The sequence below is a fragment of the Coffea arabica genome, chromosome 2c (assembly GCF_036785885.1).
Source record: "Coffea arabica cultivar ET-39 chromosome 2c, Coffea Arabica ET-39 HiFi, whole genome shotgun sequence".
Classification (NCBI taxonomy): Eukaryota; Viridiplantae; Streptophyta; class Magnoliopsida; order Gentianales; family Rubiaceae; genus Coffea; species Coffea arabica.
The window spans coordinates 15519572-15585321 of NC_092312.1; the positions used below are offsets into that span (position 1 = coordinate 15519572).

Sequence of the window (65750 nt, forward strand, 5' to 3'; positions counted from 1 at the left end):
AAACTTTTAGTTGGCCAAGGCGTAGTAACAGAGAGTAACAACAATAATGGCTGTGGCTTCCACATCTCTGGCTTGCCCCCAATTCTCCGGCCTCCGCCGTTCTTCTTGTCCCAAGCTCGATTCGCCACCTCTTTCCATTTCCACTGCTCAATCTTTCTTCCAAAATTTGGACTCTCATCTCCGCCTTTCTTCTTCTTCCCCCCGCAATAAAGCTTGCCGGCCTGTCGTTGCAATGGCCGGCTCCGGAAAGGTTATTTCTTTTTCATCCTTTTTATTCTAGTCTTTTATTATTATTGTTATTATTTTTTTTTGTAAACTTGACTTCTGTGACTGACTGTTGTTACTGTTGCCAGCCTATAAATATTGGGTTCCATGAGATGACAGATTTATTCCTTTGAAATTCATTGGGGTAGTTCTGGACTCTTAATTATAGTTTAAGGATTTATGCTAATTTATTATGAAAATGTAATGAGGCATTGGATTTAATGACTCTAGTCATTGGGTGGTTGAACAGTGATGAAGTAAACTGGACTTCAATTTGATACCTTTATTTCTTGTCCCCTCCCTCAAAACCAAACTAAAAAAAAAAAGAGGAAAAAGAAAAGGCTCCGGATGGTAAGAATTAGACCTTGTACTACTTTATTCGTAAGTCTTCAATGAAATGCGAATCTCTAAAAGCTCAAATTGTTCGACAAGATCATGATGCTTACCGCACAGTGATACATTATGACATTTCTTTCATAAGTTTATTGGCATACTGAGAAATGAGAATGGTGTCATTGGTTACTCCACTTTCTTCTTTTAGCCAAGCCGAAGCAATCCACGCCTCTACGCCATCTCTCTCTCTCCCACCTTTTTGCTAGAGTATGTTAGTCATGATGATTCAGTTTGGTTTTGGATGATGCTTCTTGGCTGTTCTTGAATGTCATTGTGCTCTGAATCTGGGAGATTTTCTTTTTTGTTTTTCCGGTCCTGGTTAATTCTGATGGTTCATTTTCCGAATATTATGCTTTTCCTTAATGTACTTCAGTTTGTAAAACTTATTTCATTATTTCACTCTTTCTGGTTCTACTTGATCACTTGCTTTCTGAGAAACTATTCATCTTCTGATGATCAGTGTGACATGAGAATATATGAGCTTTAAAGAGTGTATTAACCAGAGTCTTTTGGTTCTTCTTGCAGTTCTTTGTTGGTGGAAACTGGAAGTGTGTAAGTGTCCTTTTCTTTTTCTTCTTTGAGTTCTTATTTTCATAAGATCATTCATCATACAGGTACTTATACTTGAACTGTGTATTTATTTCCTCTTTGCTCAGTTGACTCTTTAAATGTCCAGTGTTCATAATTAAGAACTTTAACAATTTTAGCAAAGTAGGTCCGGCTCCTGACCAAAAGGTGATGGGGGTTCTTGGACTTCTAAAGGTGCCAATAAAATAATAATTATACCACTAGAAGGCAACACTTGTAAATTATAAATTACAGGGACTGAGAATCCAAGGTACTAAATGGACAGTAATGACTATTTGATGTAACAAGAAAAAACTAATAAGTCACGGTTATTAATTTCAGTAGTTTAGCTTATCTTTCACTGCACTTGCTTATGTCTTGCCTGTTATCTTTCTCAGCAAAATAGCTGTATTTAATGCTTGATTAACCATCCAAAAATAGTCCCAGGATACTGATATTCGTAAGTTTATGCTCATTGCTAACTAGCCTGTGGTATTCATGCTTTTATTGTTAGTTTTTTCACTCACAAGGTGGGGATGGGGGCAAGCTTGTTCTTATGCTTTTTCGCAGCGTGAAATGCTCACTGCTGGTGTAGTTTGATATATATGATCTAGAATATGGGTTTTGTGCTCTATGAAAATGTGATTTCTTTTGTCTAATTAAGTAAGTAGCATATTTTTGGCACATAATGACATTATAAGACAACATATTTGCTGAATATGTTGATCTCCTTTTACCCCTCTTTCTCCATTTCTGATAGTTCTGGATAACTTTGACTAGATAGAGCACACTATTTAGCAAAGGATTGAGTTTTTTCATGCTTTAGCTTTGTTCTTTATTGACTTCTTATTGCATGTTTTGCTCAGAATGGAACAAAGGAGTCCATCGGCAAGCTTATCTCTGATTTAAATAGTGCAATGCTGGAGTCTGATGTTGGTGAGTTGTCCACAATATGCTTTCAATATAGCAATAGCAAGTCACTTTGTCCCGAGTGCAGGAGAGTGCCTCAATGTGCCCCATACCGATGTGAATTGAATGAATGGACACCACACAAGTTCGTGCCTTTCCCTTATCACACAGCGATAGTCATTCTTCTTCCTTCGGGCTCCCTTGGATTGGTCTTTTTTTAGCGAATAGGGAACCCCTTGGTGGGAGATTACTGTTCTTTGTCAAATAACCCCAAAGTAGTCTTTTATACTAGTTATGTCATTGAGGTTGGAATGAAATTGTTGTAATTGGTAAAAGTTTTTAGTTGTGACATGTCTACAGATTTCTAGCAAGCATCTTCTAGGGATAATCCAGTCTCAGTTACATTTTCTTCCCCGAGTAAGATGTACCTTAGCTTAGTGGTTAGCCGTATATGTTGATGCTATGACTAGCAAACCTTGAATATAATACTATTTCCATCTATAAGTCTGTTTGAAAGCTTGTAGAATTTAGAGCAGTGCCTTGCATTATTTTTACGCCTGGGTGGCTACGATTTGGAGGCTATACTTTTCTGTTTAATTGCCAATTGTGCATCTTATCTTGCCACATTTGAGGCGCTAAACTACTTTGTCTTAGTTATTTGCTAATCTAAATCGTATTCAGCAGCTCTTCAGCTTTGAATGCCACATTACTAGATTTATTTTGGCTCTTTGAAATCCAGATGTTGTTGTGGCACCTCCATTTATATACATTGATCAAGTAAAGAGCTCATTAACCGATCGCATCGAAGTTTCTGCTCAAAATTGTTGGATAGGGAAAGGTGGAGCTTTTACTGGGGAAATCAGGTGAGGTTATATGCGTATTGTACTATTTTTTCATTAAACTTGTGGTAAATCTGGTGAGATTAGTTTAGTGGGACCAAAATATCAGTTGCCTGCATTCTTGTGTTTCAGAAGTTGGAGAATGAGTATTAGGGAGAAGTGAGGCGATTTGGATAGGTGGGCATGTTGTAGCTCACTTGTCTCTGATTTTGTTACCTTGACTCCCAATTATACCAGCTTGCCACTTCACTGGTGATTACGTAGGTCTTATGCTTAGAGGTGATTAGTTGGTTTGACTTTGACATTACAAGGTTTGCATGGCAATGGGGATTCGAATCTGATAAGTTCAAATGCATACAAGGGTGTTCAATTTGGCAAAATTTGTGAGTTTTAGATGTTGTGATGAAGTTGGGACTTGCTTAGTGGTTAGTAACTTTTGCTAGATTGCAGAATATAGAAGAGAGATACACGATTATGCAAGTATATGGAAGCAAGAAAAATCAGGGATAGCTCCATCCCATTCTAAATATGGCAGGTGTCTGTGATTGTCCCCATTTGCCATTTAACCTCCACTGGTTTGAAATGCATTAGAGAGAGAGGGAGGGATGGAAAGGGTGAGAGAGAGAGAGAGAGAGAACCTTACAGCATTTTTTCATTCTAGCTCAAAATTCTTTCTTGCAGTGAATGGATTATGCAGAAGTTTTATCTTGAGTTAACTGTATATTAATAGATCTTTACAAGCTTTTAGGCCAACATTCTTTAGACAGAGTTTGCTCTTTCAATAGGACTACTTCCTTGGGTTTTCAATTGCTGACTGGCTTAATAGTCTGAGTTCAGCTTATTGATCATTTTAATTGTTGATTGGTTTGTGGCTATTTCAATGCCTTAACAAATGACTGAAATAATCTTAATTTTCATTTTTGTTTCATAGTGGGGAACAATTGAAAGATATTGGATGCAAATGGGTCATTCTTGGGCATTCTGAGCGAAGGCATATAATTGGAGAAGATGATGAAGTAAGAGTCTTCCAGATTTTACTACTTTTTAACCTGTTTTCTTCTCGCTAGTCGATTTGCAGTTTGTGCTTTGAAAATCTTTCTAATTTACCAGTAAATAAGTAGAGAATTATAATAAAAATGAAACAAGGAATTCTTAAAACTGACGAACCCCTTATCATGCAGTTTATAGGAAAGAAGGCTGCTTATGCCTTGGGCCAAGGTCTTGGAGTGATAGCCTGCATTGGAGAGCTTTTGCAACAAAGGGAAGAAGGAAAAACTTTTGATGTCTGTTATAAGCAACTGAAGGCTTTTGCAGGCAAGCTGTTAACTCATCTTCCATAAACCTTTTCCTTTGCACCCCCTTCTTCTTCCCACCTCCCTCCTTCCCTCTATCTCTCTCATGAGTAAATGTTTAAGTGGGAGATGGACTATCAAAAAAGAAAACATGGTTATCAATTTTAATGTCACATATAAATCATGATATTGCAGATGCTGTACCAAGCTGGGATGATGTTGTTATTGCCTATGAGCCTGTATGGGCTATTGGAACTGGTAAAGTGGCCACACCTCAGCAAGCACAGGAAGTGCATGTAGCTGTTCGCGATTGGCTTAGTAAGAATGTTTCAGCTGAAGTTGCTTCTAAAACAAGAATTATCTATGGAGGTCTAATCTCTCTCTCTCTCTATCTCTCACTCCCCCCTCCCCGACAAAAAAAAAAAGAACCAAAAAGAAAAGTAGAAGCTATTGTTCCTGTGCAGCTTGATTAACTATTGCTGTATATGATCTCAAAGAATGCTGTGGGTCAGGAATTCAATTGACCTTGTCGTCCTTGTCTTTGTTTCTGCTCCAGCGGACATGAGCTTTCCAGATGCTTCAGAATATTTTTGATGGTTGAATACTTTTTTTTTTTTATATTATTAGACTACTGACTATCTTTTTGCAGGTTCTGTTAATGGAAGCAACTGTGCTGATCTTGCAAAACAAGAAGATATTGATGGATTTCTTGTAGGTGGTGCTTCCTTAAAGGTACTATTCTGCCTTTTAGATATTTATACCTAGTTCTGTTGTCTACTGTTTAGGTTTTATGTTTGTTTACTTGGTGTGGACTAGCAAATGAAAACTTAACATATTTCAAAGTTTGGCCAAAAAGGGATTGGGGTGAGCAAGGAGAAGAGGCTCTCTCGTGCCAGTGATAGCAACATGTTATCTTGCCATGACTGCAAGCTGTTTATTTCATGCAGATAGTTCGGCAACTTCACAACTTTGAATACTGTCACTTCTTATCTTCATTTGAGACAACAGTTCATCTCATTTTGTTAGTTCGCAGTACCTAGACTTGATGGCATGTTAGTCTTATATTTGGCAATCGTTTGCTATATTCAATCAGATTCAGAAGGCTTTTAGACATACAATCCTATGTTTATTGTTTAGTAACCTTTACATGTGTTGCCTTTGGTGTTAATAATTGAATATCCATAGAGGCATGTGGTAGTGAATTTGTTGTTCTTAATGACAGGGATTAGTGATCTCATAAAAATTGGCGCATTTTGATTATTGAGGTTTTCTTCTCCATTTTAAGAGATGGTTTTTTAAGGAGCTTTATTTTAGAAAGAGGATGCTTTGAATTTCTGAGTGTTGCTGGTGTTTTTGGCTCCTAAAAGTGGGCATTGGGAGTTTAGCAGGGTGAGTGGTGTCTGTTGGGAAAGCAGAGAGAGAGAGAGAGAGTCACATACCTGGAACATAAAATTGATGTTTGATTCATTGGCTGCAGGGACCTGAGTTTGCTACAATTGTTAATTCTGTAACTTCCAAGAAGGTTGCTGCATGATCCTCTGAGGTAGCTTTTGGCATCAAAAGGATAGGCGGATTGGAGTATCTTCTGAGGTATAAGTATTGCGCAAACAGGATCTTTTGGTCAGATTTTGATCCTGTTCAACTTCTTTGTCCCATACATTGAATGATGCACTTAATTCGCTTCAACTATATAAAATAATAGAGATTGTATGCTAAAATTTTAGCTTTTGGTGTAACAAAATAAGTTTTGAGTTCAACAATGTATGATCTTCCCGGAACAGAGTGATTTTATGTTATGCAACATAAATTTTTCGCTCAGATATAAATAAAACGCAGAGGAATCAAGAGTTGGATTTTGTTTGTTCTGTTCTCATATTTGAGGGGGCAAAAAATAAAATGGAATGTCTTGTTGGTGATGCTTACGGAACTTAAGTTGTGGACTGGTTTGAGCTTGAAAGCTTATTAAGTTTGAATCCCGAGCCTTTTTATTTATTTATTTATAAATCTTCATTTCCTCTTTTTGGTTATCCCTTTTTTTTAAAAAATATTTTTCAATCTGTCATGGAGGAGGAGGTGGAAGATGGGGGGGAGAGCTCTACCATTTATTCTTGGTTGGCAGCAGCACCAAAAGTATGATGTGGCTCTCTAGAAGCTGCACACAAGAATCGGGGTGGAGTTTTCTAAGTTTGCTGAGCAAATACACTGAACTGAGAGATGGCTACTTAAAATAAGCAGTTTAATTTTCCGCAGTGTTCTTTTGAAAGGAATTCAAGTTTTTATTTTGGTCAAAATGAGCCAGAGTTTTGTTTGACAAGTGAAACTTAGTGCTAAAACATTCAAATTATCGTTTCTTGACCTTTGCCAAGTGCTGGGGTTAGCCTGTGCACGTCTACGGAAAAGGGTATGCGTACGTTTATGTTGGCACCACGGCGGCAAGTGGACTAAGAGCATCAGCAGCTTTGAGTGAGCATTAGTTAAAGAACAGGAGAATCCACACTCAAAAGCATATATTATTCCCAAGCAACTCTTCCTAGAAAGTAAAGCATCCCAAAGGCCTTCAATGTCTTCTACTATAAATCATCCTTCCAAAATGCTCGAAAGATGGTAAGAAAACAGCAGAGGAGAGAGATGGGTTGGTTTTATTCCAGGAGGGGTCCGGAATGGAAACAAGGATGGAGAGGCCAGACGATGGCCTCGCTCTCCTTGCCACCGCTTCCGCTACTGGCCATATTTGCCATTGTCATTTGCTTGTTATCATTGCCCCAATCCACAAGCGCTGCAACCATCGACTTGAAGTTGCTCCTCTTCTTAGTGCCCATCCTTCTAATCTTGTTAATTCGTCCTAGCTTTTCTGGTGGCTGGTTCAACTTCGGGACTCCAAAGCCCGGGCCCGGTTCATCAGCACATCAAAGTGGCGGATTCCCATGGGGTGTTGCCTTGTTGGTGGTGATCCTCGTGGTGTTGGTTTCTTATCAATCATCATTTCAATCCATGTGGTTTACCCCTCTGCGGAGCTCGGATTAGTAAGCCGAAAGGCAGCAGTAACTTGCAAGCTAGGAGTTGTGTGCATCTGTGTGTGTGTGTTTAGAAATAAATTGAAACATTACTTAGAATAGTAAATTGCCAAAAAAATTGTTATGTTTGTTCATCTGTGATTCCTGTTGAAAATTTTCCAAAATTTGGCTTTCATATCGAGGACGGTTTTAGAAGACGACATATTATTCCAGCACTGGCAGTGGTGGCCATGGGCGGCCCGAAGAGCCATGCAAGCCTATGAGTTGCATCACGGAATTGGATCTATATAGTTGCTTTAGGCCGAGCACAAATGGCCCAGTGCAGAAATGCAGCAACAATACATGAGGGAGCGAATCTAATTAACATCTTTAAATTAAATAATCTGCCTTCAACCCTTAACCACCATTCCTTCCGAAAAAAAACCCTTTACCACCACCATGATTTTTTACTCGTTGGAATCTGTTTCCTTGAATCATGATGGTATTATGTATTATTGCGCTACCAATCAATTTCAAGAATCAGGAACAGGAATCAATGCACCATGTCCACAACAAAAGTCCATATGAACTGCTAATCAATTCAAGTTGTGATTCAGATAATAAATCCTGGGTCACACTCACATATAGCGATCATTGAAATATCGACCAAGAGACCTGCCGACCATGCATGATAAACCAAAAAACATTTATCAGTCCATAAATAAACCTCTATCAGTGGAGTAACTGATGGGGCTCCATCAAGAATGGAGATCCCCAAACAAATGATATGCTGCTCTAAGACCATCAAATAATAACTAATTCAGGAAAGTTGAAAGCCGTCAAAAAGCATGCACAATCTGCACACGCATTAAGCTATTTATTTACTACTCCATTGATTAGCAACTTCCTTTCCTCTCTTTTTATCTTTTCCATTTGTTGCAGATTTTCAGCAGAATTTCAGGCCCTGTATGGATTATGGAGTACAACTCAACAATCATGAATCACCAACATCATCTAAGATAGCAAACTCTCACTCCGATCCTACCGTGTAACACTTTAACAATCTAAAGATTTCCCTGCTTTTAATACATGCACACGAAGAAAAAAAAAAAAAGAAAGAAAGAGTAACGCAAAACCAATTATTACTATCAACCAACAAGCTGTATATACTTGCAAAAACACAAGAGAAAGTGGACTATGAACTGATGTTGCACAAGAACAACTACTACTGGTCATATAAACCAACTATCAAGAAAAGTAGACTGAAATTGCAGCAAAACAATCAGCAGCAGTATCACGGCAGCCACTCCCCAGGGCGAGCTCCCTTCCGGGTACCGATAGTACTGCATCCTCCGATGCCGATCCCACGGCGAAGTACCCCAAAAGAAGCTCTCCGGGCTGTCTATGCTGGACAAAAACCGCACGAGGAATATCAAGACCACCGGCACGGCAAACATTATCCATCCCAGGTTTACTTCAGCGGTCTCTACCACTGACTCGTAAGAGACGTACGACTGGAGACCAAGAAAGATACAGATGACTCCCAAGAACAGCAGAACCGGATAAGGCAGAGGGTTCAGTGAGAAAACCTCCAAGAAGGAGGCTGCAGTGCTTCTTCTGTGAACCATGATCATATACGATTGATGATTGAGTGGTGGCTTCTGGAGTCTGGACTCTTTATTTTTAGGACAAATTCAGGAAGTCGTTGGGAACTGAAGGGGTACGTGACTTAATCTTATTGTACTGCTAGTCTGCTGGTCCTAGTTATTGCCCAATTAGCAGCACTTGACTATAAAGGGGATGTCTGATGCAGTGTGAGAGGACCTACTGAAATTAAGTGGTAATGTGTACGAAAAGTTTAGAACCGTAGGTTTTGTTTTTGGCGACTTCTTGATCATCACCATTTGGAATAGTGAACTTAAGTTAATTTCCTTTTTTAAAAATTACTTTTTTTTTGGTAGGTTGAGTGAAAGGTACTTTTTTTCCTAGCTAGAAAATGGTTTCCTTATTTGTGGGGATCAGTCATGCTCATCACTCATCAATGGCCTGTCAACGTAATTTAATGTGTCACGGTCCACTTTGCAGTTCTTGATTGGCAGTTGTTGGACTGGCCCAGTTTGAAAGCAAACTGTATCCCCATCTTTTGGTGCCTGATTTCAGGGCATTTCATCGTACTCTCTGCACCAGGATTTCGATTATCTCCGAGTGTTAATCTATCTTTGTTGTGTTATTTTCAGTAATTTCGATTGTTGAAAAAAAACAATCTCTTATTTTTTTCCAAATTGAAAAAAAAAAATCTAATAGTACTATGTTTTTTGAAGCAGCTGCAGCATAAGTGGGTCGTCTAACCAGTCTATAATTAATTGGTTAAGAGAAGCTGAGGAGCTAACAAAGCAGAATTGAACCATACAAATGTTTTAACGCAAAGTTGGAGGTAATAATTGTGCGTGCGCGTATTTGAATAGCAAGTTAATGTAAATTTGGTTTACCAAACAGTGCTGATTAGAGATCCACTTGGAATGATTCGAAACCAATGACGAATGAATCCAACTACCAACTCTAAAAAAACATTGGGCCTCCTCAGGCCCATATGTCCTTGCAAGGACACTAGCAAGCGGAATTTAGGCATGCTGCTGTCTTGGCCCCTAAATGTCTGCGGACGCTAGAAACTACATATATATACACACACAAAAAATGACGAACAGGTAAAAGCAAAATTTTGTTTGCTTATCCAACCAGCAAGCCCTCGAGGAACAGCACTTTGTCCAAATATACGAGCCTTTTCCACCAGAAGAACCTGAGTTCAGACTTTTCCTTCGTACTGGAAATATAACTTGTAATCATTCTGCAAGATTGCCAGAGCGCTTCTGCAAGGACCCTCTACAGACCAGTAGAATAAGAAAGTTAGATTCGATGCAACTAGCCCCTTTATAGTTCTCAAAAAAAAAAAAAAAAAAGGTTGTCTCACCTCCAAATACCGTGTGAAGGTGCTGAAGCTGATCTGCTGAACAAGCATCAATTAGAGCATATACACCAGGTCTCAAAGCTTCATCAATTTCCCTGTTGACAAGTTCAACCATTGTGCTGTGAGTGCAAGGCATGTACAATGTAAAAGTTGGACAGATGCAAATATCATCCATAATTGATGTTAAAATCCAGATTCCTAATGATCAGGATAGTAGACCGCGAAGTGAACGTAAGACACGAGGAATCACCTCCTGATGCCGGTTTTAAGAGGACCAAATCCACAGTAGACCCATATGTAACAGGATAAAAATTGAAAACAGTAGCGACCAAGGCTATCCTTCTGCTGCCTTATCTGCAAAACAAGGAAAAAATAACCAGTTAACTTCTCTTTTTCTTTTTCCTTTTTTTTTTTTTGAAATGGCAATTGTTATTTAATGTGGGTGAGACCAGTACATGCAATTGAACATGCATCAAGTAATTTAGTTTGCTCTCCATTCAAGTTCCAAGGTCTAGCTAAAATTAAGAGTATACCAACATTTTTTTTTTTTTTGGGGTCAATAAGGCATTTGGACAAGTTCTTTTCCTTTTAGTAAAAGAATTAGGGATTTGGAAAATGGCAAAAGCATAGGGATTTGGAACATGAACTAAAATTAAAATTGCAAACCCTGAACAGGTTGAAATATCTTGCAGCATGCCTAAAACACTCGGAAAAGTACAATCTTTCTAGTGCATGGAATATAAGAATCAATTTATCCACAGAGTTACTTAAGAGCAATTTATCCCTGAGTAGTACACGCACACACATATACACATACCTCTTCATATACTCTTCTCAGACAGCAGGCACATTTAACACCCTCTTGCACTTCCCATGCAAAATTCCCTCCTCTCACAATTGGATCGATATTCACCATCTCCAAGCAATGAAGAAGAATACTGACTGAGTGTTCGAGAAGAGCAGCGCATCGCTGAGTCTCACTAAAGATCAACAGAACAGGGATAGCAAAATTGATTAGCCAATAAAAAGGGATTAAGGCAGATTTCTAGGACCATTTGAACCAAGAATATAGGAAGTTTTTGCATACCTTCCATGATGCTTAACAAGGGAGGACAATAATCGGCAGCATGCAGCATATAGGTCCAAGGAATACCTTCCGTCTAAGATACGGCCACTTGTGATTTTTAGGGAGCAAGTATCTGTGGTCTTTGAAGTAGTTGAAGAATAAGAATCGGAGAGTTGAAGCTGGAGGAGATTTTGGAATAATGCTGCAGGTATGTTTAAGGACTGCCCAACATAGGAGGCATCCATTTGAAAGAGAGCATGCTTTCCAGTAACCCTTCTCAGCAACTCAATGCACATAAGGATGACTGACCCAGAATCTGGACCAGTGTAACCTTCATCAAAGTTAACATTTCCTTGGAAAATGCTGGGCCCCTGCAAGTGTAGGACTACGTTGAAGAGACATGCAACTAAGCTCTGGATGTGTCTTTTTACTACGTTCAGACGTTTGCGCCCTAGAAGCAAATGGAAAAAATATAATTACATGCATAAATAACACTGCATGAAATGATCTAATTCACAAAAGATGCATTACTGTGGCAATTTGTTATTTAAAACAACTGGAGAAGAAAAAGGGACTCACAAAGCATGTCGACTAAATAGCTCTACTGTGATACTAGTTCCTTTCCAATATCATCAATGAAATAAATCCCAAAGCATTATATTCACAACTTTTTCCCGCATGTCAAATAAAGAATTTTTGGTCCTGCTGGTCCATATGAACCAAGGCCTTGTTCAGCACCAATCTTTGGTTCTCTGTGCAAAAACTACTTTATTCTTCCAGAAACAAATCAGATGAAGGCAAAAAACCAGATCGTCTGATGGGATCTAACATATCAATTGAGAAAAATAGGAAGATACCAAGAGACATAAAGATGTACAAACACAGAGAAACCAAGAACAATCCACGATTTAACAGACAAGAAATCAACATGCCGAAAGTTGGCAATCCACATAGAGATTATCTTTTTGAAAATGTTATTCAAAACAAGAGGGGGGGCAACTGAGTGAGGTACAAAAAGCAAAGTAACCTCACCTGTCACAAATTCAATAAGTGAATCCAAACAATCAATGCCAGCAGCAACAACTGAAGATACCTTCCCACAACCCAAACTGCCAATATGAATTTCATAGTTTGTCAAGCAGCCGTCCTGCACTCCCACAACAGCTCTTTCTATAGCCTGAATTGCTGTTAACAAATGCAACTCTGATGATTTCTGAACCAGAACTCTGAATGATGTCCTCAGTCTAGCTATAAAGTCATCCAAGCAACTCAATTCGTGAGAAATGGAGGACTCAGAAAAGTTCAACCACTCAATTGGCTTTTCCATACTTGACCCAGTCTCTTTTGAAGAAAGAGTAGCTATTTTTCCCTGTAAAACAATGCACTTTCCGATAGACCTCAAATGCAAGTCTATCAGCTTCCCATACAATTTCCTGGATAATATAGGGCTGGATGAAGGAAAACAATTACCTAATTCTTCCATAAATTTGATAACCCCATTTAACCATACAAAAGAAAATGGAGGTGGAGCAACATCTCTTGCAAATTCCAGTAATAAGACTTCAGAAACTCCAAGTAGAATTGGCATAATATTTTGCAACAGAGCAGTGGAACCCAGCTCCAACTTCAGTCTCAATATAGCTGCAGCAGCAAGAAATAGCTGTTTAAGAAAATAAGCCTCTTCTGATTTGTCACCTCTGATAAGTTCATGCAAAAATGTCTTCCTTAAACATCTTGAATCAAACAATTGAACCTTGGCTAGAAGAGATTCAACATCTTCATTTTTTGGAATGGGCTTCCCTTTCACTACAGATTTGTCAGAAATATAATGTACTTCATTATTTCCTCTGTTACCAAAAGGTTCACTAACTTGTGACATTTCCGCATGCAAAACATCATTACCATCAGCACCTTTATTAATGAACACCTCTTCATTTTCCAAACACAGATGGTCCAATTCTGGCTGGTCAAGTTTTTGAGCAATTGCTAGATTTTGAGCCAATGAATCATCCTCAAGAAGAAATAGCTGTAAGAAGTAGCTTACATATTCTGCACATGTATTTATAAAGATATTTAGTTTGTACAGAGGTTCCAATTCGCATTTGGACAATCTTATCCTCATTTTACAATTCTCCGCATCTATGTTGCCGAGCCCAGAAGCTAAACCCCATAGGAAGCCTTGAATGCAAGATATCACAGGTGACAATTTCTTCAACTCCTGAAACTCAGGCAGAACTCCCAAGTTTTCACTTGCATAGGCTTGGCTAAAACATGCAAGTGAGTTCTGCATGCATTCGCTTAAAACATTGGCTACAAGTGCTAAACTTTTACATGGATCATTGTCTCTGCAAAAATCTAAATGTGGTTCATCTTCAGCCAAATCTGTGTCTTGACTACCAACAGCAAAATTATCTTGTCCATTATAATCCATCCCTGAAAAAAGCAATGAAATTTGCAACCGGTTTTTGCCCACTGTCAAAAACATATATGATGTGTGATCCATCAATGAAAATAACAAATCTTTCAGTTGAGAAGGAACAGCTTCTGAAGAAGCATTTTGAAATCCAACTACTGCAAGCAATGACTCCAAAAGCCATAATACAGGAGATGAACCCTCTAATAGTAAGCTAATAAGTGAAGAGTGATTGTAATCCATATTCTCTTCACATGAAGCCATCAATAAACTTTTAAGGGTCCTCCGACAGGAGAGAAACAGTTGGAAAAACTCATCATGACCACCTGCAAGTAAGGTGTTGTACCAACCTAACAAGCTGCCAACCGCAACCCTGAAATGCACGACTTTAATGAAACACTGAGAAAGAATTCTAAGCTGTGCATGCTTCATAAACTGAAATTGCAACCCCCCCCTGCCCCAAAAAAAAAGGAGTAACTCATGTTGCATGACTAACCAGTAACATAGAATTCAAATCAAATAAGAAAAGAAAATAATAAAGTCCTCGCCCCACTTGAATTTTCCAATTTGCAGTGAATTGTTCTACAAGATTAAGCTGATTAGGATCTGAAAGAGCATAAATTCAAACCACATATAGACAGGTAGGCAAACTTTCACAAAAATTTGCATATGTAATACAAATAATGTGCATTTATACTTCTACTGAATCCAAACTTATTAACTAAGATGCTGGAGTATTAATCAAGAGACAAACCCTATATAGGGCAAGTAGCCAATATCAAATTCTTAAACTGAAAAATAAAGAGTTGTTAGCTGAAGCAACCACCAAAGGTCAGTGCTTCCACACCACAGTGACCACAGATGCAATACGCAACCTAGAATGCCACAGTGACCACAGATGCAATACCACACTGTCAGTCAAAAGAAGCCCACATTATACTGAAATCATCAAAGCAAAGGATAGTCAAGCAAAGACAAGAAAATATCGAAAAATTGAAGGAACCAATAGCTAATACAAAAGGTCATATCTAAACAGAAGACTAGATGGTTCCCTGTTGGGAGTTTTTACCGTCTTAACTTTGAACTATGCTTCTCTTTTTCACTCTGCATCTTTCTACTGAAAAGTCTGGCACTGTCCCACTTCTAATCTCAGGACTTAAATTAAAGAAACTAATCCTTTTACCAAATTATTAACAAATGAAAGAGCCAATGTTAGTGGCAAGAGGATCTTCACATTGTAATTTTAAATTTAAAATAGTATGACAGGTAAAAGAGTTCATTTCATAAAGTGCCAAGGCTCCATAAAGCAAATTTAAGAAAGATGATCCAATGAATACCCATTCCACCCCCACCCTTCTGGATTTAGTTGTTGATCCAATTTGCACAATGCAAACAAAAACCAAAAAAATTCATTCCCAAGTTGTTATACTTTTCTAGTTAGTTAACATCCATAGTTTGGTTCACATCTTAAGACCAAAACACAGATCTAAACCTTGGAAACATATACTATAAACCTACCGCACATTGAAAAAATGGCTTAAATGCCAAAAACAACATCAGCAGCTAGCAGATCTCGCATATCATATGCATAGCCACTTAAACATATTATCAGAACTAAGGTTCACAGGAATTGAACATACTGCTCAAGTTTGAGAATGCAATTCGCAAACGATTGGAAAGATTTTGGACCTAGAATCTCTTTTGGCATCCAAGACAAAAAGTTCAGCAAACTGTTACACAAAGCATACTCAGTGTTGCTGGAAGGAGCTACATCTTCTATTCTGCAAATTTCAGCATTCTTCGCAGACTTCTTGACATGAATAATGTTAGATGGATTTCTAAGAGCGCGTATAATTTCCGACCAATCATGTTGTGAACTTAGATAACCTTCTCCAAAATCAACAGAAATAGATGACAAGGATGCTTCCAAGATCTGGCAAAATGTCGATGCTATATGCCTGCGAAAAAACTAACATACCAGAAAGTAAGAAATTGCCTGCAGCTAGAATCCAGTCAAAAAATTTTAAGTGAATAGCTAGATGCCTGTGGGAATTGGGAGAATGGAAAGCAAAAAGTGTGGTTGGGACCATGGGAATGTAAGAAGAAAGAGGGAGAAGGTGGTGCCTACATAAAGACTCTATGACTTCACCCTAGAGGCAAATAAACAATAACTAACAATTTATTACGAGGTCCACTGGGCAAGGCCAGCCTGTCCCTTGTGTGACACATGCAACTCTAAAAGCTGGTGAATATGTTATCTGGAATGAACATACTATCTTACTTTTTGTTCATAGAGACCAGTGTCATTCAGAAGTTCAAGCGAGATTTGCTGTGTGGTAACATTCCTCAGATGGCCAACCTTGTTAATGCAGTGTGATCTAAATTTGTCGTTACCACCACTTCCAATAAGAAGGGAACAGTTGATCAAATGTGTGAGAAATTGCTTAAGGTCTTTCTTAGAAGCATGTCTGCACCAGATATCAATATGCTGACAAGCAATCAACCACATTGCAGCTGGTAATGTCTTTTGGTCCAGAGCACCAACATTAAGGTCCCATGCATTGTCTTTCTGAAGATTTTGGATGGATAAGCATTTAGAAAGTCCACTATCATATGAGATAGTTAACTGGTCCTTAAACAATGACGAGAAACATAACATCATGAATTTAGTCAGCCCAGCAGCCTCTTGCTTCATACTCAAGAGACACTTCCTCCACTTTTTACCTCTCTTATATGATACTCCAGTATCATCAATCATCTCTGCCGCAATTAACTTATCATTTCTTGCAAGCAAATATTCAAAGGATTTTGTCATCCTGTTTAAATCAACAAGTCTCTGAATAGTCATGGCATTTAAAACATAGACTAAAGGCGGGCAACCAGCCAGAGTATCTTGAAAATACATCCTTGAAACATTGTTTATTATGGTAAGAAGATTAGCTGATGGTTGGATGATCCAAGAAAAGTAGCCTTCAGCATTCTGAACAATGCCATCCAACCAATCCTTCCCAGAGTAAGCTGCATAAGGGTCACCCATTGTTTCTGACATTTTTTTGGATGTATGTGGTGGTACATGGCTGATCACTCGTCGATATAAGCTTCTGCAGGATAAATATAGACGGAAAAAGAACACTAAGAGCCAGCATGACAAGGAATCATTTTCTAATCCAACCCCCCAGCTGGAACTTTGTCCAGAAACAAGGGAGAAAAACTTATCCATGATATCTGGCTTAAGTAAATCTTGGCTATTTGAGCTGTGGCACATAAGTTCCATCAAATCCTTGATGGAACTACCAACAGCATTACAATTACCAGAAGTGACAGTCATGGAATCTAGAATTAAAGTATATATTTCAGACAAAAATCTTCCCAAAAGTTCTGCCTTCAAATCAAACCATGAGAAACCACCATCAGTACAACCTGGCTTTGATAAATCATCTGCAGGACCAAGCTGAAGTTGAGCATTCAACCACTTCAGGGATTCAGAAATTTCTGCAGTTAATAGTCGAATACATCCACTCACTTGGCCTTCTGGAATGGACTTGAAACCGTTGTAGATGGAAAGTCTAAACTCCAGCGAGCATAGCAATGTACTCAATGACATTGAGCAAGAACAATAAGATTCTGAAGTGCATGCTTCACCGTCTTTATGAGCTGATTCCAAATGCCTTGCTGCTTTACAGAGAGCAAACACTGAGGTATTAACCTGCATTCATTTAACTATAAGATCAGTATCTTTCAGATTCCAATCCACCATAAGAAAACAGAGACTGAAACAGGACAATCAAGTGTAAAAATGCAAAACAATAGTGTCAAAAAAACAACAAACTGCCATCTACTTCTGGTCCCTTGTATTTTTTCTTTAACTGAAGCTCTGTCATTGTTACATGCAACCTCCTTCAGCCTAACAATAACAAGCAATGGGGAAAGACTAAGATTGCTACATTTGCATGCAACTGTGTTTGTATACCAAACCCATGACCTCCTACTTATCCTATGATGTTGTTTGCATCCTATTCAGCAAATAGAGTTTGCCTATAGCCTGGTTGTACAAATGAAATTGATAATTTCCTTCTTACTTGTGCCCCTCTGAGAAAATCTTTTCTTGTAGGGCGGGGGGATAGGTCTCTACCAACAAAAGGCCAATGTTCCATAGGTTGGTCACTATTAGTATCAAACAAAATAACGTTTAAAACTGAAAGCCTCTGATTTCAGCACCAACATCGCCTATTCATTATATATTCCCACTTTTTGAACTCAAGAGCAGTCATGTCAAAATTGATATGAGATATTCAACCAACCTGCCGAAGTTCACTGTAAAGATTGATTAGGGCACATCCAAGAATATGTATCTCCGAGATTAATAGGTGCTTATCCGGCACATCAACCATAGACTGGCTGGAGGATGCAAATGTGAACATTATCCCCCATAAGTTTTCTAGATCATCCCCAACAACCTCATATTCAATTTCCACTAAGAGATGCACAGCAACAACTATCTCCTTTGCCATTAGAATCAGGACCTCCTGATTTCTAACATTTGAACCAAATGATGACATCAGATGTTTAATCTTGACAGACAACAACATAATGGTCTCATAAATGAATCTCAGGAAATTCATGCATGCCCCTTCAGAAATATCCTCCAATCGTGTGTATATATTTTCCTGCTTAAAACTGGCAAGCAACTTGTTTGCTGATATCAACACACACAGAACATCTGACAAGGGGGTTCCTACATTCCATTCAGCTTGAAGATGCATTGTAATATGCGATAGAAAAGATTCCATAATTTGGACAAAGAAATCAAAAAGAGACTTCCGTGTTACTGCACTCACAGAACCTGAACAATTCTGTGTTTGTAAAGCCACATTACTGCTACCAGAAGACCTTTCAGAAATATGACCAGCAGAATCTTCCAGTTGCCTGGAAACTTTATTGACACTTGAAACTCCTTTTTGCTTTGTGGCACACACAACAAACAAGTGAAATAGTGCTCCCACGCCACCTAATGGCAATGAATTTTTGCAGGCTATGATCTTCTCCAACTTGTCAAATAGTTTTCTATGATAACTTTTAATAAAAAATATTCTTTCCTTTGATTTCCCGTCATCAGATTTTTTATACTTGCCTGTGCTCTGCAAGCTCAAAAATCCATCAATATGAGCTGCGTGAAATAACCCCTGAGATGAAATTTCTTCAACTAATTTTAGTAGGTTTTTACTCCATCCTAGATCCTTGCATGTAGAAAGACGTAACTCATCCAATAGATGCATCAGTGGCTCGAGAAGCCGATCAATAAAATCATGAAAACCATTCTTACGAGCTGGATGGACTCTCAAAAACTTAGCAAATGGCTCAAGCAGATAGCATGAGAATTGAAGGATGAAGATACCCGCCTTGCTGTCAGCAACTTTGTTACTGAAAACTTTTCTGACAATTTCAAGCACTGTATCAGTTACCATAATCCACAAGTCCAAATTTGCATTTGCAACCCCATTATGGGATGAAAATATGAATGAAATGCAACTGAGCACAGTTTCTTGCAATTCATTGCCTTCACTGCTCAAAGCTGACTCCTTGGAATCTATTAACTCAAGACTGAAACATGCCAATGCATCCCGTGAGATGCAATCAATTACCCGTAGAAAGTCTCTTGAATAGTTCAATGATACATTAACTTTTAGAGACTCCTCCAAACAGAATTTCAGAATCACCCAGCATCTGTAATCTAAACAGAAGCCAACAGTTTCTGGGTGACCCTCAGATCCTTTATCTGGAGTTTTTTTAACTGAAGAAATCAAAACTGACTCAATCCAGTTGCTAACAAAAACTACTACTCTTGACATACTAACTGCATCCAAAATTTCAAGGCTGTCGTCACCATCTTCTCTTATAGATGTTCTTAACAGCACATACTTACAAGCCACCTCCAGCTTCCTGCATTAAAATTGAAACCAATCAAACTCCAACAGAAATATGGCAAATCTTTGAATGACAAATTAATCTAATCATTCTACAGAATAGCTGTGTTTGAGAAAATGGAAGACAGTAGATTACGTTGGTTTATTCTCCCTCCAAACCCAACCCTTTTTGGCTTCCTTGAGCGACAGCTCATGCGATGTTATTGCAACACTAAACCAAAAGCAGCCCTCTTTACACCTAGCCAACTCTCAAACCCACCCTCACCTCCCACCCAACACAAAGATGAAAACAGAAACATAACAAACAGGAAACAACCTTCAAAGCTTCAGTGGGCTTTCTAATAGCATGAATCCCCTTCAAACAAATAATAAACAGGAATCCCCAAACTGTTCCACTCATTTGAACAATTTTGTCAAACAACTTAAGTATTGAACGTATACTGTTAGCATAAATGACAATGGTGCGTCTACTGATTAGTAAAAAGGAAACGGAAAGAGAGAGAAGAATACTGACGTGGGAAGATCAATGTGTTTATTCTGAAGCAACAAAATCAACTGTAAATTCCTCCATGGAGACACCTCTTCTAAATTAAACAGTAGTTTCCCATCTTCTGCCTCTGTTTTTTGCTTTTCATATGTTCCTTGAGAGGAGTCAACTCTGGAGCTTTTAGAAGGACCCTGATGTTCTTCTTCTTCTTCTTCTTTTTGGTGGGCATGCATATGCTTTCTTTTCTTGTTTTTCATCGTCGTAAATTTTTCCCCTGGTCTCGGCTCGGAATCAGCCAGTATCAGGGCTCTTGGACGTGGTGGTGATGGAGGTGCTCCAGAATTTAATTCTCAGGGGTTCTTGTTCTTGTAGGGTTTTAGGAAAAAGCGCAGTAATTCAACGAGCGACGACGTCGTGTCTCTGGTGCGGAAGTTGGGAAAGAGGGTCTACATCTTATAAACTATAAAGCACTATTTATGACACTTTAGTACCTATACTTTTCTTTATCGTCACTTTGACCCAAATGGTTTGTAGATATTAGTTTTTTTTTTTTTTTAAGTAAATGTCAGAACCTCCTATTTACTTACATTCACTCTTATCTTACCACCCAATCCAATTTTTATTTACGTGGAGTATTAAAGTATCTCCTAAGGGTTTAAAATCCTCTTTAGAATTAGGATTTGGACAAAGTCGATGAAGTAACTTAGTAAATGAAAAGGTAAAACAAATGTGCATACCGCTTTTATTTTTATATAGATTGTTTCTACAAAAATCCTATTTTATGATAATCAATTTTTTATCTAAACATAAAACAGAATCAAGAAAATGTGAAAGTAAAAAGACAAAGAAGCTCTTGAATGATTTTAATTATTCTTTTTAAAAAAAAAAAAAAACCCTTGTAACTACTCTTTTCAATTATAACTCGCAATCACCTATCTCATTATATAAAACATAATCGATTCAAAAAAGCTGTAAAAAAAAAAAATGTCGGTGAGTTCACATTTCAAATTCTGTGTCCATATCTCTGGTCCTGACAAGACCTTCTACCTTCTATACAACCCAATTGAATTTTGCTTCTTAAATAGAGAGTTGGAATTGTGATGGTGTATAAATAATTTTAACTACCTAGCAGGGTATAAAAAGGGTGCTAGCACTAGATTTTACAATAAATGTATACTCCATCATGTACATGCAAAAGTACATTGTGGTGTAAACACACATGTCATCTTTACCAACTAGCTCTTCAAGTGTATTTCTAAATAATTTCTCCATAAATCTAAATTGAGGTCATAAAACAAAAGATGTAAATTTGTCTAGCTTTAAGGAGTGTCCTCATTAATGTACATGAAACAACATGTTAGTATGCAAATTTACACTTCATTGCCAATTGTGTTAAAGTAGTGATAAATGTGAGGTAATTGTCATAAGATGAGAGTTCGAGCAGCAAGGTGTCAACATCTTGAAGATACTAACATGTTGAATCCAGCTTCGAGGTTGACTCTACCATTTTGTTAGGCCCTGCACACATTAGAGATTTGTGTTAAAACGCAACATGGGGGAATAGCTGGTAGCCAACCGAGTTGAATTTGAGAATATGAAAAGCTCAATACAAAATCGGTTCACTTCCCTTTCAATGTTCTAAGCATTGAGAATGACAAATTACAACATGCCAAATGGTAAGGAATTGATGTAATTTTCCAGTGAAACAGAAGCAAGATCAACCTTATTTGGATTGCTGTTTTTCGTCAAAAAATTACGTTGTTTTCCGTAATCACATTTTTCTATTAGCTTTTTTTCTTACATACATCAAATCACTACAGTAATTTTTTCATAAAAAATCATGAAAAATACAATCCAAACACAATAGTATTCCAGTCTTAGGGAAAAGAAGTTCTTGTGAAACATTCTCCGTGGAATACTTTCTTGTAGTATAGTTTAGTCAACGTAGTAATTTGAAATGGATTTTGCCTTTTGTCGCTGGTATGCATCGCCCATATCCTTCGAAAAAATCGCACGAGGCTGCGGGGCTGTCATTTTCTAGAGCACCTTTTTGCCGTACTATATACTTCTCGGTGCCATTTAGTACTGTATTTAGGGAAAGGAAATTAGATATTTATTTAAATAATTCCAACATGGGAATGAAGCCGGATGTACAAAATATCTTTTGGGCCTTTTTGGTAAAAGAATTTTTTGCCAAAATTTTTCCCTATGAGTTTTTTTTTTTTTTTTTTTTACCAATTTTTACTATAGTAACTTCATAAAAATTTTCAAAAATTTTAAACTACACACCTTAAAATACTCAAAAATATGTAAAAAAAAAAAAAAAAAAAATACCTTTCTTCCATTCCTTTGCTTCATCTCCCACCTCAACTCACCACTATCTTTGCTACCGGCCAACGCCGACTAACTTCTTTGTTAGTGGTAGTGTCGACGATTGTTTTCTTTCTTAATCTTTCCTTTTCATTTCTCTTTCTCTCTCTCCTTCCTTTCCCCCTTTCTAGAGCTGTTAAGCCAATCGAGTAGGTCGAAAGCTCGTTAGAGCTCGGCTCGTTAAGGCTCGAGCTCGACTCGTTAATTTTGGTTAACAAGTCGAGCTCGAAACATGCTCGTTTAGTTAACGAGCCGAGTAAGCTCGGCTCGTTTGATACTCGAGTAGCTCGTTAGAACTCGTTAATGAAGGGCATATTTGTCATTTTAGAAATCAAAATTATATAAATTAAAAATTATAGGTTTTTATTAATGTTAATTTGCACGAGCTCGAGCTCGAGCTCGTGAAACTCAACTCGTTTGTCACAAACGAGTCGAGCTCGAGCTCGAACTCGAGTCACATATACATTTAACGAGCCGAGTTCGAACACATTTTAAAGTTCATTTTCTTAACGAGCTCGAGTTGAGCTCGGCTCGAATTAAACTCGAGTCGAGCTCGGCAACCAAATACTCGGCTCGACTCGGCTCGATTAACAGCTCTACTCCTTTCCCTCTTCCCCTCTCCTATTATCCTTCTTTCCTTCCCTCTCTCTTGATTCAATGACGAAGAAGGAGAGAAGATGACAGGGAAAAAGGGAAGAGAGGAAGGAGGGAGAGAAAAAAAAAAAAGAAAAGATCGTAGATAACGGTAGCCGCCCAATGGGGAGTGATGGAGATGATGAGTAATGTGATTGGAAATAAGAAGAGGAGATGAAAGAAAGGGGAAAAGAAAAAGAAACAGGAAAAAAAGAAAAAAAATTTCTTAAAGAAAAGTTTTTACAAATTTTAAAAAGTTTTTTTGATAAATTTTATTTAAAATTTTATCATAAATTACAGTAAAATGTTAGATAAATAATAAAAAAAATCATTTGTGAAACGGGCCCTTGCTAGTAGGCTAATAAAACTTCACATGCATGCATGAGTAACAATCTTGGAATATGATAAATCAAGGGTCTGTTTGGTTGGAAGTAAAATGTTTTCTTTGGAAACATATTTTTCGTAGAAATAATTTTCCATGAAAATCATTTCCCTTTCATCATTTTCAGGTGTTTGGTTAGCTTATTGAAAATATTTTCTTACTTCATTTTTCTGGTGTTTGTTTAACTTTTGAAATATCTTCACTTTTATCTCTATCTTTACTTTCTACACATTATAACTACATATTTCTTCCCATGCAAAATAAGAAAATTTATCTCATTGTTTAACTTTAAAAAATCTTGGAGAAATGTATATATGAATAAAAAATATCTCCTTAAACAATAAACAAATTGCTGGCCATTTAGTGTCAAATATCAATCACATGCAATGCTTATTGTGACATATATCTTGCACTCTCACTGCTGAAAGTTTCTCTAGAAAAGAATGTCCCTATTATACATAATTAATTACTAGCATAAGATGAGCAAGATGAGATTTTTTTTATTTATTTTGAATATACTAGGAGGAGGGTTGGGTTGGGTTGGGTGGTATGGGGGAGGGAGTGTAAGGAAGAAGTTTTAGGTTTGAGTCATCCTGTTTACACTAAAAAAAAAAAAGAACATACTACAAGATGTTTTCAGTAAGTTTGGAACATACTACAGGCGGGATGCATGCATTTCGGAAAACAACTTCAGTAAGTTTGGAAGGAAAGTTGTTTTCCATAGGATGAGTGAAAATATTTTACATAGGAAAATGTTTTCAGTAATTTTTGTGCAACCAAACACGAGAAATTAGAAAAATATTTTCCTGAAAAATATTTTCACCCGAAACAAACGGACCCAAGTGAAGATTTGTTTTCATTTCACACATTGAAGACCAATAGTCCAAGCCGCAGAAGGCAATTTTGCCAATTAGGGACGCCAACCAAGCCCCCCTCAGTGCGCCAGCCCGGTGCTCATTTTACCAACCCTTTTGCTGGTTGGATCTACTGATCGTACACGTGCACTACCAGACACAGATCCCTATAAACAAACATGCATTATTATTGCTCCCTTCACCGGTACGGACTAAACAACCCCTGCCCAGTGGCCCCTTCCATCATCAGCTTAAGCTGCACAAGTCCCCAGGGCACTTTTTACCTGCACATGGCACAACAAAAAATACCAGAACCAACTCCGTCCGTCAATTTCACAACAGTTGTGGACCCAATGTACAAGGCGCATGATTATCCGAAAAAGGAAGCAAAATCCCAAGACCTACATCACATAATGTGCTTATATTATGAATTACATTCATATTGATTTGCATAATTGAACAAAAGATTATATTATGTTGAAATGCACAAATTTCAGTTGATTGAACGCGTCTAATTTCCTCATCGCTAATAATCAACTAATACGAGTTTGCCAAGTTCGCCATGAAAACTTTCTAAATCTCTTTTGATTCTCAAGTCAAAGAGTTTAAACCTTACTTGCTAAATTTGCACAGTAAATTCAGTTTCCTTTTCATCGAAAAATTTTGAGTGTGTTGGTCTACACGTCTTCCAGTATAACTGGTGCAACCTTTACCCTCTTTACATAATTTTTATAGTGTATAAGTAGAATAAATTATTGATACTTATTGTTGGACTCAACTGTCTAACTTTTGGCTCTTAATTGTATAGTTTAGTTGGGTTCTCTCTTCTCAATAGTATATAAGTATAATAAATATTGCGAGGACGGATAGAAAAAGAATAAATTTTATATACACTATTAGTGTATACACCATCACGATTGAATGAATGATACATGAGCAAAATTTAAATTTTATATATGTATTATATATGTAATGGTGATAGCGTATACATGTATAAGGTATACAAGATTAATTCTCAAAAAAATAGAAGTGATGTTAGGGGGTCGCACTTTATATATACCGAGTTTGTTTGGACAAAGATAATTTGGTTTACAAAATTTATTCTCACAAATCCTAATTACCTTTTTATCTTTCCAATCATCTTTTTATCTCACATATATCACATCATAAAAAGTGCTACAGAAATAAACTCTTATCCAAACAAACTCATTAATGTGTGATGGACAAAGAAGTTTTTTACAACCATTTACTCCTTGGTACTGATGGGACGCTTCAAAATGCTGGAGAGCAGGCATAGAGTACTCGCACTCCCATTTTTTTCCCCACTCCAATTTCAAACTTCAAATGACGGCACAATATGGAGCAGCCAGCTTGATTTCGACATCGAATCCTTCGACACAAAATATTGAAGGGTGTTACAGAGTTTACAACTTACATATACATGATTAACATATCACAGATTTACCAAATCGCTCACACAGTTGCAGTTTTCGAATGGCATAGCCCTCCGCCACGCATGACGTATGAAGCCAGCTACCCCTCTTCCCACGCGCAAACTGGCTGGTGAATGCAGAGCATTTTTACCCTGTATTGCAATTCATGTTATTTCCGTGACCTAAGAAATATGTGTAGATGTTGATTGTCCTTACGTGACGAAGCTGCTGCTTTGGGTCAGCATCTTTCAATTATATACCCCAGGCTTCTCCAGGCCTACCTGTTGATATTTTGTCCCTATTACTGACGATATAAGAGATTTCCCATGCCTCTATATTCTAGCCTGGTGGTCCTTTCTTTATATTCAGCCTCTTCGTGGGATCTCTATTTCTTTCATTATTAATTGTTCTCACTCCTCAATCCTTAAAAAGCTTTGCGTAAGTGATGCTATTGATCATCGGTGCTGTTCATAATTTGGTTTTCTTCGTCTTCTCTGCTTTAATACATGTATTATCTGTTTTCTGAATCTGGGTTTTCTCTCGTTTCGTTTCATGCATGTCCCAATACCGATTCCACTTCTTCTGCCAAATGGGAGTTCTTTAAGTCCTGAATTCTGCTCTAAGGCAAAATGATGTTCTCTCCCTCCACCGGGGGCGCCGCGGGGGTGGCCTCTCTGCCATTTTTTTTTTTTTTTTTTTTTTGGCTGCCTCTCTTCTTTCTTGTCTTCTTTCATCCTGTTTTAATTATATTTGTCGGATGTCAGTACGCCAAGGAATATTTGATTGGCGGTGTCTATCTGTCTCTGGAATTAAAGCACATTAGCAAACATTACTTGTTGAACCCATATCTTAATTTTTTGCTGAAATGATTTTATCTGTCATTCTGCACGTCGCACGTGAGGGTTTTGTTGGCTGAATCTTGATTTATGAAATGCAGAATGCTAAGCTGCTGATATAGTTTGCCCCGGAACTACTTTTCTTGAAGACAATTAAAGGCTTCAAGAATGTCTACCCTTTCTGCTGATGTTTCTCAAAATGGTACTATCAAGAATGTTGATTCGTCGAGTAGTGTTTTTGAACTAGAAGAGTATGATTTCTCCAAGTTGCCAGATAGGCCTAAGAATCTGAATATAGATAGACAGCGATCATTTGATGAAAGGTCACTTACTGAATTACCAACGGGACATTCTCCTTGTCCCCCGTCGAGGGCGGATAACTACTATCGAGCTTTAGATCATTTTGACGGTTTTTTTCCCCCAGTAAAAGGTCTCTCCTTAATACTCCGAGGTCATTATTCGGATACGAGCCACATCCCATGATTGCTGAGGCATGGGAAACTTTACGCCGTTCATTGGTCTATTTTCGTGGTCAACCGGTTGGGACCATTGCAGCATTAGACAGTTCTGAAGAAAAACTCAACTATGACCAGGTGAAGCAAGTGATGCATTGAAAACGTTACTTCTGTCTTTCTAGAGCAGTATTTAGTTTTCGCGAACAATTTTTTTTTTTTTGACTCGTGAGTAGTAGCAATTTAATTCATTTTCACTTGAGAGCACGTAGGTATTAGAACATGAAGATTGGGTTCTGATTTGTGGCGTTATCTCGTCTCTTCTCAGTTAATTGCAGGGATTAAGGTGCTGTAATCTCCAGTGAATGTGTTGTTTACCTACGTTAACTAAAGGTTGATTGGTAGTTTATATTCTACTTGATGCATGACCTGCGTTAGGCTACCATCAAGTATGTTCATCACAAATGGGCTTTTAGAGTTGTTAGAATGGCAGAGCGCATCGCATGAAACAGACATTCCTAATAGCCAGTCCATGGATAATATGGAAAATCATTTGCAAACTGTCATTTGGATAAGGTGTTGTTATGCTTTATGTTATTTTGAAGAAAAAATTACTATTAATTTTTTTTTATCTGTTTTTCTTTTCCTCCAATTACTCTACCTGCCTCCAGCTTGCATTTAGATAAAATGGCATATGATACTTTTACAGGCCTATTCCATCCTATTCCATTTGTACATGTGGTGATTGACATCTTTTTTTCATGTAGGTGTTTGTCAGAGATTTTGTTCCTAGTGCATTGGCCTTTCTGATGAATGGAGAACCTGAAATAGTGAAAAATTTCATCTTGAAGACCCTTCGGCTTCAGTCATGGGAGAAAAAGATTGATCGATTCCAATTGGGAGAGGGTGTGATGCCTGCTAGTTTCAAAGTACTCCATGACCCAGTCAGGAATACTGAGACATTGATGGCAGATTTTGGCGAGAGTGCAATAGGAAGAGTGGCTCCCGTTGATTCTGGGTTTTGGTGGATCATATTACTTCGAGCATACACAAGGTCAACAGGAGATTCTTCTTTGGCTGAGATGCCTGAGTGTCAGAAAGGCATGCGGCTAATTCTCAGTTTATGCCTTTCAGAAGGATATGACACATTCCCAACTCTTCTTTGTGCTGATGGATGCTGTATGATTGATCGGAGAATGGTGAGTTCCCGACAGTCTATGCTAATTTTTAGTTTTGTTGCTTGTGAGATAGGCTTTTCTCTACATTTGTTTCTTTGCTTTTTATTTCTCCTTTCTTTAGAACTCCTCTCGCTCAATGATCTTATGGTTTTGATATCATTGGAAGTAACAGGAATGAGTAAACTACTGTCAGTGAGAAATGACTTTGGTGGTTGACTGGAGCTTCTCCAATTCTTACACCTTACAGCTCAAAACTTTCATTCACATATTGCTGATTTTTTGTTAAAATTTTCATCATGGAGTTGATTTTATGGTATCAAAGATATAGCTTCTACATCTATTATTCCACATCCCCTGCTGAATGTTAACATAGATCCAATCAGCATCATATTTGTTGCTTGCTGTCCAATAGATACAAAGTTTTGTAACACTGTGTTTTGGATAAGCAAGATGCCATTGGAGGTATTAGACTGTAGTGAACTAAAGATACAAAGATATTACACCCATAAAAACAAATAAGAACACAGCTCAAAGGCACATCAGAATTTGCTTCCTATATGTCAGATGTCTACTTGATCCCTATGCAATATTTTTGGCCGTTTGCTTTAACTAAACTTTGTAAGGCTAGAATTAGTGGTTGTGAATCGTGCTGGAAGCCTAAACAGATGGAACTGTTTGTAAGGTGCTTCTTGAACAAAAATGTCATTGTTGGAATAGTGATATTAAGTATTGTTCTGTAGAATTGAGAAGCTAGTTGGTCTCTGAATATTCAATGGAGGAGTAGGTGTTCAGTTTAGAAACCAGAAATCCAGAATTAAGTGTGTTGAGCATTTGACTCTTACAGATCTAGAAGGTGGATGTACTTAAGTTGGAAACAGTACCTGACTACTGGTATGCAATCAGCTCAGCTTCTGTTTTGCAGAAGTTCAGAAAAAAATTACAGTTGGAAAAACCATGCAGTTAATGGGTTTTAAACTGTTGTCCTCCTGTCTTGCATGATTGAGGGCTATTATGGCTGCAAGGCTCTGGAGATTTTTGTTTTTGTTGTACTTATCCCTCTGGAAGATAGATTACAATGTCATTATCCATGTTGGTCAATGATGCTCAGTCGCTATTCAGATTTTAAGAAGTTCCCTTCTTCTTCTTCTTCGTCTTCTTTTTTTGGGGTTGTGATTCAAAATTTAATCCTTACTTTTGTAGGAAAGCAATTGCTTCATGTACTTACTTGAATTGACCAATGATCACTAAATCAGAAGCTAGTGTTTATGCTTGCAATCAAACACTGCCAAAAGCTCTTAATTTTTGCTTTCCAAAGGGTGAATGATTAGTTGGAAGAGCTTTTTCCTTAGCATTGAGTTCTATGCTCTCATGTTTTAGAGTATTATTTTTCCTTTTCTCCTCAGGGTGTTTATGGATACCCAATTGAAATACAAGCACTTTTTTTCATGGCCTTGAGATGCGCCTTGGTTTTGCTCAAGCAAGATGCTGAAGGGAAGGAGTTTATGGAACGGATAGTTAAGCGTCTTCATGCTTTGAGTTATCACATGAGAAGTTACTTTTGGATAGATATGAAGCAGCTCAATGACATATATCGGTATAAAACTGAGGAGTACTCCCACACAGCAGTAAATAAATTCAATATCATGCCTGATTCTCTTCCAGAATGGATATTCGATTTCATGCCAACACTTGGTGGCTACTTTGTTGGAAATGTTGGCCCTTCAAACATGGACTTTCGTTGGTTTTGCTTGGGCAATTGCATTGCAATATTGTCATCCTTAGCAACACCTGAACAGGCAACTGCCATTATGGATCTTATTGAGTCTCGTTGGCAGGAACTTGTTGGAGATATGCCTCTGAAGGTTTGTTATCCAGCTATAGAGGGCCATGAATGGCAGATCATTACTGGATGTGATCCAAAGAATATTAGGTGGAGCTACCATAATGGAGGATCATGGCCTGGTAAGCTTTCATTTAGAGTACCATACTTTGCAATTTAATCGGAAGTGCACCTGCGCTAGAAAACAGGACAATCTGATGATTGTTTGTATGTCTGGTTTCAAGTTCTCAAGTAACTTGTTTCTTGACTACATCATAGTGGTTTGTTGGTTGAAAAAATGCTTGAGTTTTTTAATGGTTATGGTCTTGAGATTGTCAAAAGAAGAAACAGTATCCATTTTCTGAGGTGGATATTGATGTACTGATTTTATGGAATTGTTAAAGTATCGTTACCTTGTACCTGCATATTGATGCTGGCATCCTTCTTGTTGAACGGTCATGGACGGGGTGATTATTTTTTTATGTACTGTAATTGCTTTATCCTGAAAAAGTGAAAAGTGAAAAGCTTGCGGTATCTATATCACTTTTATCTGGGTATAAAATGCTTAGATTAATATCATTTTGGGCGAGGCAATACTATAGAGAGTGTGAGAAATGAACCCTTTTAAGGTTTTGCTTATAATTGTTCAATTTTTCGTTGCAGTGCTATTATGGCTCCTGACAGCTGCATGTATCAAGATAGGACGGCCTCAGCTAGCACGGCGTGCCATTGAACTTGCTGAAACCAGGCTTTCAAAAGATGGCTGGCCTGAATACTACGATGGCAAACTTGGTCGGTTCATTGGGAAACAGGCTAGAAGAAACCAAACATGGTCCATTGCTGGCTACCTGGTCGCAAAAATGATGCTTGAAGACCCTTCACATCTGGGAATGGTTGCACTTGAAGAAGACAAGCATCTGAAGCCTGTCTTGAGGAGATCATCATCATGGACCAATTGATGCTTCTCCATGTTCTTTCTCCTTGCCTGCGACCTCAGTTTCTCCCTCATTTGTCGGGATGAATGGAGATACTTGCACAGTTGAACCAAGTAATTGAATAGAAGGGAAAGGGCAAAAGGCATATATTTGGGCTAGGAGGGACCAAGGATTTTTAGCTCATCAAGAATTCTGTGAAAGATGGAGCTTTCCTATTAGTAGCTTTCAGTCAGGAACTTGCACTAACCAGTTAGCAGATACATATGATTCTGTCCGCTCTTTTACTTCTAAATGCTTAGCGTTATCTGGATTCTTTTCTCCAGCTAGTATTTTTTGCTGTCATTTGGCACTTAGCATAAAGTCTCTTCAAATTTTCTTCTGTTTCAAAGTACTTTTTTTTTTTTTGGATAAGTAAGAACTTATTATTATTAGTATCTAAGAACCAAAATAACATACATGATATGTCTCAAATCAGCAACTTTAACTTACACAACGTACATTCGATGCTAATGTCACAACAGTTTGAGATACTTTGTGTGCCAATTACAATAGAAGCAGCAGCAGCTAACACTAAAATTTCAAATTGAACAAATGTTCTTTGATAACAACCAAATCCTTGCTAACACTAAAATTTCAAATTGAATAAATATTCTTTGATAACAACCAAATCCTTTGCAGTCATTTATTAGTATCCGTGTTCTTGATTTTTTTAAAGGAGGACAATCTGCATCTTACTATTTCAAAGATCTCTTCTTGAACAACTTTTGTATCCCTGCCTGCATTCATTCCTGAATTCCCTTGAATTCCTTTCTTTCCAAATGCAGGAAACAGCAGCTGCTAACAAAACTCTTGCTTGGGTTTTAGCAAGAGATTTGCCTTTCAAGTGAATTCCAACCCAATCAATCAAATTGCTCCAATTGGTTTGAGGCCAATGGACAGCATATTTGGATTTGAAAAACCTCCAAATGAAATAATGTTATTAGTCGCTCCTCTTGGGCAGCTCGTTTGGTCACGACAGCCCTTTGAAAGTCGTTGTCCAGCTCCCTTACCCGGGATTGAGTCCCAGTGGTTATCGTGTTGGGGAGTAAGGGGCCTCTCCTGCTGGGTCGGAGTGGAATTAGTCGGGCCCCGTAAGAATTGATCCGAACACCCACTCCGTTAGGAAAAGAAAAAAAAATACTACTATTAGTCACAGAGCAATCAAAAAACAAATGGCTGTGGTCTTCAATGTGAAGTCTACCGAACATGCAACTCACATTTATTTTGTTTCAAAGTACTTACCAGCGCTTTTGAAGTCAAATCTGAGAGCAGGAAGTTTGCCTGTTTTCTTTGCCCTTTTCTAGCTTCAGAAAACTCCACTTTTCAGACGGCTTCCTAACGATATCACACAAAAGATTCATTCAACAAAATGTTACTAGAAGTATTAATTATTATTATTTTTATGCGGTCATCTAATCGAATCGTCTTAAAGATTCTGTGTACCAAAGGTGCATGATGCATAGCGTGCAACCTCAATCGTGCATTTAGTATACCAAAGGTGCATGACATTTATACTCATAATTTTACACTGATTCTTCTATTGTATTTTCAAAAAAAATCCTTATAATATATATATATATATGTATATGTGTAGGAGTATTATATCTATCCAGTAAAACTTTAATTGCATTAGGCTGGTTCAGTTAGCAGTGTTCATCGGCCAATAATTTGATTAAAAAATTCTATTTTTTTTAGCAAGAGCAACATTTAATTACTGTCCAAACTTTTGTTTGGTAATTGAATTTCGACCGAATGATCAGTATTTCAATAAAATATCCAAAATTTTAGTTTGGTTTTCCAATATAGATTAGTTAAGTATATTTAGTATGTAATTAATAATATCAAAATTATTAATATGTTAATCAATGCTATGTTTTAAGATCACATATTTGTTTATAAGCATAAATTATAACTTATAACACTAATAACTAATACATATTATATATTAGTAGGCATGAAATATATAAAATATTTAATTAAAATATGAAATTCGGTAATTCAGTCGGTAATCGAGAATTCGAGAATTGAATTTCAATATCTATTCTCAAATTGTTTTACCAAAATTTAATCTTAATCGATTTTCTCGAATTTCATTTTATTTATATCCGATTTTTCGATCCAAATTGAATCGGCCATTCATTTTTCTCGAAGCGTCAGCACCCCTAGTTCCAGTTACAAGTTTGCCCGTTCAAAAGTCCAAAGAGAACAAATAAAAGTGTAAGCATGACCTTTTTTTTTTTTCAACTAAATAATGTGACAAAATTTGTTTGGGTTAAACATATTTTGTAAAAAGGTGTTAGATTAAATACTGTACGATTTTTTTTCTAGGGATATACGTGACATTAAAAAACGGCTAAAACAATTTAAAAAATAATTTAAGAACATATTCGTGATACAATAAAAAATTTTCAAAAAAAAAAGAAAAGAAAAGAAAAAGCGGTGTCCAAGCAAAACAGGAGGTCAGCCTGCTAATTCCTTATTAAGTTGGTCAGACTGACTGTGTGAGACTCTAAGCTAAAACCGACGAATCAGCCTGCTGCATCCTTGTAGAGTGGTTGACTTTTTTCAATTTCCAGATCTTTTTCTTCGTTATATTTATATCCAAATACGATATGGGTTTAATTTAAACAGAAAAAAAGAAGGCCGATAGGGTATTTATGTTATATCTGCATCCAAATATAAATATATTCAATTTCGTGTTTAATTGTGTTTCATTTTTTTTTTCTGGGGTAAATCAGTGTCCGTTTGTTTCATTGCTAGGAGGAGTAAGGTAGCCTACCCAAGCAACGTCAGTAGCCAAGCCAACAACAATCACCAACACCACCGGAATCAGAATGAGGGGCACAGGGAAGAGGCCGATCCAAGCCGTCAAAACATGGGTACGGAGGCAACCACCCAAGGTCAAAGGTTTCCTCGCCGTGATTTCCGGTATGGCGGCCCTTGTTCTCCTCCGTGCTATCGTTCACGATCACGATAACCTCTTTGTTGCTGCCGAGGCCGTTCACTCCATTGGAATTTCTGTCCTTATCTATAAGCTTATGAAGGAGAAGACCTGCGCTGGTATCTCCAACTTCCCTTAATTTCGAATCCTCTGTAGGCTTCTCAATTCTTTTTTCTTTATTATTTTTGTTGATTATTTCATCGTTTCTGACGGCAAAATTTGAGCTTTATTTTACATATTGCGGAAGGATCTTGTTTTGGATAGTGGGTTTTCTTTTTTCCAGTTTTTTTGGGGACTTTCAATTAAAAAGGCATTAAGATGTGGGTTTTCTGTTTTAATTTTTTTTTTTAAAAAAATTGTTTTGTAAAGAGTAGTTAAGTTGATATCAGAAAAAAGATGCGATTTTTAATTCTCTTTTCTTAATTCGCTACGAACTCAATTGCGCTTGGCTGTTGATCTTTTTAGGCTTTCCTTTAACGAGTTCTGGAGGGAAGAATATAACAATTGCCCCTTTTTCTAGAGTGTTTACCATTTCGTTTTGCTTCAATTCTTGGAGGGGGTATTTTTTTTTTGGGGGGGGGGGGGGGGTGGGGGCGGAGAGAGGGTGTTGGCGTTGTTTGTTTTGTAGAATCTAATGCCTGCATTTGTTTATTCAATTTCTATTGATTTTACCTGTTTTATCATTTGCTAATTGTTCAGTTGTCTAATTGGATTTTGTGTAGGGCTTTCACTCAAGTCCCAGGAGCTAACAGCTATGTTTTTGGCTGTTAGGCTTTACTGCAGTTTTGTGATGGAATATGATATACACACTTTGCTTGATTTAGCTACTTTGGCAACTACCTTGTGGGTTATCTATATGATCCGTTTTAAGTTGAAGTCGAGTTACATGGAAGACAAAGACAACTTTGCATTGTATTATGTGGTGAGTCCCAGATTGTTTGCATGCAATTGATCATTTCCGTATATAGGATGCATTGACATTTGATGTTTGCCATCGCTCTTCATTGTAATTTTTCTACGAGTTAGTAATTTTTTGTTGGTTATCCAAGATCCTAGATGACCTTGTGCTACACTGACCATGAATTTGATGAGTGTCTTTTGGTGCTCCAAATAAGTGTGTTTGCTTTAGTTGAATTTGCAGTGAGTTAGGTGGACTTTGGTTGGCAACACGTGTATTGAAACTTAGTCAGTGGTTTTGTAAAAGGGAACACGTGCTGATGCATTGAGCACATTTTAGGTTATGCAGAGGTGGAGATGTTAAATTCAGTTGATGTCCACTCACGTATGTTTTGTATGCTAAGTTCTAACACATGTATACAAAGTGAACTATGCTAAGTTTTTAACACATTTATACAAGGTGAACTGGCTAAGTACTCATTTACAAAATGCAATTTCATGGTACCAAAATTTTATTGTGGTTTCACTCACTTTGTCACATTCAATATATAAAATTTGGCATTAACAATAGTATGTGGCATTAAGAATTAGACTCAGGATGATAATATCACTGAATTTGAAATGACAGTGACTCAGCTCTTGGTCCTAAAGAACTTGTGCTTACATAACATGGCACTAACATGGGTATGGGAAGCATATAAGGAATTTCTGTATGTCCGAAATGAGTAAAAGGATGGTTTGTAAAATAAAACCATATTAATAGAGAAGAAATAAACTCTGTCTTTCGTATGCATTGACATTTCTGCACTTGAAAAATTTAGTCAAAAATGGTTGCAGAGAGGAATAGGGTACCGGAGGATTTGAGAAGTTGCCACTATTATTTCAGGATCTTGAAAGGTTTGATTTGGTCTCTAAAAATTTAAATGAACTCTATATATCAAATTTTTGCTTAGTCAACTGCGATAGCTCTTGCAATGTCACATGATATGATAAATCATTTACTTCCCACAATAGTTTTGAATCCTCCAAGTACATATGCTTGGAATATAGATTTGCCACGTAAAGTAAGGTGCTGGATTATCACTCAGTTACGGATGCAGTCAGTGATTCATAACATGTAGTAAGGTAGAATTATGCTTTCAATATGTTATGCGACTAAGCGTGCAAGTATGTATTGGGAGATAGGTGAAGCTGAGTGAAACAAATAATTAAGCTCAATTTGACATATAGCATGTCTTCTTCTATCGATAGTTTGAAATTGAGTGTTGGTCATTTCAGATTCCTTCTTGCACTGTATCCCTTTCCTTTGTTGTTTTCTGTTCCAAAGTGTTTCAATGGATTAGTTTTCCCATGCTGTCTGTGCTTACATAAATTGCTTGCTTTCCCCATTAGGTGGATAGTGTATCTATGTTACTACTAAAGCTTGTGGTTTATCTATTCTTTCTGGATAACACTTTGTGTCCTTTCTTGTGTCCATGATGAATTTTCTTTTTGCTTATAACTCTCGATTAGCGTAATAGGCTGTTCGTCAACATTTAGAAAATGTTGTCCATAAACAGGTTTAGTGAGGGAGAAAGTTTTTGAGGTTATGGGTTTGTATTGGTGGATACTTGGTTTATTATGGCTAGGCCTATCACACAACGTTAATTTGATTTTTTCCTCCTCTTTTTTGGCATTTTGTTTTTTTTTGGGGGGGGGGGGGGTTTGTGTGGAGGAGGAAGAAACTGGTTGGGGTTAGGAGAGTGTGACTCGAGTCTCTGTTCTGAGACAGAGCAAGGCCCTTTAAGATTGTGCTTCTTTTTTTTTTTTCAAATTTCAACCACTTTTTCTTGTCGTTTCTTTTTCTTTGTTAGACTCAAGTCTCTGAGACAGAGAACAAGACCCTTTAATATTGGGCTATTTTTTATTTTAGTTTTCATCCACTTTTTCTCATCATTTGTTTTCCTTTGTTAGATTTGTTCAAATGTCCTTGTTTGTTTTTTACTCCTATGGCTTTTCTTTTCTTGTCCTTTTTTAATGATAGCATTGGTTTCTTATTATGTGCAGGTAGTACCTTGCGCTGTTTTAGCTATACTAATTCATCCATCCACATCACATCACATCATCAACAGGATTGCCTGGGGTTTCTGTGTATATCTTGAAGCTGTTTCTGTGCTGCCTCAGTTGCGAGTTATGCAAAACACTAAGGTAGAATCACCAAGCCAAGAGACCTTTGTCTGATATTGGTTTGATTACTGGTCGTCGTGGTGATACTTTTATATTGTTCATTGCAGATTGTTGAGCCATTCACAGCTCATTATGTATTTGCATTGGGTATTGCAAGGTTTTTAAGCTGTGCTCATTGGGTTCTCCAGGTTTGAATTACTCACTTCATTATGTACATTTCCTGGAGTATGAGAAACTATCTGATATCATCTGACATCTGCTCAGTATGCGAATTAACATTGGTCTCATTGTCGACAAAGTCATGTTGGTTCTTTTTAGATGGTAATAATTAGTTGACTTTGACACGAACTCTGAGGTGAAGTTCGGAAAAATAGTTGGCTTAGAACATAGTTGGAGAACATGCAGTACCATAAGCCAATTTATTCATTCTTAAGGACTTAAAAAAATTAGGTAAACATCAATAGTGCTTTACTGACAGATCGCCTTTGATATGTGTCCATGTCCTTGTGTTTGATCAGTGTTTATGGTATATTATGACTGCGTGTCAAATAGTTCAGGCAAAAGTGGTGGTGGGTTAATAAGCATGGACTTCATCAGAGTAATTGGATATTAAATATGGTATAGGATGATGTTTATATTGCTGATTTGCATGGGATTGAGTTCTTTTGAAACTATGCATAGTCAGAGTAGAAAGAGGGTATACTTGCACTGGCTCAAAGTGGCACTCGGGTGTTAGTTGCTTTCCTATGTCCAGAGTACTGTCCTTTTAAGTCACTAGACAACCTTGTTTAGGCAGACAGATTGCCCTTTGTTAAGCACATAGCTGATTAGTTGAAATCCTCCAAAAAGAGGTCGGACATGTTAAACGGTTTGTGTGAATTTGCTTTTCCCCCAAAGTGAAACTTTGTTAACATGACTTTGACTAATTGTTGGCGTGATTTTTCTTCATTTTGACAGGTTCTGGACAGTCGTGGCCATCTGCTTACGGCTTTGGGATATGGACTGTGGCCTTCCATGGTGCTTATATCTGAAATTGTTCAAACGTTCATTCTAGCAGACTTCTGTTATTATTATGTGAAAAGGTGAACTCAACTTCTTGTACTTTATTATTCTCGAGCTCATAGAATCTAGAATGATAGCTGTTTTTTTGAACATTTCTATCCATGTTGCAGTGTTTTTGGAGGACAGCTGGTCTTACGCCTTCCTTCTGGAGTAGTATGATTCATTATCTGTCTGAGCAGGCCACCAAAAAGAAGTTGAATGTAGTAGTCGATTGTTTTCTTTTTAACTTTTTTGTCAGGGCTCTCTCCTCACGGTTCATGTTGGTTGCTGGTAATTCAGTGTCGAAATTTAAGGGAGTGATGGTCTGTAAAGTTGGCTATTCGAGCAACTTTGATATCTAATTAATCATTACTTGGTAACAGATAATAGCTTATTGGCCATCCTAAACGCATAAAACCAAAAAGATATGCGTAATCAAGAAGCAGATACACTTTTGTTGCTTCAAGTGTTCATACATTAAAAGATAGATTGGTTATAGAGAAATCACCTTGGATAATAGCTGCTGTTTTTCAACGACCCCTTAGCTGTATTATTCAGCGGGCGGAGCCGGAAATCACTAACTACGCGGTGCTGTTTTCATCTTGTTTTAGCCTTTTTTGTTCAAAAGATGTGTAGCTCTCAAGAGAGTGTATCATGTTGGTGTTGCCCGCAAGTAATTTCACACAGGAAGCTTGAATGTTAGGACGGTGCTTAAATTTCGGAATATTCATTGACACCAAAAAAAAAGAAAAGAAAAGAATGTTAACGTTTGGGAGCCATTTTTTGCCCAACAGAAATTGGACAATGCCTATAGAATGGAAATTGTTATTAACGAGTGAGAGTAAGGGATATGTGGTGGTATCAAGCTAAAAAGATGGGAAGATATGACGATTATCTTGGAAAAGAAGTGGTCTAGCCCTAGCATCTGGCATGTACGATCCTTGCATACTTTCAAGAACCAATTCACCCTTTTTGGTAAGTCTCATTTTATTGTTTTTGGCAAGTGCCTTTTCTTTTCTTTTTTTTTTTGCCGGAGACGGTAAACTTAATCTATCCTACACTAAGGGGAAGGGGACGGGCCTAAGGAGGTCCAGGGATAAGTCGGAAGAAACTGAACCACTAACGAACCAGACGGGTGCACAGCACACCCGCTTGAATTTTTTAGGAACAAGCCACAGAAATGTGACATTTTTTGTGGGAGCCAAGGTTCAAACCCTTGCCTTCCACCCCACCAAGTAGGTGGTAGCCACTGCGCTAAAGGCCCAGCGGTTGGTAAGCGTCTTTTCGATTGCGACTTGATATGCCAAAAGCCTTCAACTTTCCTCGTTTCTTTCCTGTTTGCAATGAGATGTGAAAGTTCCTCAAAAAATGAACAAGAAAAGTTCTCAAAGTTAAAGAGTTAGCGTATAGGCCCACAAAAATAGGGGTGATAATTTTGGATACGAATTGAAAATACATCATGAATTTAATGCGAAATTAATGAGTTTGGATTGAGATTTTACAGGTTGGAATTAGAATCGGATCGACTTGATAAATTCAAAAAGAAAGTAAATCGAATTCAGGTCATTCATGGCTTGATCCGATAACCCATTTATGAATTAAAAAAAATTTAATAAATATAAAAATATTTTATCCAACTAAACTAAGTTATTCTTTTTTTTTCCAAAGGCATTAATCACTTAATCCTAAATAAATTTGTTTAACTTGTGTGAAGTTGAAATTATTAGGTTTGGACAAATAATGTATTATATTATTTTTTACTTTTATAGTGTCTTAGTTTATTTTAAATCTGGTTTGGAATAAAATACTTTTTCAATGTTTTAATTTATTTCAGATCTGGTATAGGATTGTTTTATCGAGATTTTTATTATTTGATTATATTGCCCTGTTTGAAAGGTGAGTTTTCTAGAAGTTTGTCTAAAACTTTATTGTAACTTACTGTAGAAGTTTTTTTTAAAAATTTTTGAAATAAGTAGATTTTTGAATATTTTGAAGTGTATAGTTTAAAAACTTTAAAAAATTTTTTGAGGTTACTGTAGCTAAAGCTTTTAAAAAACTTGTAACAAATAAACTTGACAAAAAATCTGGGTTCCAAACAAGGCCATATGTAATTAGTCTTGGTGAAATTGGTTTTATTAGAAACTATAGTATTAAATTAGTAAATTAAAATTATGTTTCAAATCATATCAGGTCAATCTGAAAATGTCAGATTCAGGTCAATCCAAAATTGATCCGCCAACCACAGTGCAAAACTACAATTCGAAATTGATCCGTTGCGGATTGATGGGTCGTATTCAAATCAACAGATTCCCTGTTATACTTGAATCTCAATCCGATCAGCCAATCCGTTTTTAACCCGATTGCCACCCCCGCGTAAAGATAAAGATGATTGCTGGAGGGTTTGGGGTTTGGCAGCTAAAGCGGTCAAGGAATTGCTCCAGAAACAACAGCTGTGAAGCACAATACCTTAAAATTCAGTGGACCTTCCACACCACGAGCATTTGATTCTATGTCCATCCATGGCAGTAGTGGACAATACTACGACTATGCTACCAGCTTAGCTTGCTAGGTTGTTAAAGTAAAAATGAAGAAGCAAAATTAAAGAAAGACAAGAGCTAGCTTTCCTGGTATGAACTCGCCAAACTAAAGATATGTTCGTGCTGTGGGGTGTGGGGCTCTCTTTATAAATTGTAATCAATCATATCATCGACCTAAAGAGTCCCCCCCCCCCCCCCCCACACTCTGGATTAGACCAAAGATGTTTCGTTCACTGAATCCGTCGACTCCTATCTGTCCTGGCTTCTTGAGCTCTAGTCGGTAAAGAAAGAAAAGATTTACAGCTTATTGTAACTGTGTGTCACGTCACGCCTGGTAATGGAAATTACGAGCTCTAATATTTAGAAGAAATCGTGTTCGTAATACCACCAAAATATATGAGAAATCGTTTTAGCCTCTGCCTAACTTCCTAGCAAGCCAAGCACAAGGTAAGTCAAGTTCCGCCAACCATTTTGCATGCAAATATGATAGTACAACTAGCATGTAATTGGTGCCAAGAGTTTTTAGGCTTATCCGGAAGACTTGACATTGGGTTGGACTTGAGCTCTCATCAGGCAAAGTCGGCACTGCATACCCATAGCATTATTTTTTGGACATTTGCTATTATTCGATAATTGACATAACAACCACTTTGATATATTTGTTTAGCCAGTGCCTAAATCTGTACGTATCAATGAATGAAACGTTGTTGACGTATACCTAAAACTACATCAGGTAGCCTTGCTAAATGATTAGGTACATTATAGGAGATGATGCCAGCTGCCTCTGCATGCATATCCTGATATCGATCCATCCATTACTCAGTACGATGAATTTGTGTTCCCAAAGTCTTGTGATTCACCGATAAATCATCACTCCCTCCGTGTATGGTAATTGTGCTAGTCTATATAGTAGTAGTATTTACCTTCTTATCAGCCCCCCGAAAAAAAGAAGAAAGAAATAGTATATACCTTGTTCATGAGATTCTCTGTCCTCATATAAGCCTGCCAAGTACCACCTCCTCATGGCCGGCCTCTCTCCACTATAAATTGCGTACTTCTGCCCTCCCCACACCTTCATCACCCAGAAGCAAGACTCCTACTGCCTCAGCTCCTAGCTCTTCAGTTTCCTATCTTATCATCTCATATTCTCGTTTCTTCCAGAGAGTATTAATCTATCCATGGCTTTTGCAAAATTAATCATCCCGTTCATACTCGTTTCTTTGCTGGTTCTCCACCAAGTCCAAGCGGTTCAAACCAATCATCAACTGGTAACGTTTTCTTTAAATTCACACCAATTTTCTTCACTGACTATCTAATGAGCAATAGCGTACCATCAAATTAGTTAGAGGAATATATAGTTTTTCATTTTCCTGCCATGCACCTCTTCCTATATCGTTTGAGATTTTAGTTGGCTTCTCTTATAAATCATGAAGTAATTTGACTTAACCCTTGTACTGCCTTTGTGGTGCAGGCCAGCAATGCTGTTTCAAACACAGGTTATGGCCCAAAAATGGGTATGCGTTCAATAACTTGAGTTGTAGTAATTAGTTATTTTATCATTGACATCCTACTAGTTACTATTACTTTTATCAGCCGGAAGATAGTAGTATAAATAACCTAAGAGTTTAGGTTAGTGGTCGAAGAATTAATGGAAGTTTAATTTCTGGCAGATTGTGGGGCAGCTTGTGCAGGGAGATGCCAGTTATCATCGAGACCAAGGCTTTGCAAGAGGGCATGTGGAACCTGCTGTGTCAGGTGCAACTGCGTTCCTCCGGGGACTTCAGGCAACTATGAAGCTTGTCCTTGCTATGCCAGCCTTACCACCCATGGCAACAGGCGCAAATGCCCTTAAACGAACCACCGCCAATTACTCATCTCTTCTCCATCACTCCCATCTCCATGCATGGATAGATTGATAGCTTATCGGTTTGCAGCATATGTCTTTGTTCGTGAAGTATCAATTTGGTTGCTGCAAATAAGATGTGAGAGAGTAGGTGTTGAAATCCCTGGTGCAATTAATACCCTTTGCATGAGCGATATGTTGTATACTACTGTATATGTTGTACGAGTGATGTGTCTTATGAGTTAATTTAGTTAGATGTGTACGAGATATTAAGTTCTGCCTTGGATGCATACGAGAAATAAAAAGAAGTTGTGGCTGGCTGTTTCTTGTTTGTTGTTTTGTGCTGGTTGTATATTGTTTTTTGTTTTTAACATATTTTGTATACGCTAGCTAATAGTATATATATTATCACTGTTAAATTTATGACACATGAATAAAAAATTAAATTTTAAATTTAAATTATATATAATCATTATTATTTATTCAAAACCGACGATGCATAGACGGTGTGTAAATGTATAAGATACAGTAACATAGTGAAATCATGGATTTGTAAATGCATGAGGTGGTCAACAAAGAATTATCAATCCATTTAATGGTTCATCCATCAAGAAATTAGTGCATCAACCATAAAGCAGGTAGTTAAATTTTACCGTGTGAATATTTTATTCTCCTCCCTTTCATATTTTTTAATGAATGAAAAATTTGCCATATTAGTAACTTATAATGGTTCTACGAAAGAATGGTAATAATAGTTGTAACTATTGAGTAAATAGATGTATAGGGATGGCAATGGGACCTGCCCCGCGGGGGGCTGGGGGAATTTTTTTTCCCTCGCTTAGAAATGGGGCGGGGGGCGGGGGAGTGTACCCCTGTCCCGCCACCCGTTTTAAAAAATAAATATATAAAATATATATGTATATAATTATATATAATATATAATTTAATTAGTTACAAACTTATGATAATGATATTATTAGTTATATGTATTATATAATGTCTATTAGTATATATAATATAATTGATATTATTAATTATACTAATAATTATATATGTGTACTAATCCAAATTATTAATTGGTTATACTAAATTTACTAATATATTTATACTAAATCTCTAATTACACTTAATACAATAATATTTTTTTTAAAAAAGTACAAGCACAATAATGAATTAGTGATTGTATTTGTGCCTAAAGTGAAAACTTGACTACTTTAGTTATATTTATTTCGTCATGTTGGATTGTATTCAAATAATTTTTATTTGATTGTTTTAATAAGTTTCAATTGTAAAATTACAATGAATAATAATTTGATGATGTGTTGATATTTTAGTAGTTGATTATTTGCTAAAATTTAACCATAATAAAATTATATAACAAATTTTTATCAACCCTACGAGGGCACCCGCGGGGGAAGCGGGGGACGGGGATGGTGTGGGGGCGGGGGGAGTTTGTAGGCAGCGGGGCGGGGGATGGGGGAGGGGTTCCCTACCCCAACCCCGTCCCGTTGCCATCCCTATAGATGTACATGGACACTAGTTAGGAATGGTTCAAAGCAGCACTTTTTTTTTTTTTGGAATAATACCAAATTTCTAATTTTGGCTAATTAAAACACAATGGACAGTAGTTAGGAAACTCTTATGTTAGCCAAAATGAAATGTGTTTCTCCAACTCTAGTGCTATATTTCAACACTACGAGCTAATGTTATAAAAGTTCAAGTTCTAGGTTCTGTAAACTAAAATTTCTTTTTGACTAAAAAAAAATAAAAATGAAACATGGATGGTGTAAATTGATTAAATATAATGTTCAAATTATTCGCCTAGATTGTAAACATATACACATCACAAAGTTCTAATAATCATCCATCAATTTAACATTCTAAGAATATTTTTGGGATTAAAAATGTAATTGCACATGACAAAAAGTATTTTGTTACATTGTAGTAAAATATGGGTTCTTATATTCCTTTAATTTGATATGGGTTCTTATATTCCTACACGTGATAGACTGTAGTGTTTGTCTCTTTAATCTCTTTTTTTCTTCATTTTTCTTTAATTTGTTTTGGAGTAGTTTGGACTACTACTGTTAGCTGCATTCAATTTTAATAACTCTTTGGTGTGATCTTTTACAAATACAGAATACCCAAAGTATACAATTGAAACAAAATTTTGGTTTACTTGAAAACCTAAAAAAATTATGTCGTCAGAAGTTGAATATAATTCAGCTTCTCAAGCATATCTTGCTGCAATTTAAGTGGTAATAACATTCGTTCATCCTGATAGAAAGGAAACGTTGCATATTCAATGCTTTATTATGAGGCAAAAAAAAAAAAAAAAAAAAAAAACTTGAAATCGTCTTCTTCAGACAAGAATTTCACTTGCATGTAACTGCTCTGCCTAAAAGGGTTACTATGGAAGTCCAGTGACTAGGTTTCAGACTGCGAGAGTTCTTGTAAGAATGCCTTCGACAGTAATTCCAGGGCCAAATGCCAATATTAGTCCCCACTCCTCGTTCCCTTTCTGATCCTCCTTTCTTGCAATTTTATTCTCTTCCAACATGTATTCCAGCACATAAACAATTGTATTACTGCTAGCATTTCCAAAATCTGCTAAAGCCCTTCTACTGGCATTCAATTTCTCCGGCAGCAAATCCAGCTTCTTCTCCATTCTGTTCAGAATAGCAGGGCCACCAGGATGGACAGCCCAAAACATCTTGTTATAGTCCTTCTCTGAGTATCCAGCAACATCCATCAATCTAGCGCAAAATCCTTCGATATTGTCCTCAATTATTTGAGGAAGTTCCCTGCCTAACTTAAAGCTGATACCCTCTTCTGTAAGCCTTCCGTCAATGATTTTCTCCGTGTCAGGCAAGAAATGCTGCATTGAGGTATGCAACTCGAACAGAGGCCTCTCTATGGATGGTTCAGGACTTGAGCCGACTATCATAGCTCCAGCACCATCGCCAAAGAGTGCAACGCCGACTAAATCGTAGGGTCTTTCAGCACTAGGTGGTCTGAATCCAATAATGGTAGTCTCAGAAGTAGCCAGCAATACTCTGCTCCCTGGATTGTTCTCAGCAATGTCCTTGGCTACCCGAATGCCAGCCACCCCTCCAGAACAGCCAGAAAAGTTGAGCATAACTCTCTGAGTTTCAGGTCGAAGCCCGAGTCCTTTTGCTAGGTATAGATCACCGCCAGGCAGTCTAACTTCACTGGAAGAAACGTATACTAAATGCGTGATATCCGAAATAGGCCTTCCCCAATTCTTGATGCATGATTGCGCAGCTTCGATGGCCATCTCTGTTACAGCTGGATTGCAGATGTCCAGCCGTTGCTTCACGGTAGGAAGGCCTTCAACCACGAGCTCAGGGTACTGATTTAGGATCTCTTCCGACATTACCACATATCTTGTTTTCACCGTGGTCGTTTTGCCTGTATTGTGCCATGAGAACAACCTTGTTAGATCCCTTCAGTTTTTTGTACGTCAAAATGTACGTAAAATAAAGAACAGTAAACAGGGTTAATTAGAGCGAGATTACAGAGTCGAGTCAGCTTCTGCTTGAGGTCCGGGTCATCACAGTTGGTGTTTCTGAAATATCCATCCACTAGGAACTCTTGCATGACAAGCTGGGGAGGGAAGGCCTTGCCCAGAGCAAGAATAGTAGCTTTTCCAGGAGTTACGATCGTTGACCCATGTACGGCATCTTCGATCCCCATCCTGTCTTTCTTCTGGAATATGTCTTTACAAATTTCTTGTGACAATACTTGGAAATTTCTTGTGACAATACAAAGGGCTACATCTATTTATACTTGCCTTTACTGGCTCCTCTTGAATTTTTTTAAGGAATTTCAGTTTTATCACCTAAAAGGTTGACAGGTAAGGTCCCATATTTTTAAATTGCAGACTGTAAGGGATTAGATCAGGAGCAAGTGTTTCATGATTCATCCCAAAATGCACCGGTATGGTTCTGGTTGAACATATTTCAGAGAAAGGAGCTCTATCTCCATGGCATTTGAAACAACCTTTTAGTGACAATGGTTATAGTTTTGTAACATCCATTGATTGTAAAAAATGTCAAGCAAGTAATGAGATGTTAAGCTTATTATTAACCAAACTAGCTTATCTGATGAACGTGTAGCGGCTTCTGTATCCCTTATTATATACAAGAAGAAGAAAAACGGGAAAAGGAAAAACTGCGCATGCTTTAACCAGGAGAACATGGGAGTTGGCAAAGCAAGCTCCAATTTCAATAATCCAGCAAAGTATCAAAGATTATTAATTCGCAATTGACAGGCTATAGTAACAGAAGCAAATAAACTATATCATGATTGACGTACTAACGGTTCCAAGACATTTTCAAGGGAACAGAGAAAGACAACATTTCATTGTTCCACTTGCAAATCACACGGATTTATAACAAGACATTGAGAATGATCTCCTGGATTTCGTTTAATGCGCCATGAACAGGAAAATTCGGGATCGTTCAAACTTCAAAGTTCTGAAAGGCGCTTCCCATTAATGTAATCAACAATTTGCGTGACTGCTAGATCAAGTGCTGCAGTAACTGCCGCCAGATTTTGCAAGAACTCTTCAGCTGTTGGTTTGTCGCCATCAGTAATATCTGTCACTGCTTTGATAAATATTGCAGGTACTTTCAGAAGATCTGCCACATAGGCAATAGCTGCACCCTGAAAGGCATAAAAGTGTACACTGTGATAAAAATAAACCTGAATAAGAGCATCATTTTGCAGAACCAAGTCTACGAGTAATTTTCAGGAGTCATCAACTCTGCAGAAGACATCGCAGCTTAAGATGGTTCACAAAGATCCAAGCTCAGATCCTTTAGTTCAATCACATTACGTCTTGTAGATATTGGATCTTCAAAGCACATTTCCATCAAAGTTCAGATTAAAATTAAAGAGTAAATTTTGAAATGTCGCAAGCAATAGTAATTACACCTAAAACTAATAAACACAGTAGTCGATCGATTAGAACTACCAAGATACTCAAAACACGAAAAAATGAATAAAAACATAGAACACATATGTATGAATGGATACCTTTTGAAAAGAAAAAATATTCAACAAAATCTTAATGAGCTGACAATCATGAGAAACTATATTAGCTTACTAAACTCTGCACAAGGGAGGGCCCAAAAACAAAGACCTAGTTGGTTAGATCTGGTTGAATGTACCAAAGTATGATTTTGTAATGACTACCTCCATGTCTTTGATTGTTGCATCATTTGCACTGATAGATGCTTCATCCTGAGGGGACATGTCCAGTGAATCACCAGTCGACAATTTGCCAACCTGAAAGATTACCAGCACCTTTCTATATTGTGTATGGGGGGGAGAAGATTGCATAATACAAGTATTGCAACAATTGGAGAATCTACTATCTCTGTCTTCCATATAACATGCTTATTAAGGAAATCTAAGTAGAAAGTTATGCTATAGTTATGGACCAATTAACAAGCCACAATCAAGTCAGTTGCAACTAAGAGGGGAAAAGTTGTCCTTCAGCATTATATCCATAATACATTTTAAGTTGGTATTTTGAATGATTTATGTAATTATCTTATTTCAGGTACCAAATAACGTTTTCATTCATTTTATGAAAATTAGGGATATAATCAATTTCAGCCAGAGCTTTTATAACTGGAAAAAGAACTCGCTGAAGACAAAGACATACCAGAGCTACCTGAGCCACTCCTGTACTTATTTATCACTCAGATGGGCAAAGAGGAAGGGCAGGGGAACCGAATTTGGGTCCACCAAAAAAAAAAGAAAGAAAAAAAGAAGAAGCAATTTTGTCGCCCAAAATTTTTTTGCGAGTATATCTTCAATAGATGTTCAATATTCTTTACCCAATAACTCTTTATGAAAAGAAATAAACACGTTAATATAAAAGAGAGCAAAAGCAAACAAAATAGAGGCATCAAATAATACAGTGGGTAGATTGCAAAAAAGAAATTACTTTCAAATTGAGCTCCTTCAAAAGATTAGGAGTCTGAAATGCCTGTCTCAAACCAACTCCATAAAGATCAAATACCTGCAAACCAGAAGGCAATCAGGTGAAGACTTAAGTCAGTCCAGCTTCTAGCTTTTTACATGTAATAAGAATCCAGCGGTTAAAGAATGTCTCTCAATGCCATAGAAATGAGAATGTCAAGCAAAAATTTGCCTTCCCGACAGCCATGTCCAGATCATACAAGTGATGCATTCCAGACTGCATGTCTACAAACCATCAAGAAGTTAAGCATATTGAAAGGCATGACATGCAACTGTGCCTGGAATATCATGAAATCTAGTCAATGAGCCAATGCATGTCTATGAACCTCCGTTCTCGTGAAAAACCTCTGTGGTGTATTTGCTTCATGGGCTTCTCATTGAAAGGAATAGGCATCTCATTTCCATTCTCAACTTTCCCACGTTTCATAAAATAAAACACAAAACAATATCTAAGGCATGTGGTACATGAAGTCATCTGGTTCATGTGGTACACAAAACAAACTGGATTGGGCAATCTTTCACTTCTTCAGCAATTTCAGGCCCAGAAACCCCTCCTTTTTTAACTATCCAATCAAAGGATGGCTATTCCTTCATTAACATTGTCAAAGGCCCCGAAACCTGGCAATTTCAGAATTTCTTTTGTCCGGTCAAAGGATGTCTATTCCTTCATTAACATTGTCAAACAAAGTTGGCCTGCAGTCTTTAACCATAAATAACTATCTTAGAGCTTGACTGATTTCACTGCAAGATGCACAATATACTACACTGTCACATTGTCCATAAGCTAACAAGCTGATACATGATATACAAGCAGATTGTATAAAAAAGGGGAGATACGAAGAGGATTAGATGATGTTTTCTAAATCCAGTTTATAGTACTCCCACCTTCATAAGATTGGTATAAAAAATGTAAACCCCATGGAACTTACAGGAATAGGTATTCTTCGATCATGGAAAGCAACGTCTGATGCAACAAACACATCACCTATGGAAGCACCTTTAGCCTAAAAAGATAGAGAGATTAATAGGATATTAAGTATTAAAAAAAAGATCTAGAATAATCTCCAAAAGATGCCCTTTAATAGAAGAACTCAGAATAAATGCCATGGTGTAAGGAAAATGCGAGTTCCTCAGAAAAGAATCTTACTTGAATTTAGAGGCAAATATATATTACCAAAACAACACAAAATGAAAGAGAAAATAGAAGAAACACAAAGCACTGGAGAAAAGAAGAGACAAATATAAATGTAATGTATTTGACTGAACAGGAAGATAAACCTAATTGACCACCTAACAAAGCATATAGCTATAATGCGGTAACGCAAAACACCCATGAGTATTGCATTCTACCAGAAGAATGAAACCACCTACAATGTGATCTCAGAACCGAACATGATAAGATAACGAGAACATGTTACTAGAACAAGAAACATACCTTAAACCCACCTGCAGTGCCCGCATTTATGATGAGGTCAGGTTGCAGAGCTAGAATAGAACCATATGTGACCAGAGATGCAGAAATTGTGCCCACACTGTCGACCCCTATCGAAGATACAGTTGATAGACGGTAATTAATAGTTGATGTATCAATGACCAGATGCACTGCTCACTTAGAGCAGCAAATTCATCCTACAACAAATACTACAGGGTGAATTTTTGGTGATTTAGATTTCAATTGTTTCATTCATTTGAACATTGACACTACCCATGCACTGCATCATAAACACAAACGAGCTGGTCTGCTGTTTCGATAACTGCATCTCAAGTTAACTAAACTCTAATATTCCTCACTACTAGCTCAACCTAAAATTGTAGAACTGTCCAATACATCACATATGTCATAATTGAGTTGATTCATTGCTTTGTGTGTATCTAACGTGTTCTTGTATGCATAGTCTAGGAAAGGAGAAGCGTGTATCTACTCTTGAAAGGCCATCATATTTAGCATAACTGGGACTAGGACAACACAAATGAATGACCTCTCTAGCAAATGTGTAAAACACAAACAATTTATTGATTTTATATGACATTGTTAATGTATTGTCTCCAAAAGAAGTTCTGGCTCGGACACTACTCACTAATTAGCACAACTCGAGATGGCAGAGAACAGCACCTCATTTACCTAACTAGAAGTATGAATCTGACATATCTTCAAGAACGAAATCAAAGCAAAGCATATCTCAGGTGAAATTTAATCAAGGAGGATATACTTCTAGAACATGGTCGTTTTACAACTCAAACAATAAGACTTGGAAGCATTCCAGCAAGGACAACTTATATTGACCACCTCCCTCAACCCTTCTCATTTTATTGTCCTACTTCTAGTAATATAGAACTTCATTCCACAAATATATTGCTTTCTGATTCCAAAAATAGACAAAGAGAAACAGAAAACAGACAAATAGTTGCTTCCAAAAATTAGAATAAGCTACGTCAAATGACCGGGTATAAAATCAACTCCGTAGACACAAACAACTACTGGCACTACACAGGGAGAAATTATAACCCACCCAAAGCTGTATCTTTTCCAGGACAGACAATATTAATCTTCAGATCTTTATAGTTGCCTTGGTAACGCAACCAAGGGACCCCTTTTGGGAACCTGCATAATCCACACAGAGAAGTTAATTTTGAGGGAAATTAAGAACTGTGGTTACCACTGAGGAAAAATACAAACTTGGTCATCCCGGCTCCAACAAATTAAGCATCATAGCATCAAAGATGAACAGAGCTTGAATGGATGATATAACAGCAAGAAGATGATTTCTAATGCATTCCAATGATAAGCATTCGCACACAACACCCATAAAGCTCAAATTAAGGCTGTTTCCTGAAACACTTAAGCTCTGACTCTGGAGATTTCAAAGTTTGAATTCTTAAAATATTGAATCTTTTTCCTAACAATGGCTTAAAGAAATGGGCAAAACCCTGAGATAATTCACACTACCAATCGGTTAGTTGTTATACCCGGTGCATCAGATAATCCATACTTTTGGACATGAGTTATTCATCCAAGATAAGATTTTTATGATGAGACAGCAAAAGTAACATCTTGTTGCTCCTCTATAAAGCATGCATCAAACTCGGCAAAAAAAAATTTTTTTGACAACAAAAGGACAAAATAAGTAGAGTAAATATTCACAATAACATACTTCCAAAAAGTAAGATGGGAAAGATGAAGTACCCGGAATCAGCGTCCTCGGTGAGCTGGAACTTATTCACCAACGGCAGCGCCTCTGTCTGCATAGCTGCCCATTCCCCCGCAAATTCAACCAATTAAAAAAAAGGGTGGATCAACTATTAGTTCAGTTGCACTTTAATTCTCTCCTCTTTTTTTTATAAAAAAAAATTTTTAGATTTTTTTTGAGGAAAACTGTAAAAGCAAAAAGTCACATACCGATGATGAGCAGGAGACTGGAGATAGGGCGGGTCGCTGTTTGGGAAGCCATGGACTCCTCTTTGACTCCTTGTGATCCATCATCATGAGGAGTAGGAGCCATGGCTGATTTTCTCGTTTTCTTGACTATTCTTTATTTAGTTAATAGTTTATTGTCTGCAATCATACATAGAAGCACTCGGAGAAAGCCACGGGGTTGAAGAGATTTTCAGGATGCATAGGAGAGGCAGACCGAAGGGGACGGGCATTGGAGTCATTTGACCACGCTTTCATGAATGCAAATCTTTCCTACCATTTATTATTTAAAATAATTATAAAGGGAAAGACGCTCGCCAGAGGGTTTGAGAATCACACGAAAGGAATGAACCCCTTATTTATTGCTTGAGTTAAGTCTATTGAAATGTAAATTTTAGGAATCATTTCTAAAAAATTAGACTTATCCCATTCCCGAGCAAATTGGAAGGTTTTGGACAAAATTCTCAACTTATTCTCTCAGACAACATTTATGACGGATCTATCCTCTCTTTCTCTCTATCACACGCCGCACCTTCTGTTCTTCTTTTTAGTTAGATTTCATATCTCTTCTTTTTCATCATATAGTCTTCATTTCTTATCTAAAATTTTTTGAAAAAAAAAATCTAAAGTAGATCTAAATAGGATAGGAATGTGCAAATATTTTCAGCGATAAAGAGTAGTAGATTTCAAATTAAGGATAGGAATTCGGTAAGAAACAAGGACCGATTGGACAGCGACAAAGAGCAGTGCGTTTCGACTTCCCCTGGACGGCGAATTCTGGAGTTGAAGAGTCTGAACAAGGATCAACTGCATTGAAAATCTCTTCTTGTCTCTGATGTTGCCGCTTTCATAGGGGAAGCTCGATGACTTTAAACTCATCAAATAATCCGTACAGATAATGTCTTGAAATGCCCATGAAGGGAACAGAAACCTTGTCTCCACCGAGAAAGGAGAAGTTCTGATTTCGAGTTCTTGTAATATTAAATTTGTTTAAATATGAAAAATTGGTTAAATAGTGCATTAAATACAAAATTTGTCAATTTCCCATAAAGAGTTGATATGTTATGGACAATTTCTTTTTTTTTTTTTACTTTCACATATTTAATTTATATTAAATAAAAAATATACTAGTTTTTCTTTGAGCGCTATTTAATCAATTTTTCCTATAAAGCGTTGATATGTTTTCCATAAAGATGTGGTATAAAACATACTACAAAACCTGTTAGTTTCCCATAAAAAACTGATATGTTATACGCTATTTAACCAATTTATCATATTTAAACAAATTTATGAAAATTAAAAGCGTTTTTATTTGGAAGAACGCATTCCTTGGATGCGTTTTTTACCCTTTGTGAAGACACTAAAAAATCGCTACCCTTTGGGAAGCTAGTTTAAAAACTCTCTCTTTTTTGGAAATTTACACCTTGTTAATGCAGCTACTATATTTATTTTCTGGTATTAATTTTTTTTATGGTTTATGATTTTCTTATGTTTTATCAAAAAATTAATAACTATTATAGTTACAATTATGGAGATGTTAATTTGTCATATGTGTAATTCTTTTATTTTATAAGAATTGTTATATCAGCAGTAATTTTGGAATTTAATTGCATTTAATTTCGAAACACTCATCAAACCAAGCATCAGGAATTGGAATGATGTTAATTTCAATATGTGAACCAATGGCCTATTTAGAACCTGAGTTTTTTGGGAGTTTATCTAAAACTTTACTGTAGTGCACTATAAAAGTTTTTAAAAAAATTTTGTAAAAATTTTTGTAAGGTGAAAAACTTTTTTATAAGGTGAAATTTTTTTTCCTTTTCTTGTTTTCTTTCTTTTTCTTTTTCTCTCTTTCCTTTTTCTTTTTTTGTCTCTCTTCTTGTTCTTCCTTCTCCCTCCCCCGCTTCCTCTGCCTTCCCAATTCCCAGTAGCCATGACCCTACCATTTTTTTTCTTTTCTTTCTTTTTCTCTTTCTTTTTCTTTCTTTCCTTTTTCTTTTCTTTCCTCTCTTCTTCTTCCTTCCTTTCCCCTCCCTCTTCCCTCGCGATACCAGACAAACCAGCAGCCCCTCTCCCTAAATTTTTTTTTCTTTTTCTCTTTCCCTCTTCTCCCTCTCTGCTACCCTCTCCCTCTCTACTCCCTTTTACCATCTCCCTCTGCCTCCCGAAGCAGAGAACTAGCAACCATGGCACCTATAATTATTTTTTTTTTTTGCTTTTTCTCTTCCCCTCTTTTCTATTTCCCTCTTCCATTCTCCTCCCCTTTTGCCCAATCCGGTCGTTCGATCAGATCGCAGCTAAGGAAGCGGGAGGGTGGCCAGGAAGGGGAGGGGGAGGGGGAAGGGAGAAGGAAAAAAAAAAGGGGTAGGCCGGCGCCGGAATAGGTGGTCAACGCCAGAAACAACAGCGGAGGTGGTGGTGGTGGCAGGTGGCGGAAGGGTGGCCGGCGATGAAGATGTGATAGATAGGAGTAAAGGAGAAAGAAGAAGAAAAGAGGAAGTTGTTGTGTATTAGATATTTTGAAGTGTGTAGGTTAAAAAATTTGATAAATTTTTTTGAATCCCTGTAGCTAAAGTTGTTAAAAAACTAGTAGCTAAAAAACTCGGCAAAAAAACTCAATTCCAAACAGGTCCATTGGAATGAAAAGTATAATTCCAAAACTAGAGTCGATGATTCCATTTCCATTTCCGGTTCCAATCTGTGAAACAAGCAGCCCCCAAATTTTAAAAAAAAAATAATAAAGTAATTTTTTGGATTGGAAGATTTGCGAAAAAAATTTCAAAAATTTTTTCTACTTATATCATAAATACAATTTCCAACCACTTTTTTATTTTACATACATTATTACATCACAAAAAGTACTATAATAATTATTTCAAATAACCTCCTATCCAAACAAACTCGTTTTGATCAAACAAAATAAAAAGAAGTGCAATTTGTGAGTTTTATTAACCTATCACGATATTTTTTTTTTGGATGAATTGGCAACATCTAAACACTATTCCTACTCTAATGTCTAATTGGGCCACGAGTAGGGTTGCAAACGAATCGAGCCGCTCGCGAGCTGCTCGAGTCGAGTTCGAGCTAGTTTGAGTCGAAATCGAGCTCGAACTCGAGTTCAAAATATTAAGCTCGCGGCTTGCGAGCTCGAGTATATACATATATTTTTTATTTTTTTTATTTTAAGTATATATATTTTTTATTTTTTATTTTAAGTATATATATTTTTTAATTTTAATAGTAAAATTACATATATATCCTTAATATTTTATTATTTAATAAGAAAAAAATATTATTTATTTATTTTTTAAAAATAAAATAATTATTTTTTATTTTTTTTCGAACTCGAGCTCGACTCGAATCAAGTCGAGCTCGAGTTCGAACTTGAAATTGTCAGCTCGTCGAGTTCGAACATGAGAGTTCGATGAAATTAAATCAAAAATCGATTCGATTAGGTCAAAGTTCGACTCGACTCGACTCGTTTACTTACGGCTCTAGCCACGAGTAGTTAAAACTTAAAAGAAAAAAATATCTACTTTAGACCAAAGGAATATATTACCATATGTCCTTTAGATTAAATCCTTGTGAAGTACATAAAATTTTTAAGTTACCCCACTTCAATATTAATTACTGATTTTCACAACACTGTGTGAAAGTGAGTCATTTAAATGCAAATCTTTTGAATTTGGCTCCTCAAACATGACGTTCATCCAAATCTTGGCCACTTATAATCTTCGCTTTTGTGCTTAAGAAGTCGAATGGCAACGAAATAAATGAACTGGGAACCATTCTGGAGTTTCCCGTGGCTCTCAAAACGATACAGATTTTTGTTCCTTTGGCACGTTAAAGTAATCCAACATCTTAAAGGTTCCTCGGGTTTCTGTATAGGACAACATCCTTCGTTGCTTTGGCATGTGCTAAGGGTTATTTTGAGCTCGTCAATCGTCATAAGCTCAAGTGATGGCAGCATCACAAATTTCTTCTGCTTTTGATTTCTCCTCTTCTGCTTCTGCTTCTGCTTCTGCTGCGTTTTCTCTCCTTTTCTTTACAGGGTAGGAGTAATAGGAGGGAGGGGGGGGGGGCAGGAGCTTGACTAATTTGGATAGACTAATAGGCGGCCTTTACAAAGGAATTGCACGTATGCATACCATTTACATGCAAGAATGTACAATATGCTGTACCAGAAATGGGTTATTCAACAGTAGCAAACCAAAGAATTTGAGCACTGACTTTCAGAAATTAAAGGTAGTCAGTGCACAAATTACAAGATCAGGCCAACTTGACTCAAGCGTAACTCACAATGAACATGATTAGCAAAGAAGGTTTCAGTAAAACTGATCAAAACCGAAAACCAGATATTTTGTAAGTTAAATATACCACAATTGGGAGCAGACTCCAATGAGGAGGATCTATCCTGGAGCCCCCATTTGGCAGCATTGGGAAAGTGTCAGGAAGAGGCATCTCACAGTTCTCACCATTGAAATAGATTCTTCTAGGAAAAGCCCATCCATTTCGAAGAGTAAATGAATCCATATCCTTGCGCAAAAGAATCTCTGTAGTAACTGAACCCACTTGCACTTTATCTGCTTGTAGCAGTTCGTCATTGTAGTATTCAATACCCCAGAAGAGAGCAACCTCATCTGCAAAACTTCCATAAATGAGAACTAGAAACAGACTCATGCCCGCTAGGATAAAACCCAAAAGGAGGAGGAATTTCTTCAATGATTTTATAGGAAGTAATAACTCGGTCCCTTTCCAAGATATGATAGATGTTCTTGCAGTACTTGCAAGTACCTGGAACACCAATAGTAGGAAGAACTATGCTATTGAAGCTGTAACTGGTGCTGTTTTGGCTAAAACCTGGATGCTGAACCAACACATTCCAGTTTGAGTAATTTCTCCCCAGATTGTAATTGGAGATTGTCAGTTTGACCCTCCAGTGATCCAGGAAGTTGTTCTTAATATGCCAGTGAACCCGAAGAGGACACATATGGTCAGTGCATTGGAGTATATCGGTATCGCTCACCAAATCTGAGGGAGACATGCCTTGACTATTGTGCATAAAGCAAATACAAGAACAAAAGTAAAGAACTTCCAAGTTAATTCTGACAATGAACCAATGATAGGAGAAAGCAATGAACTCATTTAGTTGCAGCCTTTTCAGTACTTCTATTGGCAGCATACCTTGTGCACAGTGTTCTACTCTGATCAGATTCCCTGCATCCGCAGCTGCAGTTCGGACATGCAGTAATGGCAGCATTGTAAAATGTTGACAGTGAAACACAACAGACTGGCGTCTTGTTAGCCAAATAACTCGAGAATGTGCATGTTGATTTCCATGTCCCTGCCAATATCAAATTTTAGTTTAAGAATGCACCTAAACGAAGTGGCAAAACATTGAGGGCCTACTGTTGTGTGTTTAACCGATAAGAAACCGATGAATGAAGAAAGTCTTAACTCAGGTACATCGTTCTCTGAAATCCTTTATGCTCTATATCACTCAATATAGCAAGTCAGCATAACTGTGACATGCATGTTTTAGCACAGTTCGACTTGCTTAGTGCTAATCCAACATTGTATTATATTTATCAACCTGATACAAGTAATGGCTTAAATGCGAATTCTCATTTGTCAGTTGCATTTAAACAGTCCTCTGCAGTTACATACTTACATAGATGTTGAAAGAAGTGATAAAAACAGGTGAACCATCCACTTTTGAGGATTTTTTCTTGTGATGCTATTGACTGTTAAAATTTTGGAAGTGACATTAAGTACTCACTGTAAACTTGCTCCTCTCTTCTACCACCGACGACTGAAGAAACTGTAGGATCAGTATCGATGATTGGACTGCATGTGTAACCTGGTCCTGGAGCAAGTAGGGTAAGGTTAAGAGGCCTGTAACCAGTGGGATTTCCTCCTAAATTGCCAACTGTCATCTCAAAGGATGAGAATGACTTTGAAGGATTGATAGCCCAGGCATCAAGTATGCCACCTTTGCAACAAGCATCTGACCTGTTCTGTGGCAGTGCATCTGGCATCCAATCGAGTATATCAGGATATTTCATGCAGGAATGCGGTGTCTGAAACTTGAAAGACGAACAGTTCCCTTGATGTGTAGCAAAAGCACCAGACATTGACCAAATAACTTCATTTTGAGACCAAGTCCACCCAATTCTCCACCCAGGCTTGTCCACATGCCGGTACAAATAGAAATTTTGGATGGTTATTCTTGCCTAGAAACATAGTCATGTGGAAGAAGAAAGTAATTAATCGGATTATACGCAACTAAATTCAAGAATGGCAAACTCAAAGTTATTAGTTCTGCTGTAGATTCAAATTGATCATTTGAAAGATGCATAGATGTACTGAATCGGAGGCTAATGTGGCTTCCAAAGCAGCACAGAGAGGCTTCCTTTTCATTTCTTGCCTTGTAGCATTTTGATTATCATTCTTTCCCTTAAAGTGGCACTTCTTTAACAGAACTATGCTGGCATACTGCTAGCAGAAATTACTAGGCGCAAATCATGTTAAGGTCAATGCTTGCAATGGGACACCTGAATGACTAAGGAGCATACGCGGTGGAGGTAGCAACTCAATTAAAATGAACGAAATAAAATTTGAAGGAGCCAGAAACAGAAGGCTTATGATCATGATACCAACCACATAGCCATCAGATGTATACTGCAATATGTCAAAGGAGACTGTAATGTTTCCATTTGGATCCAGAGGGTCGTAACAATCTGCAATCAACTTAGCACAGATGGATCATCAATAACAGAAAGAACTAAATTTAACTCTCAAATAAAGAACTGATTCAAGAAAAAGAGAAGTGCCTGATAATCTGCAGATTATGATCACTAGTAATACATAAAACAGGTTTGAACAACACAATCGATAAAGTAGCAACTCCATATCTCTTGGAGAACGGAGGATTTGGAATAAATGGACATGGTTGTGGTCAAACGAGACAGAAAACACCTATATGAGCTATATTACCGAGGTACCGGATTTTCTATAAATGCTTTCTAGATAAGTCCATCACTTGATCTCATGCTCTATGCAACTCTAGAATACTTCATTAAAGGCTTTCTAACATGTGGCTGTTTAAGAATGTTTCTAATGGGTACCTAATAAGCACTCGGCACAAAGATCCATCGTTTGAAATGAAAAGTAGCCCCTGTAAACATCACCTGACCCGTTGCAAACAGGCAAATTAACCATGTCAGGTTAAATGAATCCCATAAATTAACCATGTCAGATTCCCTTCGTGACGACACTTGCCACAAAGCAGCAGAAGACGTAAAAGTTTGGAGAACCCATTTCGTCTTATCCACCATTATTGATCCGGCACCCATTATATTATTGTAACAATGCCGCGAAAATTAACTTGTTTGCATAATTCTAGTGATAGCACACTGTACTTTTGGTGCTGTTGCTTGTACTAGGTAAGACGAATTAGTCAACGGTTGAAATTGTCTCTTCTTTAAATATCGTTTAAAATTTTAAGCTGTACACGGTAGGTATGTATGACAAGACTTTTTTTTTTTTTTTATACTTAAAAGAGTATCATTATTCTTGGTTTTTTGTTTCACAGCTTCTGAAAATATCCTATAATGAAAAGGAATCCCCCTAAGAATATTTCTCGGAATAAAAAATTTTTAGAACGGATTCAAAATCAGACAAGTTCGTTCTTTTCTGTCAAGATTGGTAATTACGTACGTACATCTGATTGCATGCATAAGCCAAAACCGTATGCTGCCTCTCTAGGCATTTCGCCTGTTCCCGTGAAGGCATCAATCAGTTTTTGATGTAGCTAATTAATCCTGATTTTTACTTAGAAGTCAGAAGAAAAAATTACACGAGTTAAGTAATGAACTTAACTTGAATGGTGAAAAACATCGAAAAAGATTAGCATTTTAATAATCGAAGGTATGGCTGCAAATGGAAACCGATCTTTTGAAATTATGATTCACTAAAGGCATTATTTGGGTTGAGAAATTGATAAATAATTTGAAATTCACCCAAATCACTCTATTTGTTTGGATTACTTACGATGCATTTAGATTTGTAATTCATCAATTATCAAAATACTGTAATAATTAGCGATTTACAAATTCAAATATCTCTTAAATAATTTAAACAACTAGAAGGATTTATAAGAATTTCAAATCTTTCGTCAAATCTTTCGATCCATGCCAGCCTTACAGTCTCTCATGAATCATGATGAGCAAGGAAATTGTGGAAGAATCACAATTTGATTTCCATATCATTGAATTTATAGCCACGAATTTCGTAATTCATCAATTGCGCTGTTATATCCTCCCCCCAAGAGAATACCAAAAGAAAAAGAAGAAAAATATTTGTTCGGCTGCTAATTTTTATACAACGGGGTCTCTTTCAAGCTAAAGCTCTTTATCAATGCCCAAAAATGAAAAAAAAAAAAGGGTTAATTTTAGAAAGATACAGTCGTCTGAAAGCTTAATTTTGTCATGTTAGAGACAGCACTTGGATGTAACTAATAATCTGCAGCTCCATTTTCGAGAGTGAAAACACAACGAAATTGAAATTGAGGAAAATTCAAATCCCTTTTTTTTAAAAAAAAAAAGAAAAAGAATCCCAAGACCTTGGTTAGGTTCTTAGGTTTGCCTTTCTCATAGAGTAATTATAATAGAAACGTTATCGTAGTTTACATCTGCAAAGAGACGGCAAATCAAACAGGAAAAATAAAAGTCTGAGCACCTTCTAATATGTACCAACACCGTATTTGTGGGTAGAGGATGAACACAAATATGAACCTCATCTTCCGTAACAGTAGTGGAATCCAGTTGCTGCAGTATTCAGAAGATTAGACTCATCTTCGTCACTCTCTCTCTCTCTACCCAGTTATCTGTCAGTTCACAATCATTGTGAAATAATCAAAAGGTTCATAACTGCGTCATTTTGTTTATGATGAATAGATAAGCATATATGAAAATCAACTCTGTCTAAGAATGTCTCATCATTCAGTTTGCACAAAACATTTAGTCAATTTAGTCAATGAGAATAATCATAACCCAAATTCAGTCAATTTAGTTTGAATTTGTGTATAACCAAAAGAGATGATGATGTACATTTATGAATTTGATCTCAAATGTAATTTTAAAATTATGTCTATTAATGCATGATTAGGATTGAAAAATGAATCAGATTATTCGATACTCGAATTGAGTTTGATTTGATAAGAACTCGTTCAAATTTTAGTAGCCAACTAGTCAAGATAAATTTGAACAGCATTTTATATTCTATAACATTTAAATTTGATAAAAAAAAATTCGTTTAAATTCGATTTAACAAATCAACAAGTCAAATTTAAACAAAATTTCAAACTCGTTAAAATAATCAAACAAATATAAACACTAGAGTATTCAGATTGATTAGGTTGTTTACACCCCTATGCATAATAGAGGGAAGTTTTCTCCATTAAAATGCCGAGTGCCCAAGCCAACTACATGTCCAAAAAAAAAAACAAATTGAGATCACCTAAATTAAAAAGAAAAAAGGGAATCGCGGACTGTTTCATCTGGAAGTGGAGAAACCTTTACGTCAATTTGAGTTAACGGGGCACATATGCTTGACTACTTTTGAGAAATTTATTCCTGATATTGTGATTTTTTTTTCACTTACGCGCAAATAACACACACACAAACTAATAAATACACACGCACGAGCAATTAACGAAAGAATGCCCGAAAGTAGTGGAAGGGGGACCCACTAAGAATCCACGTTTATCCAATTGGTGACAAAACGAGATCCCTATGGACCTTATACCCAGAGTAAAGACCCCATGATTTTTTGATGTGGGATGGTTGCCCAACCCCCTGCCCGTGCACACACACTCACCAGCCAATGGGTTAGTATTTTTTCCCTTACGGCAAATAACACATATATGCAAACTAATAAATACACACGCACAAGTAGTTAACGAAGAACGGCTTGAAAGCAGTAGAAAGGGGATCCACTAAGAACCTACGTTCAGCCAATTGGTGAGATCTTGTACCCAAAGATACATACTCCTCATGTTGAAGAAACGGTACGGCAGATCACTATTAATTGTGCAGCTATTAGCCTATTACCTCAAAAAAAGAATCTCCATTTTGTGCGATAATTTTAATTGAGGGGGTTCCGTTCCAAGTCTAAAAATACTTTTTTATCTTTGAAAAATGGTTACTGTCTAAAATCATATTCTAAATTCTAATACAGTCCTTAATGGATAATATAGAAATGGAGTTGTCTGAAAGGCTAGCTAATTTATATAGTCTGTATCAGTATTATTGTGGGTGAGAACAAGGACAAAGCTCCTTGCATGTAAAGATAAATTTCAATCGTTATCTCCACCACATCAGCTGCTAAGATTTGTTACTGAAAACCCTTTTTAAATTTATCGAGTGTTTTCTCGCCGGCGTGAAAATAAATAGGCTGCTGATTTCTGGTAAAAAGTCGAGTAGTTAATGTCTAAATTACTACTAACTTTTTTAACTATTGGATGACAACCCATCACTAAGCAGAAATTAATCCTTCACAATAAATCTAGGAGCGCTTTTACAGGTGCACCCTCCACGATTTTAAGAATCGTATTAACCTTTTTCCTCATTTCTCACCAAAATTCGCGTACAATTCTAATGGATTCTACAATTAATGGAAGCGACTGTGGATAGGTTTAATTGGCATAATGGAAGAGACTGTATGATGTGTTTTTTCTTTTTCCTTCTTTTGAAACAGTTTAGTTTCTACTGAATTGATGGGTAAGGCCTCGTCGACCTCTATGGGGGTCTAATACCACTGTATAGTGGTCCAACTCCTTTTGTTCCTCGCTATAATAGTTTTGGTTTTTTTTTTTTACTCAGTTTAACAAGAATTATTTAATTTTATTGAAAGAGTAAATCTAGTTTACTATTTTTCTAAAATACATTTACATTAATATTAAGAGTGTGACTAATCACTATAGCTTTATATTAATTACAACAATAGTATTATAAAAACTTGTATCATTCAAACCATGAATCCAAGCAATTATTGAATAAAGTAGGTTATATTAACTTATAACAAAGTACATTAATATTTTAGAAAAATTACAAATTAATTATATTTTTCAATTGAAAAGTAAATTATAATTTAAAATAAATAAAAAAGGAAAGCAAGAATGTCAAAATAGGTTAGAAGAAGTATTAATTATGACTCCCGTTTTGTTGAATCTAACCCACAATAGTTAACATTTCTTGACCGTGTAATTAAATGTACTTTTCATATGCATGGTTAAATCGAACTGATTAATACTGGCGAAGTAAGAGTGGTAACATCCTGCATTAGCAATATTTACAATAAAACTGTCACTAATGTTTGAGACCTCAATCTTCACGCACCTCTCCCGTAGGAAAAACTAGCAAGCACAAAGTACCAAAGAAGAATAGAAGATAGAAGAAAAGGCAAAAACTATTAGCAGTTCTACCATTGCATATCATCACAAGCTATTTAATTCTGACGATCTGGCTCCACTTTTTGAGATTCATCATCCCCATTCATACTTTTTTGCAGTTGGGAAGGATACTGACCTGCAACAACATATTAATTACATGTCCTCTACCTATAGCTACAGTTGTGGTCTGTCGAGTTGACACTTTTTTCACTTTTATTAAGGAGTAGCTTTTAGCTCATTACTTGTTCTTTTTCAATTGAGTTCTAATCAACGCTGAAACTGAGTGGAATTTGAGATAAACACTAGCATACTGCTTTTTTTACTCGAAAAAAAGAATGAATCAAGTTATCAAATGCAACCAAATGACCGATGTTAGATCGATGAATATCCAATCTCTCAAGTTTTAGCTTGAGCACTACTACTTTGCAGTGATTGACAAAAGATTGACACTGGACTTCACATCTGTCTTTTTAACTCTAAATTTGGTCGTATTCGCACAGTCAAAGCATTCTGTGTTCGAGGTTAAGGCATAAGCAAATTCCCATGCACAGCAACGAAAAGGGAAATATAGCTGGTTTGTTAATGAGTATGAAAAAGCAGTTGCTATGTTGTTGCTACCTTCACCAGTTAGTGCAACCACGTTAATATGGTCCTTTTTTATTCTTGAACTTTAGATATTTGGCTCACTTCTCAACCACCAAAAAGTAGGACCGAATTTATTGGAGGAGAAGGGCAGCTGAACAAGTACTTTCTGATCTATATGTATATGGGAGACATATGAGTTTTCTCATTCTGACCCTTTTCAGTTTTCAAGAGTAGCGTTCTAGCTAAGCCAAAAGTATATGAACTAGCCATGGAGAATGCTTTTCCGAAAGGTTTGGTATGCTGAACTTGAAGATGCTTTCCTGACGAATTAAAACTACAACAACAGTCAGTTCATAGAAGTATCACCAAAGCAAATTGAACCCAACGACGGCCAAGATGATCAATCGTCAAGTGGTGCAAGAGCAAACAAGAATAGTAAATGCATGCCCCCTTATTCATGTGTGTTGAAAGTTGGAAACTCATTGCCCACTTGTGGCCAAACTACTTCAATTGAATGTGTCAAATTGTGACAAATAAGGGATCATTGATGACAGAAAGTTCGAATACATACTATTATTGATTATAAAAATTCCATACCTATTGCTGAACCCATCAATGGGTATCTAGATCCTATTTTGCAAGACTTTTCTTGGAATAGTTTATAACAGGCACTGAAAATTACTGCAACTAATACTCCTTAGTCAAGGAGGCATGTGCTTGTAGCATATCTTTTCTGAATTTTCTATGCTCCCCACTTTATAGTTACCGTATTACTGAAAAGATAAAGACGTAAAGCAAATATAAGTGCTAATGAAAAACATAGAGGAGAAGTAACTAAAATGCACTAGTGAATCGTGGACAAATAAATTCTGAGCCACTCAAGCACGAGAAATCAAATTGTAGGGTTTGTATCACCTGTCACTTGTGAATAAGCCACGCTTCTTGCTACAATTATTTTTAAGTGACATTAATATTGAGTATTGACAGCTTTGTAAAGCAAGTCCTCATGGATAGCCTCTATGCCACTAGACAGTGGACTTTGCTAGAAGTTGACTGGGTCGCTATAAATAGCGCAACAGGCTCAATTATAAGTTACAAACTAGCAAATGAAACATATAGCTGATTGAGTAGATGGCTGCAGATGCTGGAAATGTATACGTTAACATGGAAGAAGAAAGCCATGCTGCCGGAAATAGAATACAACCTATGTCTATTGCTCCCGCGTAAGTATCTCATAACTTCACCACCACTGCTACTTGCACTTAAATAATTTGTCTGTTCTCCATTTTTAGTTTTTGTCAGTTTTATTCGAAATCTCCTGACTTCTTGCACGAATTTGCAACATACTTTTTTGCAGACCAGCACAGTGGACTGCTGATGAAAAGAAACAATCATCTTTCAGCCTGAGCGAAAGGCTAGGCTTGGACGAGTTTCTCTCCTTAAATGTTAGTGAAAATCTTTCAACGGACAGACCCGTTTTGCAGTTCAAGCTGCGTTCATTAGGATTGGAATTGTGTAACACGAGGCTTTATTTCTTTTGCTCGTATCTTGATCAAATTTCACGTTGGGTTGATATATAACTTTGATGCAGGTCTGGAGAGCATCTGTAGGGGAACTTCTTGGCTCAGCCGTTTTGGTCTTCATGATTGACACCATAGTCATATCAACCATCGAGACAGATGTGAAAATGCCAAACCTGATTTTATCAATTCTCGTGGCCATTATCATTGCGATTCTTCTACTAGCCGTGCATCCAGTTTCTGGAGGCCACATAAACCCCATCATCTCATTCTCCGCGGCATTAGTCGGGCTTATATC

At 37.0% G+C, this 65750-nt stretch overlaps 10 protein-coding genes and 1 pseudogene across 13 annotated transcripts in view; 6 read left to right on the forward strand and 5 right to left on the reverse strand.

The window, feature by feature from the left end:
• LOC140035067 (triosephosphate isomerase, chloroplastic-like) overlaps positions 1 to 6124 on the forward strand; it is a 6207-nt gene extending 83 nt beyond the window's left edge. The window contains exons 1-9 of one of the 2 annotated variants that reach the window (XM_072074547.1): positions 1 to 250; positions 1183 to 1209; positions 2091 to 2160; positions 2873 to 2996; positions 3904 to 3988; positions 4154 to 4286; positions 4460 to 4633; positions 4914 to 4996; positions 5487 to 5653. The exon at positions 1 to 250 is cut by the window's left edge and continues 83 nt beyond it. In XM_072074547.1, coding sequence (XP_071930648.1) covers positions 47 to 250; positions 1183 to 1209; positions 2091 to 2160; positions 2873 to 2996; positions 3904 to 3988; positions 4154 to 4286; positions 4460 to 4633; positions 4914 to 4996; positions 5487 to 5504 — 918 coding nt within the window. In that variant the 5' untranslated portion in view covers positions 1 to 46 and the 3' untranslated portion in view covers positions 5505 to 5653. Of the gene's footprint in view, positions 251 to 1182; positions 1210 to 2090; positions 2161 to 2872; positions 2997 to 3903; positions 3989 to 4153; positions 4287 to 4459; positions 4634 to 4913; positions 4997 to 5486; positions 5654 to 5741 lie in introns of those variants that run through there. The other variant, XM_072074546.1, reaches the window with a different exon arrangement.
• Positions 6125 to 6760: 636 nt separating this feature from the next.
• Positions 6761 to 7412, forward strand: LOC113733487 (uncharacterized). The gene has a single exon (XM_027259855.2). It carries the CDS (start codon positions 6866 to 6868, stop codon positions 7286 to 7288), a length of 423 nt encoding a protein of 140 aa, XP_027115656.1. The 5' UTR covers positions 6761 to 6865; the 3' UTR covers positions 7289 to 7412.
• A 1077-nt stretch (positions 7413 to 8489) lies between these two features.
• LOC140035518 (uncharacterized) lies at positions 8490 to 8885 on the reverse strand. The gene has a single exon (XM_072076778.1). It carries the CDS (start codon positions 8883 to 8885, stop codon positions 8490 to 8492), a length of 396 nt encoding a protein of 131 aa, XP_071932879.1.
• An 800-nt stretch (positions 8886 to 9685) lies between these two features.
• LOC113731177 (uncharacterized) lies at positions 9686 to 20550 on the reverse strand. 3 transcript variants are annotated; one of them, XM_072074548.1, is made up of 10 exons: positions 20140 to 20550; positions 18003 to 19641; positions 15983 to 17407; positions 15450 to 15670; positions 12321 to 14074; positions 11310 to 11739; positions 11040 to 11202; positions 10473 to 10576; positions 10226 to 10317; positions 9686 to 10137 (listed from the first exon to the last, which is right to left on the reverse strand). In XM_072074548.1, the coding sequence occupies exons 1-10, from the start codon at positions 20367 to 20369 to the stop codon at positions 10061 to 10063; spliced, it is 6135 nt and encodes a 2044-aa protein (XP_071930649.1). In that variant the 5' UTR covers positions 20370 to 20550; the 3' UTR covers positions 9686 to 10060. The 3 variants fall into 3 exon arrangements, 2 of the variants coding, with proteins under 2 accessions (XP_071930649.1, XP_027112080.1); XM_027256279.2 differs by having other exon boundaries at positions 15342 to 15670; XR_003458507.2 differs by lacking the exons at positions 9686 to 10137; positions 10226 to 10317; positions 10473 to 10576; positions 11040 to 11202 and adding an exon at positions 11868 to 12040 and having other exon boundaries at positions 11607 to 11739; positions 15342 to 15670.
• Positions 20551 to 26051: 5501 nt separating this feature from the next.
• LOC140004101 (probable alkaline/neutral invertase B) lies at positions 26052 to 31377 on the forward strand (annotated as a pseudogene).
• A 2168-nt stretch (positions 31378 to 33545) lies between these two features.
• Positions 33546 to 38605, forward strand: LOC113731179 (uncharacterized). Its single transcript, XM_027256283.2, has 7 exons — positions 33546 to 33694; positions 33804 to 34103; positions 34707 to 34906; positions 36928 to 37068; positions 37155 to 37235; positions 38005 to 38129; positions 38220 to 38605. Exons 2-7 carry the CDS (start codon positions 33878 to 33880, stop codon positions 38266 to 38268), a joined length of 822 nt encoding a protein of 273 aa, XP_027112084.1. The 5' UTR covers positions 33546 to 33694; positions 33804 to 33877; the 3' UTR covers positions 38269 to 38605.
• Positions 38606 to 41418: 2813 nt separating this feature from the next.
• Positions 41419 to 42799, forward strand: LOC113731180 (snakin-2). Its single transcript, XM_027256284.2, has 3 exons — positions 41419 to 41893; positions 42097 to 42139; positions 42296 to 42799. The coding sequence occupies exons 1-3, from the start codon at positions 41804 to 41806 to the stop codon at positions 42475 to 42477; spliced, it is 315 nt and encodes a 104-aa protein (XP_027112085.1). The 5' UTR covers positions 41419 to 41803; the 3' UTR covers positions 42478 to 42799.
• Positions 42800 to 44666: 1867 nt separating this feature from the next.
• Positions 44667 to 46210, reverse strand: LOC113728443 (type III polyketide synthase B). The gene is made up of 2 exons (XM_027252847.2): positions 46008 to 46210; positions 44667 to 45900 (listed from the first exon to the last, which is right to left on the reverse strand). Exons 1-2 carry the CDS (start codon positions 46183 to 46185, stop codon positions 44903 to 44905), a joined length of 1176 nt encoding a protein of 391 aa, XP_027108648.1. The 5' UTR covers positions 46186 to 46210; the 3' UTR covers positions 44667 to 44902.
• A 462-nt stretch (positions 46211 to 46672) lies between these two features.
• Positions 46673 to 52150, reverse strand: LOC113731181 (5'-methylthioadenosine nucleosidase). Its single transcript, XM_027256285.2, has 8 exons — positions 51881 to 52150; positions 51668 to 51731; positions 50994 to 51085; positions 49919 to 50025; positions 49413 to 49487; positions 48449 to 48523; positions 47689 to 47781; positions 46673 to 47157 (listed from the first exon to the last, which is right to left on the reverse strand). The coding sequence occupies exons 1-8, from the start codon at positions 51981 to 51983 to the stop codon at positions 46960 to 46962; spliced, it is 807 nt and encodes a 268-aa protein (XP_027112086.1). The 5' UTR covers positions 51984 to 52150; the 3' UTR covers positions 46673 to 46959.
• Positions 52151 to 55446: 3296 nt separating this feature from the next.
• LOC140035068 (COBRA-like protein 1) lies at positions 55447 to 59063 on the reverse strand. Its single transcript, XM_072074550.1, has 6 exons — positions 58729 to 59063; positions 58556 to 58635; positions 57675 to 58128; positions 57080 to 57239; positions 56690 to 56946; positions 55447 to 56535 (listed from the first exon to the last, which is right to left on the reverse strand). Exons 1-6 carry the CDS (start codon positions 58805 to 58807, stop codon positions 56234 to 56236), a joined length of 1332 nt encoding a protein of 443 aa, XP_071930651.1. The 5' UTR covers positions 58808 to 59063; the 3' UTR covers positions 55447 to 56233.
• Positions 59064 to 64995: 5932 nt separating this feature from the next.
• LOC113731183 (uncharacterized) overlaps positions 64996 to 65750 on the forward strand; it is a 1680-nt gene continuing 925 nt past the window's right edge. The window contains exons 1-3 of the mRNA XM_027256294.2: positions 64996 to 65155; positions 65290 to 65377; positions 65524 to 65750. The exon at positions 65524 to 65750 is cut by the window's right edge and continues 925 nt beyond it. Coding sequence (XP_027112095.1) covers positions 65064 to 65155; positions 65290 to 65377; positions 65524 to 65750 — 407 coding nt within the window. The 5' untranslated portion in view covers positions 64996 to 65063. The remainder of the gene's footprint in view (positions 65156 to 65289; positions 65378 to 65523) is intronic.

Coding starts and splice junctions, on each gene's coding strand:
- LOC113733487 (XM_027259855.2), top strand. CDS start 6,866: ATGGTAAGAAAACAGCAGAGGAGAGAGATGGGTTGGTTTTATTCCAGG.
- LOC140035518 (XM_072076778.1), bottom strand. CDS start 8,885: ATGGTTCACAGAAGAAGCACTGCAGCCTCCTTCTTGGAGGTTTTCTCA.
- LOC113731177 (XM_027256279.2), bottom strand. CDS start 20,369: ATGAAAAACAAGAAAAGAAAGCATATGCATGCCCACCAAAAAGAAGAA. Junction 19,642..20,139: donor AAACACATTGATCTTCCCAC/GTCAGTATTCTT, acceptor ATTTTAATGCAG/GAAGCTGGAGGTGGCTTGTA. Junction 11,740..12,320: donor ACTTATTGAATTTGTGACAG/GTGAGGTTACTT, acceptor ATTTGCTTCTAG/GGCGCAAACGTCTGAACGTA.
- LOC113731179 (XM_027256283.2), top strand. CDS start 33,878: ATGAGGGGCACAGGGAAGAGGCCGATCCAAGCCGTCAAAACATGGGTA. Junction 34,104..34,706: donor GAAGGAGAAGACCTGCGCTG/GTATCTCCAACT, acceptor GATTTTGTGTAG/GGCTTTCACTCAAGTCCCAG. Junction 37,236..38,004: donor GTGCTCATTGGGTTCTCCAG/GTTTGAATTACT, acceptor TCATTTTGACAG/GTTCTGGACAGTCGTGGCCA.
- LOC113731180 (XM_027256284.2), top strand. CDS start 41,804: ATGGCTTTTGCAAAATTAATCATCCCGTTCATACTCGTTTCTTTGCTG. Junction 41,894..42,096: donor TTCAAACCAATCATCAACTG/GTAACGTTTTCT, acceptor TTTGTGGTGCAG/GCCAGCAATGCTGTTTCAAA. Junction 42,140..42,295: donor AGGTTATGGCCCAAAAATGG/GTATGCGTTCAA, acceptor AATTTCTGGCAG/ATTGTGGGGCAGCTTGTGCA.
- LOC113728443 (XM_027252847.2), bottom strand. CDS start 46,185: ATGGGGATCGAAGATGCCGTACATGGGTCAACGATCGTAACTCCTGGA. Junction 45,901..46,007: donor GCAGAAGCTGACTCGACTCT/GTAATCTCGCTC, acceptor GGCACAATACAG/GCAAAACGACCACGGTGAAA.
- LOC113731181 (XM_027256285.2), bottom strand. CDS start 51,983: ATGGCTCCTACTCCTCATGATGATGGATCACAAGGAGTCAAAGAGGAG. Junction 49,488..49,918: donor GCACTGCAGGTGGGTTTAAG/GTATGTTTCTTG, acceptor CTATCTTTTTAG/GCTAAAGGTGCTTCCATAGG. Junction 48,524..49,412: donor ATCGAAGAATACCTATTCCT/GTAAGTTCCATG, acceptor TCTGGTTTGCAG/GTATTTGATCTTTATGGAGT.
- LOC140035068 (XM_072074550.1), bottom strand. CDS start 58,807: ATGGAGTTGCTACTTTATCGATTGTGTTGTTCAAACCTGTTTTATGTA. Junction 58,636..58,728: donor CATAATCTGCAGATTATCAG/GCACTTCTCTTT, acceptor AGTTGATTGCAG/ATTGTTACGACCCTCTGGAT. Junction 56,947..57,079: donor AGTAGAACACTGTGCACAAG/GTATGCTGCCAA, acceptor TATGCACAATAG/TCAAGGCATGTCTCCCTCAG.